We start from the raw sequence: 62,072 nt of genomic DNA on the forward strand, positions 1-62,072 counted from the left end.
TGGCACCCTGTTCAGGTTGTACCCTGCCTTGTGCCCGATGCTTCCTGGGATAGGCTCCAGGTTCCCCTTGACGCTGAAAAGGAATAAGCGGTAGAAGATGGATGGATGGATGGATAACACTTTTAACAGCTTCTGATCATAATTGCACATTGGTTTGTGTGCTTCAGCAATATTTTATTGGTCAACTTGTGTACAAGACTTATACTGTGTGTTTGTAGACAATAAATGTACTGAGCCTTTGAAGTTTGATAATGTTGTGTTTTGTTAATTTTATACTTTTATTCTCATTTTGGATACAATTTTATTTATTTAATGTACTAATTTTGAGTACATCTAACTTAAATGCACTATTAATATTGAATAAATCTAACTTGAATGCTAGTTGAGCCAACTTAGATTGCAGTTGAATAAAGAAGTTGAAATGACTTAAGTTTTCCTAACTACATTTTATAAGTTACAATTACTTTTTTATTTGTTAAGTGAACTTTTCTATTGAAGGACAACAACAGAGTGTGTGAAATGAAAGATTACCCGAAGATTGCAAACAACAGAGAATATAACGGCATCAGAAGATTTTGAGAAAGTTGGATGTTGGAAAGTTCTTGCTGTTAGTGGTGTGTACAAGATCTGTAAGGAATGTAGGGTTGCCAAAGAAATGAAAATAGATCTCAATGACATCTGGATAACAGTGGGGGCTAAAACCATATTATCTAATGAGAGGAGGAGAATATAATCAAATAAAGATTTGGGGACCAAAAATTAACCTTGATTGACAATTTATGTAACAGAGGAAAATGAATGAATGAATGCCTTTTATTGTCACTATACATATGTACAATGAAATTAAGAGCCACTCCTTTTTGTTCCGTGCAAACATATACATTCAATACACAAGAAGAATAAACAGATAAAATGGGTTTATATTTCAATATAATTAGACAGTGCTTGCTTCCACTTTTTATTTTTATTTTGGGGGCATCAATACAAACAGCTGACTATCTGTAGGGGTTATTAGGAATTATCTTAAATAACATAGTTAATGCTGTTGCCTAAAGAAGTGTAGATTTACACTTATTGTCCACTTTATAAGGAATACCTGTACACCTGTACACCTGTTCATTAATGCAATTATTGAATCAGCCAATCACATGGCAGCAACATGCATAAAAACAATGCATATACACGTCAAGAGCTTCAGTTAATTCACATCAAACATCATAATAGGGAAAATGTGATTTCAATGACCTTGGAATTGTTGGTGTCAGAATGGCTGATTTGTAGAAACTGTTGATCTGGGATTTTCGTTCACAATAGTTTCTAGAGTTTGCACAGAATGGTACAAAAACATTCAGTGAGTGACAGTTCTACCTGCAGAAATGCCTAGCTGAGAGAGTGGAGAATGATCAGGAATTGACAAGAAGGCTCCGGTAACTTAAATAACCACACTTTACAACTGTGAAGAAGATAAAAGCATCTATGAACTCACATCATATCAAACCTTAAGATGGATGACTAACAGACCAACAGCAGAAGATCACATTTGGTTCCACATCTCTCAACAAAGAACAAGAAGCTGAGGCTACAGTCTAGTTGAACCGTGAAAAAAATGTCACCTGGTCCAATGAATCTTGATTTCTGCTGCAGCATGCAGAAATCATACTCTGTATGCAAATGTTAGGGTCAGAATTTGGCATCATGGCATGGGGAACGTTGTCTTGGCACACCTTCAATACCAATCAAGAAACGTTTGAATGCCACTGCCTAGTTGAGTATAGTTTCTGACTACAATTTACCCATCTTATAATGACTACTTCCTGCATGATTATGCACCATGTCTCAAAGCACAAGTCATCTCAAACTGGCTCCATGAACATGACAATATATCTCACCATATCTTAGTCTAATTGAACACCTTTTATGATGTGGTAGAAGGGGAGATTTGCAGCATGAAAGTACAGTTGAAAGATCTGTAGCAAGCTGTGTTCACAATGAAATTATCATTTAATTATTAACCAGCACTTGGTTTGGGATATTTAAGGATTTATGATTTTTTTCCCCCATAATTTTACAAACTGAGCAGCTTTCTATGAGAGATTTTTTTTTGTAACATTTTGTAAAGTTGCTTGGTTGTTACTTGGGTGAGTGTCTGTAAATGTACAGTTTTACTGTCAGTACTGGGTGCGAGCTTGGCACATGAAACAATTAGAGTAGCCTTCTTTTCTGCAGGTCAAATGCACACAAAGTTATGTCAAAATGCCCATCTTGGTGAGCATTCACGTAAGCGCATTCGTTTATGTGTTAAGTGAACGTAACCCGTTGGGAAAGAAATCAGATAAGTGTCAATATATTAGATCTGTGCATTAGGTCTTAAAGTGAGAGCAGCCTAATATACCTGCTGCTATCTGTGATTAATGTTAATGAAATATCAAAAGAAAAAGAGATAAATCACTCACTGCTTATGACTGAATAACTTTAGTATCTTCAATAAGGATCAATGTATATTAAATTCATACATGTCCAAGATGATAACTAGAGATTTAGAGGGCTCCACCTCCAGTGAAACACAGTGGTCTATATTCAAGCCATCCATGTGCTCTCCTAGTCTACGAATTGTAAGTCATCTTTGTCCCTGTCTATCTCTTTCTCACCCTATCCTTCTCTATCTCTCTTAACATTTCAAGTGTAATGTTAGTGTGCATTAGAAAAAATATGTTCCTTTATTTTACAGCCATAAAACTAGCATCTGCTCAGTCAATCATAAAGGCATCCCCATGCTCTACAAGTTGCAAGTTATCTCCATTTCTTTCTCTGTCCCTGTCTGTTCTCTCCCTATCCCTTGATACAGAAATCTCTCTCTCTCTCTCTCTCTCTCTCTCTCTCTCTCTCTCTCTCTCTCTCCTTGCATCTTTGACACACACAAAAAAAACAACCACAGTGTAATTTTAGTCTGTATTAGTAGTAATTTTTGTTCTTTGTTTTAGAGCCACTGAAGTAGCGTCTGGCCGGTCCATGCTCAAACCACCCTCGTGTACTGCAAGTCAACAAGTTTTCTCTTTTTCTCTCCCTGTATATCTCTCTGTGTCCTTGTCTCTCTCTGACCCCAGCTACCTCTCTCCCTGTCTCTCTAACCAGATCTATCTCCTTGCATCTCTGACAAACAACTGTATTTCAAGTATAATGTTAGTGTAACATTGTTCTTTGTTTTACTGCCATGTAAGTATGGCAGCGTAATCGTCTGTCATTACTGGTCTTTCACCTTGCCTTGTCTACTCTGGTGTCTCAGGGTGATTTCTGAGCAGCTTGTTTCAGTATTTTTTCCCCCCTGCTTCACTGGTCATATCCTCTGGGTAATGGATCACCAGACTTTCTAGACTCGATCCATCTGGTTGTTGTTATTTTGGGTCCATTTTTCAGGTTGAGAAAAAAAAAAAACACTGCTATGTTCTCCACTTTGTTTATATACAGAGCTAAGCTGTTTAGCTATGTGTGTTTTTTTTTTTTTTTTTTTTTTTTTTTTTTTTTTTTTTACATGGATGTATTAGAAGTCAAGTTTTTCTTTAAATATAAATATTGATACCTCTTAGGAATGTTCTGTAGGTAATCCTTTTTTATTCTTGTTTCTTTCATTTTCTTATCTTTGTTTTTGCTTCCCTTCTCTTTTTGCTGTCCTTTTTAGTAGTTTTGTCCTGGTTTAGGTCTGAGATTGCATGGCAGTTGGCAGTTGGTAACTGACAGTTGACAATTGGTGCTGTTGCCAGTTAGCTTGCTAGGTAGCTAGCGTCTTCAACCATTTTGTCTACTGATTTTAGTTTACTGGTTTCTCAGATTTGACTTAAAATTTGCCCACTTTGTTCTCATATTTTTAAGTTTAATTTAGTATAAAACTTGCAATTAAACTTGATGTTATAGAAGTTTATGTTTTGTTGATTTTTGTTGTTTCTTCTCTCTTGCTTGCCTTGGTTTTTATCATCACTTGGTTCTCTCTGTCTCTACCTATCTTTCTCTCTCTTTCCTTGTCTTTATCTCTCCGTCTCTTTCTCTATCTGTCTCTCAAAATCTATTTCTCCTCTTTTGGGTATCTCCTTCTCTTGCTCTTTCCATCTCTTCAGACCTCGACCTGTCTTTCTTTGTCTCTCTTTTTCTCCATCTTTGTCTTTCCCTCTCTGACAGTCTCTTTCCTTCTCTGTTCCTCGCTCTCCCTCTTTTTTTTCTCTCTCTTTCTCTGGTAGTATTTATTAATTCTAATACTTTTTTAAACAACCATTGAAATCAGTCTGGTGGCTCAAGACATTTACTGCACGTTTATTTTACAAGTGGTACGTTTCTTTTAGACTCTTTCTTTTTTTGACACTTTCTAATTGTCTCTTATAATTGTTGTGCCAGTGATAAGCAGTAATATATTTTTCTCTTTTGTTTACAGCGTTCATCTTACCTGCCGAAAAGAAGCAAATCCCCCCATCCCTGCCCATCTGTAAAAACTGCAAATTTTCCAATAATTTAATCAGTTGATGTAATTTGTTTGTTTGTTTGTTTGTTTGTAATGTTAAGAGAGACTGTAAGGAATTAGCAAACATGGAACACTTTACAGATAAATGTTTCCCTTTGAGACATATGTTTTTGTTCTTAGTTTAGTATTTTTACAGAATTGTGAAAGATCTATAAGTTAATAAAAAATCTGTTTTTATTGCAGAAGATTTGTTTGAATTTTTTAAACAAGAGTTATTATCACTGTAGGTACACCGTTAACTAGCAGAAAAGTTGAACAAAAATTATCTTTTTTATTTACTGCAGGTAAACCATAAATTAACAGAAATTTCCATTTTTTTAATTACAGGACAAAGTTCGGGTAAAGTGCTGCCTGTGTGTTTTCTGTTATATTATGGCTTTATTTCTTAGATTGTGGAGCGCACTGTGTGTACATATATATACAGTATCTCACAAAAGTGAGTACACCCCTCACATTTTTGTAAATATTTGATTATATCTTATCATGTGACAACACTGAAGAAATGACACTTTGCTACAATGTAAAGTAGTGAGTGTACAGCTTGTGTAACAGTGTAAATTTGCTGTCCCCTCAAAATAACTCAACATACAGCCATTAATGTCTAAACCGCTGGCAACAAAAGTGAGTACACCCCTAAGTGAAAATGTCCAAATTGGGCCCAATTAGCCATTTTCCCTCCCCGGTGTCATGTGACTTGTTACAAGTGTTGCAAGGTCTGAGATGTGAATGGCAAGCAGGTGTGTTAAATTTGGTGTCATCGCTCTCACACTCCCTCATACTGGTCACTCGCTGAGGATCTGAAAAAAAGAATTGTTGCTCTACATAAAGATGGCCTGGCACTGAGCTGCAGCACGGTGGCCAAGACCATACAATGGTTTAACAGTACAGGTTCCACTCAGAACAGGCCTCGCCATGGTCGACCAAAGAAGTTGAGTGCACGTGCTCAGCGTCATATCCAGAGGTTGTCTTTGGGAAATAGACGTATGAGTGCTGCCAGCATTGCTGCAGAGGTTGAAGGGGTTGGGGGTCAGCCTGTCAGTGCTCAGACCACTGCATCAAATTTGTCTGCATGGCCGTTGTCCCAGAAGGAAGCCTTTTCTAAAGATGATGCACAAGAAAGCCCGCAAACAATTTGCTGAAGACAAGCAGACTAAGGACATGGATTACTGGAACCATGCAATTTGGTCTGATGAACTTATGTATGGTCCACGTCAACTTATGTGGTTCAGATGGTGTCAAGCGTGTGTGGCCGCAACCAGGTGAGGAGTACAAAGACAAGTGTGTCTTGCCTACAGTCAAGCATGGTGGTGGGAGTGTCATGGTCTGGAGCTGCATGAGTGCAGATGGCACTGGGGAGCTACAGTTCATTGCGGGAACGGCATTGAATGGCAACATGTACTGTGACATACTGAAGCAGACAGTGATCCCCTCCCTTCAGAGACTGGGCCGCAGGGCGGTATTCCAGCATGATAACGACCCCAAACACACCTCCAAGATGACCACTGCCTTGCTAAAGAAGCTGAGGGTGAATGTGATTGACTGGCCAAACATGTCTCCAGACCTAAAACCTATTGAGCATCTGTGGGGCATCCTCAAATGGAAGGTAGAGGAGCACAAGGTCTCTAACAACCACCAGCTCTGTGATGTCGTCATGGAGGAGTGGAAGAGGACTCCAGTGGCATCCAGTGAAGCTCTGGTGAACTCCATGCCCAAGAGGGTTAAGGCAGTGCTGGAAAATAATTGTGGCCACTCAAAATATTGACACTTTGGGCCCAATTTCTACATTTTCACTTAGGGATGTACTCGCTTTTGTTGCCAGTGGTTTAGACATTAATGGCTGTGTGTTGAGTTATTTTGAGGGGACAGAAAATTTACACTGTTATACAAGCTGTACACTCACTACTTTACATTGTAGTAAAGTGTCATTTGATCAGTGTTGTCACATGAAAAGATATAATCAAATATTTACAAAAATGTGAGGGGTGTACTCACTTTTGTGAGATACTGTGTGTGTGTGTGTGTGTGTGTGTGTGTGTGTGTGTGTGTGTGTGTGTGTGTGCGTGTGTGTGTATATATATGTATATATCCTCAGATTCTTGTTCTTGGCTGACAGTAGTGGAACCTGATGTGGTCTTCTTCTGTTGTAGTTCATCCACCTCAAGGTTTGATGCATTGTGTGTTCTGAGATGCTTGGAAGGTGGGAGGAAACCAGAGAACTTGGAAGAAATCCATGGGGACACAGGGAGAACATGCATGGACACTCCACACAGACGGTAATCTGAGGTCAAGATTGAACCTGGGACCCTGGAGCTGTGAGGCAGTAGTGCTACAAAGGTATATATTAGCTGCATTGTTAACCATCCAAGAATAAGCACTGGAATCTGGAAAATATTTCAGTGGGATTCAAACCTAAAATCCAATGCTGTACCTATGCCTCTGGTGTTAAAGCCTTCATTACTGTATTCTAGTAAAAAAGAACCCTTCTGTGAGCTGGTGTATTCAAATGGTTGACTGCTGATGTACATACAAATTTTACAATTTATTTGTTGATTCATTTTCAGTAAGCATGATGAATTTGGAGCCTGTCTCGGGGACATTGGGCGGAAATACACCCTGGATGGGAGACCAGTCCATTGAAGGGTGCCATTCACACTCATTCACAGTTCACACCTAGGGAAGGTTTAGATTCCAGTCCACTTACTGGCACGGTTTTGGGAGGAAACTCCCACAACTACTCGCTACACCACTCTGCTGCCCTTTAATGGTTTATAAAAGTATACAGGTTTTCAAAAACACCAATGCAGGCTGGTGGACAAGTGGGATTTTATTTTTTACAGTAACCTCTGACGCGCACCGAAAGAAGGTGCAGTGCTGCTTTCTGACCACAAGATGGCATCTCATACAAAATACAAAAATGGAATACCAGAGTGTGAGAACCACGGTTTTTACGTTACATTACATTTATGGCATTTGGCAGACGCCCTTATCCAGAGCGACTTATTTATGCTCTCATTTATACGACTGAGCAATCGAGGGTTAAGGGCCTTGCCCAAGGGCCCAACAGTGGTAGCTTGGTAGTGCTGGGGCTTTTAGTCCTGACCCTCTAATCAGTAACCCAGAGCCTTTAACCACTGAGCAACCACTGCCACACTTTTTGTTTTTGTTTGTTTATTATATACAATGCAGTGTGCACTCTGGCATCTCTCTGCTGTTCTATATGAATTAAAATGCTAAATGTATCCTACCTAAACACAGACTATATAAAAAGTGAAGTCTGACAAGTTTTAGTTGCAGCCAATATATTTAATATTAAGCCTATTTTGATTTAGTGAAAAAAAAATACTTAAGCTTGATTGAGTACTGCATTTCTATAACAAATGGTTAAGCTACATTTCCATGCTGAAACTGATGTTAAGCGAAAAAGACTTAAGTGACAGAAAAAAAAAATTTGTAACTATAATTAGCATCAGTAACCAAGCATGGTTCTTACTGAATAACTTTTGTAATTATTGATATTACAGTTTAGTAATAACAGATTAGCAAAAGAATGCAAGCCAGTTTCTATACATTTGAGCCAGTGTTAAGCTATTACATTTAAATAATTGTATATTTAGGTTGCTATATCTTACAGCAGATGCTGTTGTTATAACATGAGGTTATTGCTGAATTGAAGGAAAGAGCTCAAGCTGAATACATACAACTGTTTAAAACTTAGTATTGTGTTCTGCACGTTAGGTTAAAAAAGAAATGTCTTAAAAGCCCAGTCATCTCATATCTGAACTTCCAGCAATTGTTCCAGCTCAAATCTTATCTAGCTGCCCTTCTGGCCGATGGTTCACATCTTTAAAGACTCACTTGCAAAAGAAAAAAAAAATTCTTCTTCATCTCTATGTGTGTTTTGGTGTTAAGGATGTAAAATCAACTATGTTGTTAGTGGTTATTGTTAGTTAAGTGATGTGGAATAACAAACACAAGTGCTTTCAGTTTTATTTAAATACGTGTTATATGATATAATCCTTATGTGCAATCCCACAGCTGTACAGTATTTGTTTATTTGGTCCAAATCTTGTGTTGCACCTTTAAATGCCCTTATGAATCAAAAGATACTTTTGAAAAATCCTTACATTTATCATTTATACCACTCTATATCAATTGCTTTATTTTGAAAGTCTCTTTTAGTAAACAGTAAATAGCCAAACTGGCAATTTAAAAAATGTAACCAATGTGTTACGGTCAGTATAGTTAAAATGTCCCATTTATGATCTCTGCTTCTAAAACACACACACACACACACACACACACACACACAGTGTGTGTGTGTGTGTGTGTGTGAGTGTGTGTGTGTGTGTGTGTGTGTGTGTGTGTGTTTATTTTTGTATAGATTACTATATGTAACTGGAAGATATGGGTAGTACAAATAGGTATGCCTCCCATGGTTTCAGGCTTTATATCATCTTCTTTGCCACACAGTGTTGAAAAAAAACAAACAAACAAGCTGTGTATCACTCGTAGCACATTGCTAACAGATTTGTCCACTCAGAAACAAAGCATCCGTCCTAAGCTTCCGAAAACAAAGGATTGCATGAGATGTCTCGGCATGAAGTGTGTTATTTCTAGCATCTAGGTGAACAGTGTATTGATCTTACAGACACCATGGGGAAGAGGGTCAGAGATTACCATTGATTATTTGTGTTGATATAATTTAGATGTGTGTCCTGTTTTGTTTTGTTTTTAAATAGTTAAAAATAAACCCAGGACTTGTTTGTCTTATGTATTTGGTTTGATAGCATTTTAGCTACTATGTGGAGATAGTGTAACTGTTACAGGATGAGTGTACAGAATAGATCACAGTTTCATTTGTACAACAGTGGCGGCTAAGACGTTTATATACATTTATGTACTTTATGTATTTGGCACACTCCCGTATGCAGGGCATCTTATAGAAGTGCTTTGAAGTCTCTGTCCATAAATACATCCTGATATTGGTTCACTAGCTCACAGACCAAGAACACTATCAGTATAAAAACTCTGTTGGGGAGGTAATATAGTAAGAAAAGCACACAGACAGAACGATTTTAAAAAAAAATATTGTATTTATTTATTTATTTATTTAAAATGTCATTTAATTAGCTATCTGACCAAATGAGAAGAATATAATGAGATAACGATTTGGGGATCAAGACTGACAATTTGAATAACAAAGGAAGAAAATGGTTTATGTTTCATAAGACAATATTTGGTTCCACTTTAAAAAAAAAAAAAAAATATTTTGGGGACATCATTAGCCTTGGCTTAAATAACATAGTTTATGTTACTGCCTGCATAAGAGTAAGCGTATTTATGTGGCAGCCACAAAACATGTTTAAATAGACTCAATATATGAAGCTGAGGTAAGTTTGGCCACAGATGCAGCAGCGCGCGCTGCGTGTTCACTGGACTGTGACGTTGCGTCGTGTTTCCTATAAAGTCTGCGCGCGCGCGCGCCCAAAGCAGCTGAGAGAGCACTGCCTCAGACATGAGTTTCACGCGCTTTCAAGACTTCAATTCATTTAAATTCGAATAATTTATCTTGATATTCATCTTTAATCCTGGGACTTGTGAGGCTATTCTATTGGAAGCTTCAGTATATTGTTTCCCAAATTTTATCCAGACCATTTTAAGGGAAAACACTCACAACACTCGCACCTGCGCGCGAGACTGCTCTTCACTGGAGTTCGGGACGCTTGTTTCCATTATATGGGACTTACCTCGCCGGATCTGATACTCTGAACTGTATGCAAGTGTGTTCTTGTCAAAGGGATCTCTATTGAACAATAACATTAAGTGTTTTTTTCTCAACTGGACGGAAGGGCGCACGCTGTTATACGGAGTTTAAGCTGCTTCACGAGTCACTTGGAGTGAGTGATACTGTAGAGAACCGACACCTTCTCTGAACACACTGAATGAATATGACTCCGAGAGAAAGCGCGGCTTTCATACTCGTGCTTTTTCACTGCTTGACTCCAGCAAATGGTAAGTAGTCATCTTTTAAATCAACCATCTCGCATTTATCCTATCTGTGTTTCGAATTGATGACTTGCTCCTTCAGGGTACTGAAAACATCAGAGATGTTGGCGTTGTGGTAGACTGGTGGTCACACTTTGAAAGAAATCTTAAGTGTTCATTAATACTATGAATAAACAGTTGCTATACCAGTCCATGAAGCGCATCAAGTCCATTTCTCCTCTTTGGCACCTGTGTGACTTTATAGATGTTTGGATGCGCTCGTGCAGGTAATGCAGTTCCATGTTAATGCACAGGAGGGAGTTTAGTCCCAGCGATGCACTGATTCTGAGCTTCAATGACGCTGTGTACCTGCTCAGCTTTGAGGAAATCATCAAGCTGACTGTTCAAGTCTTTATTGAAGCTCTAGTTTGCTTTTGCTGGTTTTTATGTAAGTGATTGTGGGTGATCAATTGGTTAGTAGTCAAAACAAACAAACAAACAAACAAAAAAACATGCTGATTTGTCCTTCCTGCAAATGTGGTTGGTCAATATCAGAAAGTAGCCTTAAACAACGGACAGTGATTCCCAACTTGAAAAAGTAGTCCGCACCTTGCATACACTGGCCCTGGATTCATTTGTCATTTTTTTGTTTTCACTATGAAGTTGAACCCAAAACAGTAGAACTGAGTGGAATTTCCAGTGTGGGAACAGAATTTCTGTTTACAGGAGAAAGATCCATTGACTGTCCGGCTCTCTCAGACCATAAATAAATATGAATATAAAGGGTGGATGTTGCTTAAGATGCTGCAGATACACATCTTCCTCTTAGTATCCAAACAAATAGAGACTCCTGCTTTGATCTAAAGAGAGGAAATACCACTCCTCCCACCTGTAGCCATTTTGGTCTTCATGCTTTGTCTACAAGGTTTCCATGTAGATTTCCTTCGCTGTCCACATGCCGAGCGTGGGAAACACACATGGAGGAAGTGGATGGAGAGCCAGGAGGCGCCCTGGAATTGTTCTGGCCTACCGAGGTCAGGGAAACGTGACACACTGCCCGAATAAAGATTCCTTCCCCAAGCATCTTGCATGCCCAGTTAGCTGTAAATACAACTCATATATTCACTCGGTATGAAAATGTATGCCATTGTTTTCTGAAGGCCTAAAATGCATTGTTTATACTAAATATGTAATCAAAAAAGGTGTGTAGTGAAGGTGATTGTTTAAGAAATAAGAGAGTATTTAAAGCAAGTATTAAAAAAGTGCATGGAATATTTGACAAATCAAGATTTCTTAGCAAAATAAATTTAACCAAGCACCAAGGTTCTGCTCTGTGAAATGTTCTCATGGATTTCAGTAAATAGGTATAGCGGTCTTGTGGTTGTACTGCATATGGAGGGAGCAATCAATGCACTGTTTTACAAAATAGTGAGCTGATAGATTTTTGAACAATTGAAAGGATTAGTAGATGCAAAGATATCTGTGAGTCTTAGCAGTATTCTTTGATGAGGCAAATCTGATGGCTTTGTGTTGTGTTTCTGGTACAGCTATTGATTTCCTACTGATTGACTGTTGAATACATTAGGGGGTTATCAAACTTTTTTCAGGCCTTTAAATTCAACGGACTAGCTCAGTACAGATTTATTTCATGAACATAATCCAACTATTGAAATAATATGCTCATTACAGAAATGTGTACTTAAATAATTAATTCTTTCTCTCTTTCACGCTTACTAGCCACATTATCCTGATCAGGGTTATAGTGGATCAAAAGCCTACGTTCAAATTTTTGAAATATTTAAAATAATTGCTTTTATTTTTGTGATCAGCTAAAATGTGGAATGTACTTTCCTGAAATAGTTACATAGTTCCTAGAATGGTTATAGCAATTGAACATTAGTCAGTGTTCTTTCTGAACTGGTATTTACTGTAAATTAGTCAGTGGAGGAACAGAATTCTTTGTGGATTATTCATCACCCTGATTGCTCATTAAGCTCTGAGAATAAGACAAAATCTGACTTTGGCCTTTCCTATTAAACATTTAGTAATTTAGCACTGGGACAGTAGTAAAATATGCTTAATTGGTGTAGATATTGTCCAGGGACCATTTCAAATTGATTTTTTTCATACATGAGGGTGAAATTTGACTTCCAATTTTGAAGTACTCTCCAACCACTGAGGCAATACAGTCTCTCATAGAAATGTTTTAACACGTCTAGAAGACGGTTGCACCAGAAGAAAGTAAGCCCTATTAAAGTGTAGTTTGAATTTTAAACGGCCACTATGTTCAGGGTTACCGAATTTTTTTTAAATTGCACCACTCAGCATAGGTTAGTTATAACGTAGTTATAATCATAATATCTGCCATAAACAGAACTACTCGTTAATTCTGTTACAGTGCACAGGTATGGTCTTTACCAACGTTAAATGTATATTTTTATTTTATACTTTTAAAATCAGGCATCATAACAAGCACTTTACTCGACTGGTGCAAAATGTCATAGGTCAAATTGAGATTATTGGCAAGGAACATCATAAACTATTTTAAACATTTTACAATTAATGTAATGCTGTACTTTATCCTGTCATTCACCATATTCAAAGGCAGATAAATTTCACAACAGCCTCATTATGTTTTGCTGCTAGGATTTGTTACTAAAATACCATTGCTGCATGAGAGCCCAAGCAGAACAAGTGCAGATACTAGAGATGGATAAGTTGAGTCACCACTTTTAATATTTGACTAATATGAGAGACAGACCTTACTTGAAGTAAATGTTACTGAAATGAAATACAGATGCTAACTGCTTCCCTGTGTCCCAATCACAGATGTAGTATTTCTTGTTTTGTCAGCTCATGTTTCTTCTCTCAGAAGGCTTTCTGTGTGCACTGTGGAGGAGATCTGTGATGCACTAATACAGGAGGCTGAGAAGCATACAGTAGATAGAGGTCAGCCATGTGCAAAATCAAATCATCTTTCAATAGAGGAGTGGAATTTGTGAGCACACTATGCATTACAGGGTCTCTCTGTAGTTGAAAGGCAGGTGCCAACACAGGGGCTGTGAATGTTAATGTTGGTTATCTCTTGATCCCTCCGGTGTTTGACAGAGTGGGAATTATTGTGGTAGGCAGTGGACCAGTGAAATGGTTAATAGCTTACACACATGCTTTATAATTGGCCTAAATGTGGCTGATGATGTTTCCCTCATGCCATATAATAAACAGATTAGTTTCAGAGCCCGCTATAATACATTTTCATACTTTCTTATTGCAATTTCAGGGTGAATGTCCTTCACCAGTCCTACACCAAATCCTGTGAGATTTAGTGCATATTATGAGAGCTTATGGGATTCTATTCCACTTTTGAAGGATATAGTATGTATTGTTTGTTATACCCTAGAGTATAACCTTATTTGAGTGGTATTACTTGTAAAACCTGACTGTGACGGTATATTTGGCCAGTTGTTCTACTACTTGTATTTTTGTAAGAATGGGAGAGATTTGGACAGTTCTCTGAGGACTGAACTTTAAGCTAATAAAAAGTCTGGTCTTTTTGATGTTGTCTTAACCTAGCAGCTTGGAAGCAGGACAAACTGGAATATGACTGTATGCTTGTGAAAAGCAAGTCTCACTATTTAAGACATTCTCCTGTTTTGGCAGATCAGGTACTAATGAATATCCTCAGGGATATTAATTCCCTTGAAACACAATGATAAAAGAGCAGAATGGATATGCAGTAAACAAAATAAGGGTGGTCATTCTCTGGGGAGTATCCCAGGGCAAACAATTAATGCTTGTCTTTTACCCTATTTTCTTTCATGAGGCCTGTATGCATTTGAACACTTTTGTTCTTAGTGTCAGTGAACCTCGTGCCAAGGCTACAGGAATTGTGATTCTCTATTGTTGTGTGGGTGTGCATGCTCCAAAATGATTGCCTCCTCTGAGACGCCTTTACGGGCACACTGCATCACACAGTGAGTGAACAGGAAGAACAGGGAGTCCTGAATTAACTGCAGTGAAGGGAATTCCGCACATTATGCCTAGCAATTTCAGGGCTGTTAGGTGAAATTTCCTCATCACACACAGACAATCCATGACTAAACTTAAAAGTAGTACTCTCAATACATTGCTGAGGTAGAGCTCCATTGGTCTAAGTCACTTGTTCTTAACCTGGTTTTAGTTTGTTGGATCACTCAAATGAACTCCAAATTGGTATATATATATATATATATATATATATATATATATATATATATATATATATATATATATATATATATATAAAGTCAGTGATGTCTCCTGTTTTGTTTTCCTTTAATGTTTCATTGGGGAATAATTTCTTAAATGTACACATTGGATCAATTTTTTCCTGTTCTCATGATACAGTATATTGGAATTAAATGAATAAGAAATTTAGAAGAAGAAGGATCCATAGCACAGAGAAAGGGCTGCCTGAGCAACTCTCAACTCATTTCACTGACAGTTTAATGACTGGAACTGGAGCCCAAGCAAGTTTGCTAAATCCTGCATCCTTTATGTACCCAGACTATACAGTATTACATATATTCATGCCTGTTACATACTTTTAATGAGCTTCTATGAGAACCATGATCCAGGCCCCTTGAAGCACCGCAGCAAACTGTATTTCTGACATTTTTCAGACACTGTTCTGAGGAATGCAGGCCCCAGCTGTTGAAGAGGGGGCGAAGCTGCTTGTGAGGTCAACAATGGGCAGGAGTCAGGGGCAGGTGGGGGTGGAAGAAGGGGGCACGTGGGCGCAGAGAGACAGATATGATGGAAATTTATAAGAAAGAACGCTTTTTAAGTACTGCTGGAGGCCCTGCTGAACAAACCAGCTGTGAGGATGAGCAATGAAAGTTTGTGGACTTTAAGTACTGTGTTTCTCACCAGTATATGAATGCAGGTCCACATCTGTGAGAATGTACTAATGGGAGAGGGAATGTGTGCATGTGTGTGTTTTGTGTGTAACTGCCCATGTGCATAATTACCGGTTGACACCAATATAAAAGGAATGATCCAGAATCATAAGCTACTGGCACAAAATGCAGGGACCAAAGTCAATTAGCAACACTCTGGCTACTGGTCTTTCTCTTTTATTCACCCACAGCCTCATGCACTACTCTAACTTTTAATGAGGATGTTTTTCATAGGATTTTAATAGGAAATCCTGCAATAAATTACAAGTGACATGGACCACATGTCCATGGGGTATTGACATTGGAATGAAACCTTTTACTGATGCAAGCTGCAGTGTTACTATTTTATTTTAGTTTTACTCTTTTCACAGATTTTGCTGACACATAGTGATATGTATGTGATATGTAGGGCAGGTTTTATCATGCTTTTTATCTTGTGAAATGGCATGACATCTGTAAAGATGTACTAAACTATCAAAATACTCCTACAATTTAATTAGACAGGGAAAACCTCACAATTAAAAGTGGCCGGGGAATACTGAAATACTTTGCAATAAGAAAAGTGATACTTTTTAGCTGAGCGAGTTACAGTAATATAGCTGTATTTAAAGTACGAGTTTTCGGTAGAGGTGCAGTATCCGTCTGAGAGAGGTGGGGACACAAGTAATATCCCTTCCTTTTAACTAACCTTGGAGCATAAAACAACAATGATGTTATAGCAGACTGGGAGGAAGTTCGTATTAAGTAGCAACATTGGTGGGTAAGTTCATTCTTCCAATGCAGCTGTGTTTTTATACTTACTTTCACAATACACAGAACAGATTTAATTGGTTTTGTGTGGTTGTGTGTTTGCAGGTGTGCAAGACCGATGGTAGGGTGCAGTGGCTGAACGTCATGTTTATATGCATATTGGTTCAGTCTGAAGCTTTTTTGAATAGAGGGGAAATAGGGAAGCAGTAAGAGAGTGTGTGTATAGGAGAAAGAACGAGAGAGCGCACGCGAGAGAGAGAGAGAGAGAGAGAGAGAGAGAGAGAGAGAGAGAAATTGTGACTGATGGTAACCCTCATTAGGAACTGAAGACATTTTTGTTACTCTGCAGTTTTCCTTTTCTGACTAATTTTACATACTGTATCCATTGTATTGTGCAATTAAAGTAAGCCTCTTTTGCAGAACAAAAAGCACAATAAACAAATGCTGTTTGAGGAGCAGAGTCAAAATGGACAAGAGGGGGCCTGACAGTGCTTCCTATCCTCAGCGTGTCTCAATTCTCCCATCAGCAATTTTAACTGACCACACACGAAATATAATTCTTCAGTTTAACAATATTTCTGTATCTTCCACACATAAAAATACTAGCATATAAAGAAGGCTGGACAAGCTCCATTAAACTGGTTATAAAAGAAACAGGAAACAAGATTCTCCGAGGTAAACTGACTGAGTGATTTAATTGACGTTATTGGTTTTGTGCAGATAGAGGTGACCCCCAACAGAAGATTTGGGTCTGGCTTGATTTGAAGTGAAAAATGCAGTAATTTGAGTAACTACACTGATTGTAATTACAATGCTGGCAGTAGAGGCATACTGTTACTGAATGCCTTGGCTGTGTTGTGCTTCCTGCAGGGATGGTGTTAGACCCACAGCTGCATCCTTCCAAAGACACACACCTGCAGCATGCTGGAGGATCCCTCATACTCATCTGCAGGTAGTGTATTCTCATCTCTGACACATCCTGCAAAGCTACAAATCTTATTTCTGTTGCTGCTACTAGTACTATTACTACTATTACTACTGTAGTAGTAGTAGTAGTAGTAGTAGTAGCACACAAACATCTGTGTGCTGTCATGTCTAAAGAATTTTCATTTTCCTGCCCGCAGAAAAAACTGTGAGACATTTTGGACTAAATTTTACTTACTATATCTGTGTTTGGGAGGATAATACATCACTTTTGTGTCTTGTATTGCTTCAGAGGAGATGAATAATCAGGCCCACTTCAGAAGAAGGATAGTTGGCATGAGTCCAGAAACATTTGTTCTGACTCTGCTTACTTCTAATGCTCTTAAATCTCAGCGTAATTTACCATCAGCACTTAAATTAAAACAGATAAGAGTCGTATTTCTGCTTAGGGTGTTACACATTCAGTAACTCCATGAGCCAATCGATATGGTCTCATTTGTTAAAATCAATCTTATTGGAACAGGAAGATGGAAGTAGTGTGAAATAAAACATGCATATTTATTGAATATTTATGGAGACTTGCATCATGTTGCAATCATGTCAGGAATGCTAACCCCCCCTCAGGCCTGTGGAATGTGATGCTTCCCTACAAGGGCATGTTCTCTTAATGTCTCTGATTTGTCCATTCTATCTGGCTCGTTATGAGGGACTAAATTTGTTTAACCTCTCTGTCTGGAGGCAAACCCACTGGTATGTCAGACATGGTATGTTTGATGCTCTTCTGGGATCTGTTTAATGTGATCTTGTTTGAAAAATGTGTTGCTATTACATGCCATACAAGTAAAGCCACGTTCCCATGTGAAAGTGAGACGTATCAAAATGCATTAGAAATTTGAAATGTCAAAATAAGCCATTATATCATTAAATATAGATATATAGATGGGAAAGACAATTAAAAGAAATGAACAGAACTGTTAAATGTCTATTTGTGTACAGAATTGAAAATTTAGGTTTTCATAATACAAGCACATTTAATATCCTCTTATGATTAGTCTACATTTGAAACAGCGAATTAGGCCAGGTGTGTCATCTGTGGCTGTACCTATATGTTATTCTTAATAGTCATTATTGATTTTTGGATTAGGGGGTCTACGCAGCTGCATTGGAAGCTTGCCAGTAGGAAACTGAGCTCTGAAGGGGTCCTAGTTGAACAGTGTGAGCTAACTACAAACTGCAGCAAGCTGGTGATACACAACCTGAAGTACACAGACACAGGATACTACACTTGCAGTCATAACAATTCCAGAAAACACAAGAGTTCAACATATGTCTTTGTCAAAGGTGAGTTATTGGTTTTAGATACTGTAGGTCATTTAACTTTTTCCTGGAATACACTTGAGACTAAAGAAGATATAATTGGGATAATCATCATTTCTAGGATTAGAAACTGTTCAGAGCCCCCCGAAACTTCACTTTTATTGTTGTGAGCATGGATTAGCAACATCATTGGATTCAGTCCTTTTTAAGAAAATGTGTTTAATCTTTTTCTCCCATGTTGGCGATTTTTGATCTATTTTATGCTGTTTTTTTTTTGCTATAAATTTTGTTAAAAGTCTTTATAACAAAAAAGTCACATCTTTAAAACTAAATTGTCCAACAATTGCAGCATTAATAAGGCCAGAAGATCCTAGGACAATATTAGTTCCTGATATTTTTTCAGTCTGTAAGTGACTATGTGATACCCATTGTGGAATTTCTCCAGTGCTTTGAAATATGTAAAGTGTGGACTCCTTTGTGTACTTCTTTGAGGTTTAAACAAAAACATGAAACAGCCAATCTGGCAATGCCTTTTTGTAATAACATATTTCTGATCACACACTGAAAAGACATTTATTATATTAAATTAGGCAGACAGAATAAAGATGCAGAGACAGGATAGTATTTGTACAGGGCTGGATGAGATGGAAGCAGAGTGTGATTGTGTTGGAAGCTCTGGTCATTGACTATTATTTCCTGATGGGCTCCTGTTTTTCCAGTGTCTTATTGACTGTCACAGTAGCATTGTGTTACAGAAATTTCAGCAGATGCCTCATCTACTTAGATAATCACATATGTATATTTTATTCACAGATCATCGTCATCCATTCCTGGGGACCTCCAGGGAACAAATCCTTTATACACACCCACATGAAACAATTCTGGAAATCCCTTGCAGGACAACATCTCCTACACAAGATGTTACTTTGGAAACAGTGAGTATTTTTTCAGCTTGCTATTTCACACATTGTGAAGCCATATATTAAGTCTTTATAAGAAGTTTTGTTATGCCATCTTGAATGAATATAAGATGGCTTTGGGTGTCATTAACTGCAATATGTGGTTGCACTGTGAGTGCTCCTGACTGCTTTCAGTTCATATTTTAACATTGCAGACAGTTTATTACAACGAGTTTATTACTATGAAGCATTGAAGGAAGTATAAGACTATAAGCATCTTCATGGTTCACATCCTTCAGACATTTTCTGTAGCATTTGGATGTGTACAGATACACTGACAGAGGTGCAGGGAAGCTTGAGAAGGGTTGTGGAGTCACCCAGTCTACTTCCTTTAAGAACAGGAAGGTGGTTGTAGACTTTTCCCATCCACAATAGATGACGTCGACTATAAATACACCATTTTATACATGTTTGTCATGCAATATAGGTGGGAAAAACAGCTGGCCGAGCGAAGTCAAGAAGGTTGATGAATTCAAATCATGATGCATTTTCCAGTGTGTGCATATTGACTGTTAAGCTATTAAGCTCTACCCAGTGCTGCTTTGCCATGGACAAATACTTCTCAGTTAGACGTTACAGATTGCTGTGTGACCTTCCTGCCGTTGGAACATCTGTGGCATTCATCCTACCCATTTCCTTCCTTCCTTCTTTTTCTAACATCATGATGGAACAAAAGAAAAGTAATAAACAAAAGATGTTAAATGATACTCCAGACATGTTTTATGTCTTACCACATCCAAAATGTCCCACAGACCTTAATTGTGATTTGCCCTTATACTGTATTTATATGTATTGGTTCTCAATTGAACCTAACTCACTCTCATAGAAAAAGAACTGGTTGATTACGTCGAGTGATCTTTTTTTTTTTTTTTAATTTAGTTTCCCCGCATGAACGACTCTGCCAAAGCACATGTGTCATGGGATCCAAAAGTGGGTTTTAGGATTCCACTGGGTCCTTATCAGAGCTACGACATAATCACATGTGCCACCAGTGTGAAGGGCGAACAAGTCAAAACAAGCTTCATCATACTACGTCGTAGTAAGTGCTTTTTAACATGTTATCAAATATAAGGTGTTCAAATACAGCAGTTATTGAGTCAACATTTCTGTTTGTAATGTTTAATGTGTAACAGTATACATTCATGTGATCCCAACACTGTGTTCTGTATAGGCAGTGTTCTGGAAAATGTACGGATCACTCCTGAGCATTCGAAAGTCTTGGTTGGAGATACCCTGACACTCACCTGTTCAGCAAACACCACATTCAATGGCAGGATTCAATTTCATTGGCAATTCCAAAACAGCCCAGTAAGTTTTTTTTAATCATAAATCAAAAGCAATTATTTATACATCATGAAAAACAGTCTCTGTTTATATAAGAGGTCTTGAGTTCTTTTGACCTACATACACAATATGGCCAAAAGTACATGGGCATCTATGGAACCCAAGGTCTTTCACACAAACCTTGGCAAACCATGTCTTTATAAAGATCTCACTTTGTGCATAGGGGCATTGTCATTCCGGAACAGCTTTGGGTGCCTTAGTTCCAGTGAAAGGAAACGGATGCCACCATTTTATAAGCACACAATTGTCTCTAGAATGTCTTTGTATGGTGCAGCAATAATACTTTTTTACACCAGAACTAAGTCACCCAAACCTGGCATGACAATGCCATTGTGCACAAAGTGAAATCTTTTTAGTGGCCTGCACAGAGCCCTGATTTCAACTGTACTAATTTCCTTTTGGATGAACTGAAACGATGGCTGCTCACTAGGCCTTCTCAGTCGACATCAGTGCCCAATCTCTTGTGGCTGAATGGGCACAAATGCTCATAGCCACATTCCAAAATCTACAGGCAAGTGTTCCCAGAAGAAAGGAGGCTGTTATAACAGGAAAGGAGAAACAACTCAATATTAAAACCCATGGTTTTGGAATGGGATGCTCAATACTCAGGTGTCTACATACTTTTGGCCATTTAGTACTGTATATAATATTGAGTTTGTATTGGTAAAATTTAAATGTACTAGGTTAGGGTATTAATAAAAATAGTAATGACCACAAAGGAATTGCTTCTCTGTATGCCAGATCAGTAGAACTCACAACACTAACGTGAGAAGGAGTGACCCTAACGAGGTCATTGTCATGAGCAGCAAACTAATTATACCCAGTGTGACTGTGGAGGACAGTGGCATTTACATCTGCACAGCAACACTAGATGACTCTAAGAAACATGCTTCAGTCACGATCATTGTACATGGTGAGTATGTGTTGGATAAATTCTGTCCCATTACTTTTACTATTGTTTTAGTAAATGAAACATTTTTTGTTGTTGTTATTATTTGTAGAGCATCCGTTCCTCACTGTGACCCATGGAACACATACGGATGACACTGTTGTAGAAAGTAAAAGGTGGGATGTTAAACCACAGGTCAATGCTCTGCATACACCAGAAAAGAGTTGTTTTACGGTCATAAAATTGTTTTATAACTAACAGTAATCCCGAATGCAATGAATAATCAGAATAATTGAAGTAGAGTATCTCTGTATTTTCCTGTAACAAAACTTCACAGGTACAAGAATGGCTTCCCCATCAACGCCTCTTTATGCTATGAGGTAATGGGCTATGACCACATCATCAAGGAGGTGAAAGAAAAGGAAGAAGGGGTCTTTGCATTTGCTTTCTCCAGCCAGAAGAATCAGCTTCACAGGAACATAAGTTGCACATTTTCTGTCAAAGGTAAGACAACCTACTGTCTACCTGTGATATTTTGTCTGATATCCGTCCTGCATAGAATCCAGAGACTGAATGAGGCTTATCCCAAAACCACAGCTTTGGGATACTAGGACAGAATGTACAGCAGAAATCCTGTGTTCCACAGATGGGTCATAAATTAAAGGCAAACCTATTGGCTCTGATGTGTTGTAGGGGGATTTTCCTAGCAAGTTGTGGGTCCACAAATCAACACAAAGTTATTCTGACCTTTATCCTGTGATAAAACATTTCTATCCTGATGGGAATGTATCCTAATGGCAGTCTTCCAGGATGGCAATGCCCCATCCACAGGGCACAAGTGAGGTTTCTCAGAGACAATCTTGAAAAATATCCACTGACTTTCAGAATAAATTGTACCAAAAATATATTCAGCTATATAGTCTAATGAGGTCAGTAATACAGCCAGCATGATTTTACTTGATAGATATTGCAGTTAATACAGCCTAATTAGATTATGCTTAATGGAATCAAAATGCTGTTGAGCTGTCTCCATTCATCTCCATCTTTAATATGGCTCTATGTGGTAAGAATGCTGGTAGTAGAGGCATAATGTTACTGAATGCCTTGGCTGTGTTGTGCTTCCTGCAGGGATGGTGTTAACCCCACAGCTGCATCCTCCCAACGACACACACCTGCAGCATGCTGGAGGATCCCTCGTACTCATCTGCAGGTAGTGTATTTTCATCTCTGACACATCCTGCAAAGCTACAAATCTTATTTCTTTTGCTACTATTGAACATGTCTGCATGACATATTAAATATGTCATTATAATGATGATACATCCAAACATATCACTTTTGTGTCTTGTATTGCTTCAGAGGAGATGAATAATCAGGCTCACTTCAGCAGAAGGATAGTTGGCGTGAGTCCAGAAACATTTGTTCTGACTCTGCTTACTTCTAATGCTCTTAAATCTCAGCGTAATTTACCATCAGCACTTAAATTAAAACAGATAAGAGTGGTATTTCTGCCTAGGGTGTTACACATTCAGTAAGTCCATGAGCCAATCGATATGGTCTCGTTTGGATAAATAATTCTAATTCCTATTGAAAGGTGGAAGTAGTGTGAAACGAAACATGCATGTTTATTGAACATTTGTGGAGAATTGCATCATGTTCCAATCATGTCAGGCATGCTAACAATCCTGGGCATGCAGAGTGTGACAGTTCCCTACAAGGGCATGTTCTCTTAACGTCTCTGATTTGTCCGTTCTATCTGGCTCATTATGAGGGACTAAAGTTGTTTGACCTCTCAGTTGAAGCAAGCCCACTGGTATGTCAGACCAATGGTATGTTCCCATAGAGCATCAAACATACCATGAAAGAAAAGGCATGTTCTCATGTGAAAGGCAGACTTATCTGAATGCTTGAGAGAGGATTTCACACACTTAAAAATAAACCATTAGATCGTTAAATAGTTATATGGATGAAAAATCAATGGTATGACTATCCAGTATAAATGCATCTGCTGATGCTTTTAGACTACTGATGTAACACAATGCTATTATCTGTGTCTGTATCTTTATCTGTTTAGTGCTCCAATTATTTGGATCTCTGTCTGTATTTGTATTTAATTTGGAAGTCTAGATGGAAGATCCATTTTATGTGAACCCCCTGACATTCTGTAAAACATGAAAAAACAACAACCCAGTGCTGTCGGGAATTTAAATCATTTGTCATTCATAAATTACCATGACAAATAGCATTTTGCAGAACATAACCTTATTTTCAACAGCTGCTGAACTTGTAAAGTTCCTCAACCGCAGCTACTTCACTCAAGTTCATAACTGGTCTCAACCAAATGCCTCATGGAATTTTCTGACAAGCTTTCTACTTAATATGATTGAGTAAGCTAGGGAACTGACTTTCAGAAAATTTAATTTTGTCTTTCCCAAATCAGGGAACAACAATTGCTGTCTAGTAATATTTTATTATATTTACTTTGAGTTTTTGACTTTGTTATATTCTAGAAAGATCAGAAAAGTTTGCTGGATACTTATCAGAATCTACTACGATGCAGTGCTGCTGCTAGTCTAGATGGGGTCCCTTTCATAAAGATTTTCTTTTAATAACAGTGGAACATTCATTTATGAACAACAAAAAGGCATGCACAATAACGACACATTAATATTGTAAAAATGAATCAAATGCTTATATTTTGGAGACCCAGCATGCTGGCCTGTGCATAGTGTGCGGGTTGCATGGAGTGGTGGGTCTATAAATGAAAGCATATTTCTTTTGTGTTTGTACAGAATAGTGTCTTCTATTTGTATAGTTGGCTTGAGCCCACATTGCATGAAAGTAAAAACCTCCCGTTCATACTAGCTTTAAAAAAAATCATTAGGCCTGTTCATATCTGTTTAAAATACATTATCTGTTTAAACAACAATGTATTTGTATTTGGTTACACCCCTAAGAGGGAGGTCATTGCCAGTATGTTGTGTGAATTCTGCCCCTGACATTTCTACATCAGTTCATAATTGGTCTCATTTAGAGATGTGAACCTTTTTAACTGCTTTGCTTTTTATCTGGCTTGCTGCCTAGCCAATTATGTTAGCTACTGGAATCTTTGCTAGGCTAACCTGACATTAGCAAAGAAAACAGGTTAATGTAGTAAAATATAACCAGATAATTTTAGCAAATTAATTAAACATCTCATTATGCTTTAATTTTATTTATTTTTTAAAAAGATTTTATAAAAAAAACGACTCTTTGCTTACCCCAGTATATTGAAAAATTTTACTGAGGAAGGACCAGGGACACTTATCCTAATGTTCCACACTGTGGTTCAGTGGCTTATCCATCTTCAAATGTTCATGGATAGCTATAGTGCTAACTCCATTCTGCAGCATGAGAAAGTAATGGCCACTGATAAACTGGCATGATTGATGATTGTTTTTTACAATGATTGTTATGAATTTTATTGGATACTAAACTGAGCCCATGCTATTGATGTATAGCATACAGTCATTGGCTGGATGATAGAAGAAGAGACCTTTGACATTGCATAGACTATTTTGAAGGTCTAAATGAAAATCTAAGGAGAAAAAAAAAATCTTGGAAATGTAAATAAGAAGAGTACAAGTATTCAATTTCAGTAATACTAGTAAAGTATAAATTATGCCAAGATAATACTTAAGTATAATAATAAAAAATATATATCTGATTTAAATGAATGATTCCCACGAGTTTCATTCTCGAGCATGCTTGAGCGCATATTACATGAAAGTAAAAACCTCCCAGTCCACAATTTTGTTATTTCACAATAGGTAACGGTTCTTAGCTTCAAAACCCCTCTGTAACAGAAAAACACTCTGTTGTTAGGTTCACCGAGAGGGACGGGGTTCTAGCTTTAACCTTTTCTTTTTTCTTTTTTTCTCAAGAGTGTACTGTGGGTTCAGCATTTCAGTATTGGAGCTTTGCAGAAATTATACCATTTAATGAGTTGCTTGAGTGACAACATCTCTGTACTCTTTAAGAACAGACTTGAAAATCTCAGTTTCAGAATATAAACACCGTCTAATATTACCTTATGATGATATTACTCCTGATAAAACAGTGAATTAGGCCTAGTGTGTTATCTGTGGGTCTTCCTATATGCTATTCTTAATAGTCTTTATTGATTTTTGGATTAGGGGGTCTACCCAAGTGCAGTGGAGTCTTGCCAGTAGGACTCTAAGCTCTGAAGGGGTCCAAGTTGAACCGTGTGAGCTAACACCAAATTGCAGCAAGCTGGTGATACACAACCTGAAGTACACAGACACAGGATACTACACTTGCAGTCATAACAATTCCAGCGAACAGAAGAGTTCAACGTATGTTTTTGTCAGAGGTGAGCTATCAATTTTAGATCAGTTTGGTGGATATTTTCTTTTTCTTTTTCAGGAATACACCTCAGACTAAAGAAGACATAATTGGGATGATAAACATTTCCAGGTTTAGAGTTAAGGTTACTGTTTAGTGCTCATAAATGTCTCTTTTAATGCTATGAACATGTATTATCAACATCATTATAGGGTTGACCATTTTGAGAACATTTGTATGTTATAAGGGTTCCTTTGGGATTAAGAAAATGGGTTTAATCTACATGTACAGATAATATTTTTTTCTCTGATGTGTAGGCAACTGTTTATCGTTTTTATGCTGTTTTTTTTTTTGGTACATTCCACAGCATAAGTGCTTGAAACAAACTAAAAAAAAACACACACACACAAAAAAAACTTTAGAACTAAATGGTCCAACAAGTGCAGCATTTACAAGGCCAGAAAATACTAGCACCATATTAGTAACTGTTATTTTGTGCACTTCACTGAGGTTTTGACAAAAACATGACTCAGCCAACCTGGCAATGAGGACTTTCTGTAATAACATATTTATGATCACAAACTGAAAAAACATTTATTATATCAAATTAGGCAGCCAGAACTCAGCTGTTCAGGGACATTGAGACAAAGATGCAGAGACAGGATATTATTGTACGGGGCTGGATGACTTGGGAGACGGAAACGGAGTGTGATTGTGTTGGAAGCACTGGTCATTAACTATTATTTCCTGCCTGGGCTTCTGTTTGGCAGTTTAACAGTAGCAATGTGTGAAAGCAATTTCGGCAGATGCTTTACCAAATTTCTTATTCAAATTTGCCTTCTGATCTTTAGCCCAAGTTCATAAGGCACACTCAAGACATTCTATCACATAGACCCATTTCCTAAAGCACCAAAAACCTGTTAGATTTTGCCCATTAACAACCTTTTATCTTACAATTAACTTACACAATTTTGAAAATGTACAAATACTCTTTCAGAACATACTATGTGTGTATATATATATATATATATATATATATATATATATATATATATATATATACACAGTATCTCACAAAAGTGAGTACACCCCTCACATTCTGGTAAATATTTGATTATATCTTTTCATGTGACAACACTGAGGAAATGACACTTTGCTACAATGTAAAGTAGTGAGTATACAGCTTGTGTAACAATGCAAATTTGCTGTCCCCTCAAAATAACTCAACACAGCCATTAATGTCTAAACTGCTGGCAATAAAAGTGAGTACACAAAAGCTGTACACTCACTGTTTTACATTGTAGCAAAATGTCACTTCTTCAGTGTTGTCACTTTAAAAGATATAATCAAATATTTACAAAAATGTGAGGGGTGTACTCACTTTTGTGAGATACTGTATACATATAAAATCAAAATGATTGTATGATACATACTTTGTATTTATACTACACACTTGTATATTATGCACAGATCATCAGCATCCATTCCTGGAGACCTTCGAGGAGAAGATCCTGTTTGCATACAGGGAGGAAAAAAAATTGTCAATCCCTTGCAGGACAACATCTCCTAATCAAAATGTTACTTTGGAAACAGTGAGTATTGTTACTTTGGTATTTCATGCATTGTGAAGCCATACTAATATGGCATTGTGAAGCCATATTAATACTTTATAACAAGTTTTATCATGCCATCATGAACCAGTATAAGGTTTTGGGTGTCATTAATTGCACTATGTGGTTATACTGTAAGTACTCTGTGCAGCTTATGTATTCCTGACTACTTTCTTTTAACAATATAGACAGTGGTCAATGTGTTTATTACTATGAGGCATTGAAGGACGTATGGGACTGTAAGCATCCTCCAGATTCTCACATACTTCAACCATTTCCTGAAGCATTTGGATACAAGATACAGATACATTGGCAGAGGGGAAGGGAAGCTTGAGACGGTTTGTGGAGCCACCCGGTCTACTTCCTTTAAGAAGAGGAAATTTGTTGTACTTTTTTCATCCAGACTGGAAGACACTGACTATAAATACAACCACCATTTTATACATGATTGTCATGCAATATGCATTAGGTAGGGAAAACAGCTGGCCAAGCGAAGTCAAGAAGGTTGATGAACTCAAATCATGATGCATTTTCCAGTGTGTGCATAATGTCTCTTAAGCTGTTAAGCTGTACCCGAATGTTGCTTTGTCATGGACACATACTTTTCAGTTAGATGTTACAGATTGTTGTGTAACCTTCCTACTGCTGGAATATTTGAGGCATTCATCCTACCCATTTCCTTCCTTTCCTCTATTTCTAAGCATGATAGAGCAAAAGACATGTAACAAAAAAAAAGAAATGATGTTTTATGCCTTACTACATACTTACATTTTACCACATAGCCCTTAATATGTATCAGTTTTAAGTTGAAAATAACTCGATCACATAGAGAAAGAATAGATGGACGACCTCAAGACTGATCTTTTCTTTTCAGATTCCTCCCATGAAACACACTGTCAAAGCACGCATGTCATGGGACCCAAAAGAGGGTTTTAGGATTCCACTGGGTCCCTATAAGTACTACGACATAATCAAATGTATCACCAGTGTGGATGGAACAGAGGTCACATCAAGCTTCATCTTTTTACGTCGTAGTGAGTGCTTTTTTAAATATTATTGTCCTCAAATATACAGTAGTCGAATTAAATTATTGAGCCAATGTCTATGTTTGTGACGTTTAATGTGTAATAGTATACATTCATGTGATGACTTTTTTTGTCTTGTGTGTAGCCAATGTTCTGAATAATGTACGCATTGCTCCTGAACATCCAAGAGTCCTGGTTGGAAACACACTGAACCTCACCTGCTCAGCAGACACCACATTCAATGGCAGGATTACATTTGATTGGGAATTCCCAAACAACCCTGTAAGTTTGTAGGATCTCCCTAGGTCTTGCATATAATATTGAGTTTGATTTTTGTTAAATAGAAATTTACTAGGTTAGGGTATCAATAACAACAGTAATGATCACAAATGAATTTCTTCTCTATATGGCAGATCAATTGGACTCGTAGACCTCATGTAAGCAGGAGTGACCCCGACAGAATCATTGTAATGAACAGCGAACTTAATATACCCAATGTGACTCTGAAAGACAATGGGATTTACAATTGCACAGCAACATTAGATGGCGCTAAGAAGCATGCTTCAATCAAGGTCATTGTACATGGTGAGTATGCAATGGATAGATTTCTGTACTATTAATTTATTTTTATTGTTTTAGAACATGAGAGATTTTTTTTGTTATCCTTTGTAGAGCATCCGTTCCTCAATGTGACCCCTGGAACACATACTGTTGTCACTGTTGAAGAAGGTAAAAGGTGGGACTTCAAACCACAGGTCAATGCTCTGCCTGCACCAGACAAAATAGTGTGGTAGGTTCATAAAATAGTTTCCTAACAATATAACTGTAATCTCTAATAATCGAAATAAGTGTAGAGATTCTCTGTATATTCCTGTAATTTTCACAGGTACAAGGATGGAAACCCCATCAATGCCTCATTATGCTGTAAGGTAAAGGGCTATGACCTCATCATTAAGGAGGTGAAAGAAAAAGATGCAGGGGTCTTTACCATTACTTTATCCAACCAGAAGAATGGACTTCACAGGAACATCAGCTACACACTTTTTGTCAAAGGTAAGGGAACCTACTGTCTACCTGTGATATTTTTCTTGAGTCTAGAAGGTGCTGTCCAGGTACTGCAGGAAGCTTAACCCAAAACCACAGCCTTGGGATACAGGGACAGAATGTACAGAAATCCTGTGTTCCACAGATGGGTGATAAACAAGGAAAACCTAGGGCTCTGCTACCATCAGCTACACACTTTTGGTCAATAGTAAGGCAACAGACGCAAATACTAGATTTTTTCTTCAGTCTTATCCTAGCCCTATTAGTTTTCTATGGGTGAAATGTCTCGGTTGTTTTTCTGTGAACTAGATTGACATAGTGAATGCACCTGGAGTTCATTAGTAGCTTTTGAAACGGACTTATTGCACTAAACATAGAAAGGAACTTACAGCACTACACATTGCACTGCACACATCCAACAGTCCTTCCTGCTCGCATTGAACTTATCATACCCTACAGATTAATTGCAACGTGTTAAAAAAAATTGCATATGACTATCATTTAAAACAAACTACTGAATAAAGAAAGCTATATTCAGCATATATTTAACAGAAAGGGTAATTTGCAATACCACTGCAATAATGAAAGTTTAGTACATTTATATAATTGATGTACAAGTTCTCCTTGGGCTTATGGACATAGATAAAGCTTTGATGTGATTAAGAGCATAATGTTCAAATTAGTCTTGTAAGATCCCAGAGAAAAGAAAAGTGTTTGCATATTTTCATAATTTTGCTACATGAGAATTTGATAATCAATACATTTAAGGTTGAGGCTCGTCTTCTGCTGCATATAAACATTTGTAACATTGCATCAGTCACTGGCTTCATACACATTACATAATCAGGCAAATATAAATGGCAAGCGGGTTATAGTGTGGAAATGGTAAGGAAAAGAGTTTTTGAAGTATTCACAATAAAAGCTCAAATTATCTTGCACATCTACCATTGCCTGTAACAAGGTCTGATTTCAGTAGGTCAGCACATACATCAGAGTAATCGTCAATGTTGGAGAGAAATATCAAAAACACTCCTCTTCACATTAAAACATCAATTGAAATGACTAGCCTCAGCAAAAAAACAAACAAACAAACAAACAAAAAAACACATATCCACAGAATCCCAATACATCATATTAAAGACATGATGCTGACTGCAGGGTTGCTGTGTTAACGATTACGGTCAGAGATGTGCAGTATTAACTGAGTTGATCACCAGGGCTTGTGTGTGTTATGGTAGGTCATTTGGGTCTTTCATAATCATACAGTTGAAAAGTTATCAGACAGTGAGGTCTCACAGTGGGCTTTATCTCAGTCAGCCAGAAAGGGGGTGCCTTTCCTTTGAGTGGTGATCCCTCAGCCCTTCTTGTCTACTATTTACTCTTAGGCTGCTCATGCTCCTCTAGCTTCCTTGTTCTTTTCACTTCATACTCTCTTTCTATGAACCTTTTTGCCTCCATCTTCATTTTTTTAAAGACCCAAATTATGTGTGGGTCCACAGTGAAACCCAGAATATTTGAAGAAGAGGTGGCTCCTGTAGGCACCCAGACTTACAGGCTAGGCCAGGAGCACCAGCTTACCTGTACTGTCTTTGGATTCCCAAAGCCCAATATCACATGGTTGTGGCAGCCCTGTGACCCTGATCAAAAGCTCACACGGTAAGCTGGTATTGCAAGACATGAGAAGAAGTCAGCTACATTTAGCAAATGTCTAGAATGATCAGAATGTTCCACAATTCCTCCTTTTCCTATAGCTTTGGAGCAATTAGCTATCTGTAGACAAACTGGATATGTATCTTGCAAATCCCAGTGCTCAGCTTGTGCTTCAATCTGGTATTCGCAGGTTTAAAGACCAATGTGTTAGTGAAACTGCAAAAAATGTTGAGTGCTGTCAGTGCACCCAGAATATATAGTGAGCACCAGCAAAAGAGCATGGTTGTAAAATCAGGCAAATATAAATGATAAATGGTGGAAATGGTAAGGGTAATAAATTTTGGAGCATTCACAATAAAAGCTCAAATTATCTTGCATGACAAACACTATGCAATTAGGACTGCTGTTAGTTAAGTGATCATTGGTTCAATAATGCTGTTTGGCAAATTTGGTTCACAGATGAATCATTAATGTCAAAGTACTCAATTTCTGCAGTTTAAAGATAATCAGCTGTGACAATGGAAATATTACTTGTGTGTTAACATGTGATTTCAGCAGGTCCCTTCCTCTTTTTATTAAAACAATGACTATGTTTACATGGACAGCAATAATCTAATTATTGACCTTACTCTGAGTAAGATAATAATGTGATTAAGGTGTTTACATGAGTCGCTTTTAGAATATTCCTTTCATGTACCCCCTTTTACATGTTATAGAACATAATTAGATTAACGGCACGTCATTATGTCACCGCGCCACGCCGTCCGACATCCCTCCAGAGTTTCACGTATCAACATACAGTTTGTCTTCGTTATGGTACCGTATACAGTTTTGGGTGTTTTTATTAAATTTTTTTACGTACTCTTTAAGTGCTGTTAATTATTTGTCATGCTGTACGTGAAAATAGACAACTGCTTGAAGCCGTGGGCTGCATCCCAAACCGTGTACTTACCGCCTATATAGTAGCTGAGATACATGTATTTTTACCCACTACAGGCCTATAGTAGGCAAATATGCGGTTTGGGACGCAGCCGTACTCTCTTGTTCGCTGTAAAATGTTGAGCACTACCGTGTGTGATCGTGTCCTGTCGCAAAATGTGGTGAAAACTCTCACATCATAATGTGATTAAGGTGTTTACATGTCTAATACATGTCGATAATGCGACTAAAACAAGAGTACTCCACATGTCTTAATTCGATTAGTGTTTACTTCGAGTAGGACCTTAATCAGATTAAGGTAATTAAAAATTGCTGTTTACATGATAGTCCCTTAATCACAGTATTGTCTTAATCGGGTTAATAGTGGATTATTGTTGTCCATATAAACGCACTGAATGACTAGCTTCAGCAGAAGGAAAGTGAAACCACAATAATCACAGAATTCAAATACATCATATCAAAGTGATTCTGACTTTGATATGATGTATTGTTGTGTTAATGAGGGTTGTTGTGTTAATGATTATAGTCAAAGATATTCACTATGAAGTGAGTTGATCACCAGTGCTCATTTGTATAGTGGTAGGTGATTTGATCGGGTAAGCAAAAGTTATCAAAAGTTTCAGTCTGGGTCAGCCTTATCTTAGTCAGCCAGAAAGTGGGGGCGTTTCCTTTAAGTGGTGACGCATGCCTCAGCCCATTCTGTCATGCTACTGCTTCCTCTTTGGCCTCCACGCACATTAATCCCATTGTTATTTTCCTCAGAAGGATATCGCATAACCTTTTGTTGCCTTCAACACAGTAAATCATAAAAAAAAACAATGAGACATTTGTGGGTGGTCTTGAAAGGCATATAATCTTAAGTGGCATTAATTAAACAAATTATTTTTTATTAGCGCTAGCAAATGTTATTTTCTGGCTATTTCTCAGCATATCCTCTTTAAAACTTTATGACTAAAAGGAACTTCTGTTCTTGTATGCATACTTCTGGAAGTACTCGTTGTGACTCAATTCTCAGAATTTGTATTATTTTTAGCCAAATCTGATTTCCAAAGCAGATTTCACACATTGCATGCACATTTCACACATTTTATTTGCCAAAAATTGCACATATGTAATATGTTATTTCTACTGCCTGCATAGAACAAGCCTCATTCAAACATATCCTTTGATTCTGTCTTTTATTAAAATGGGCATTTTCTAATTGCAGAAATTCTTTTACCCTATGTCTTATAGGTGCAAATTATATAGGGATCCAATAACTGTCAAAAACAGTACCAAATATTCACATCCAGCAAACGTGATTATGGATGTGTCCAATGAGCTTAAGGAGATAAATGGCAGAAACAAGGTATGTATTGTATGCTGATTACAAAAAAAGCCTTCAAAATATATTTTTGAATGAATGCATGCCTTTTATTGTCACTATACACATGTACAATGAAATTAAGAGCCACTCCTTTTTTTGTTCCGGGCTTTTTTTTGTTCCGTACATAGAATAAACAAGAAGAATAAACAGATAAATAAGATAAATAAACAGATAAATAAACAAGATAAATAAACAAGATAAATAAACAAAATATTATAAATAAACAAAATATTAATTTTATTAATTAAATATAAATAAACTAAATATTTCCAAATATATTTTTGTACATCGTTTTAAAAATGTTTCTGAAAGGTTTCAGGAAGATGTTTTATACATGGCTAACGCTTTACAGTAACAGTACATAAACAATCATGCGCTAATACCTGAATTGATACTTACTTAAATATGAACTAATGATGAGTTAAGGCATGTACTAATCAAGAACGAATGAAGAGCTAACCTTAAGACTCACTACAATGTGAGTCTTATGAATTCATGCATGAATAACAACCACCTTAATTACATGTTAGTACATGTATGAAGTAACAGGTAGGGGTAAACTGAATCAAACACGCCCCTACATGTTAATTAAAACATTAACTAACACACATGTACCACCATGTACTTAATGTAATTGTTATTCATGCATGAATTCATAAGACTCATGTCATAGTTAAGGTTCGCGCTTCATTAGTTTGTGATTAGTACATGCCTTAACTCATCATTAGTCCAATATTAAGTAAGTATAAATTCAGGTATTAATGCACGATTATTCATGTACTGTTATTGTAAAGTGTTACCTATACATGCATTTACTCCTCAATCAAAAGGAAGCTAAGAGGAGCTGAACTGAAAGTAAAGTAGGCAAATCAGTATACAACAGATGCATCAAGCAAAGTATTACACTCTTCCTCACTATGTGTAGATTGCTGTCTTGGTTATATTGACACTATACACTGAAATGGCAGACATCCCATAAGAGCAACATCCCATTGAACCTTGTTACCAAAATTGTGACGTTAAACTTGATGACAGGCTTTAATATATTAGATTCCTCTATGCTTGACCTATATAGTATTCCTCCAAACTTGATCTATGGTTGACTCAATACTGTTGTAATAATTTGGGTCAAAAATTTAATCCAAAGCAAATGGTAAGTGTTGTAAAACTCAACGCATGTTACACTGAATGCAAAATTAATGGACTTGAGAAACCCACATATCACTGTAATTGTGAGGCTCAAGCCTACATGCACTAAAGATGTAAGATCATTTTTCTGCTTTCCAATGAAGCGCTATAACCTCACAACATGTCATGCCCTCTGAGAGAGAGTTACAGTATGCCACACACAATTTATATGTAAGGCATATTTACTAGCTCATGTAAATGAAAAGACCATGTTTTATAGGGGCATGACCTGGTGTTTAATGATAACAAGGTCAAATAAAAAAATTAAGATTTGATTGAGAGTGAATACTTTTTTGATGCATCACCTAAATTCCTTAGCTTTAAACAACATACTAGTAGGTTTCTGCTTCAAAATGTGTTGGAACTGCAAGGTAGAGAGAAAAGAGCAGGGTTTGTGTCCAAGAGTGAGGGGGTTAGTCAGAATGTCTGGCTAAATCATTGGGGATTCAATCCTTTGGGTATATATTTTTAAATGAAGCCTCAGGTACCATGGAATATGACATTTTGCTGTAATACAATACCACATACTAAGAGTAGTTTCACCTGGTAAACAGGTGTATTTTGTCAGAGATAAATTGGTGATTTCCTCAAAATTTCATAGGTCATTTATGTTACTGCAGCTCAGAGCCAAAACAACACAGCAGAAATCCTTAGTGCTTGACCTGAAATCAAGTTCCCTACTTTGTTCATGATGAACTTGCAAAAATACAAATTTGACTTGTTTCTATCTACTTGTTTGCAAAGACCCTATATGTCAGGTGTAATCAACCTTGGGTACAGTCTGGGAACACTAAGACATTTATATTGAGACATGCTGAGACAGCATACATTTGCATACAGCATACAGATGGCTGTACTTTTTATGGGAGTGCTTGACTCCGCTCCTTTGCCAACAACTGAGCTTACTGTTATGTCTAATAAAATTGCTTCCATTTGTGTGGAGACACTGTACAAATTACATGCGACCCAGGCACTCTTTCTGTTCTCCAATAGTTTAGGCTCCAAAACTTTATTTGAACAAAACAAACAGGTACTTTTACTGTGCATGTAGTGACTCATTCATTCAGTGAAGCTCCACACAGACAGTAACTCAAGCCCAGCATCAAACCCAGGACCCTGGAGCTATGAGGCAGCAATGAGGCACCACTGTACCACCATGTCACCCTATGATTACTTGCAGTGATTTGAGTACTGAAACAGTAGTTGAAACAGTTATATTCCAAAAATGTGCTGTATTGTTCACAGATAATAAGTTCCCTGGTTGTGATAGCTAACGTGTCAGGAGTTTATACTTGCAAAGCCAGCAATGAGATTGGAGAGAGGACAATGATGACTCATTTCTATGTGAATGGTAAGTGACTTATCTAGATGTAATGTGGCTTTTTAGAAACAACAGATTTTTTTCAAACTGGTCCCTGCTGGTTTTTGTTTTATGGTTAAGCACACTGTAAAATATGGCAATTTCAATTATATATAATTAGGAGGTGGGGTGGGGGGCTTAATTGTGCACCATTCCTGATTGCTTTGCCTAATTGTGACTGTCACTATTGTAGACAGCTTAACAGGTTCAAATGTTCTTGAACTGAACAGGAGGGCCATGTAATTGAGCATGCGTTAGCTGTGCACACTAGATTAGAACAATGAGGAAGAATTAAGTATATGATATTACAGACAGAGATCAGGCAGATGGAGTTAGAGCACTAAAATAGAAAGGGTACAAGTTGAAGCAGTTTCTGAAATTAGTGAATTAAAAGCGTTGGCAGGCTATAGGGGACCAGAGGAGAATATAATGGCCTAGGGAATGTGCTGTGCCAAGGTGGGGATGACCCTGACCACAGGAATGCTGGTGAGAAGGACCGAATTGTAATAACAGCTGTGTTCTCTTACGGAACTCGAGACGCTCTCCAGCACTGGGAATAAACAAGCGTGTTCCAGCTCCCCTGAGGCCTGGCTTCAGCCTGGTTCCTATTGTAGCTGCTTCAGGTCGGCCATCTCTGTTGCCTTCCGCCAACAATCTGCTTCCAATTAGTAGTGATGAAACAGGAAATAACTGCACATTTGACATTCCATGACCGCGATATGCAGCTTTGTGTGCTGTAGTGTGGGACAGAGTATGACCGGGTCTGAAGATCACTTCTAGGATTGTATTTGTAATGTGAATATTGTCATATACTTTATTATCAGGGAATTAAAATTCTGTGGGAAAATTAATGTTGGTCTTTGTTCCCAAAATACAATTTCCAAATCCAATATTCCTTTGTTGTTGTGTTCCAGACCACCCCCAGTCTTTTGAGGTCAAACCCTTGACAGCTACTGAAGGAGATGATGTCACGCTGATTTGCCAGGGCACACGGTTCCTCTATGATAGGCTGAGCTGGCATGATTCACAGGGTCACCTGGTTCAGGGTGACAGCTCCATCCAGATCAGTCCTTATTCTGTCTCCCTATCACTCAGACTGAAGAATGTTTCTAGAAACCACACAAATGACTATGTGTGCAGAGCAACCAACCTCAACACGAAAACTGAGGTCAATACAACGTCTAACTTAATCATTGATGGTGAGTTACTTTTATCAAGCCATGAGTATATTTATTATCTGTTTCCATATTTTCATGTATTCATATATCCTATTATGAAGTTGTGGCATTTCCCATTTCTGATATAAAGCTAATTCTGTCACAAATCCATATGAAGCTTAAACATTTTGAATGTGATGTGCTTGCTACACTCTGAAAATAGATTTATCAATCTTATTCAAGTTTGTTTACTGTCTAACTATTTGTACAGAGAAGAGTGTTCCCTGGTTGATACAGAACTTGACCAGTCAGGATGTGAACAGCAGCAGCACTCTGACCCTAGCATGTCTGGCCCATGGTGTGCCACCTCCATTTATTACATGGTACAAGGACAAGATTCCAATCACAGAAGGACCAGGTAAAGATGAACTACTGTTTAAGTCTGCTTAAATGTCACATTGTTTCATCACATTCAAAATACACAAATCTATTTTTTCAAATTTCAAATTGATCAATGTAGTAATTCATGATTTAATCGATACATTTATGTGCGAACACACATCAAATGACCTGAAGTACTGTAGTAAGTAATACATTGTAGTAAAAATAGTTTTCATCGAAATTACAGAAGAAGCATAATACACTGACTGTTTAAAGTAATTTAAAAATGCCTGCAGGAATTACTCTGAAGGACAATGGGATCCTGATCATCCAAAGGGTGAAGAAAGAGGATGAGGGCTTGTATGAGTGTCAGGCCAGTAATGCAAAAGGTCTGGCAACCTCTAGTGCAGTCATAACTGTACTGGGTGAGTACCAGTCAGCTGACAGTCAGCTACTTCTCATTTCCTATAACCAGTACTCAATACAATGTAATTGCATAATGGACCTGGTACTTCAAGTTAGTCGGTGCCAAAGTGCAAGTTCTTATTACTAGTTTTATGCCAACATCACAATCCGCGATGAACTGAAATCCCATTTGTGCTTCTCTCTATAATCCCATGTATTCATGTGAATAAGATAAAGAACTTTAGCCAAACTTTAATATTTAAGTTATCCCATGAGATGGAGTCTGAGGTTTCTGGGAATGCCATACAAATTCCAAGGCATTTTTTTAAATGATAGGGGTTGCAGAGAGGGTCCCTCACTTGGGAGCTGACCTCTGTGCTATCAGCAAGGAGCTTCACTAATGATGGTAGTACAGCTTCTTAAAGTAGCAAAGGGCTTGAAACTTGAAACACTATAATGGAAGACAAATTACCAGTTATGGTGCCCAGTACGGCACAACACAGCTTCTTCCATGCAAATGATCCCACAGGCAGTCACTAACATTCTCTTCTGTTTTCTTAGTGCAAAAAGCTGTGTGGTGTAATCAAGTCAATGAATTTGGGATATTTCTGTGTGTCTGCATTGAGTTATCTAAATCCAACTAGAGCAAGGAATGTGCTTTGGTAGCTTTATTGTTTGTTTCATGCCTTTTGGAAAAAGAAATTCCTAATGGCTTATGCAGTATGCTGACTGTTGAATTTTTTTGTAATTGATCACAGAGCATGTACTATGCAATAAATCAGCAAGTGTGCTTTCCATAAATAAACAGTGTATGAACAATGCCATGTGCCTGCATGTCCAAGTTGTATACAAAATAAAATAAAACAAAATGACAATAAAGTAAACAAAGTCACAAAGCGCCTCAGGGAGCTGGCTTACAAATAGAATCTTAACCATTGGTATGTGCTTTTGTGTAACTTCAGGCGATGAAGGCAAGCCAAATATCGAGGTGATCATCCTTGTGTGCACGGGAGCTGCTGCCACCTTCCTTTGGATCATGCTCATTCTCTTCATACGCAAGCTTAGAAAGGTAACCAGTACAGTAAGGCTTTAAATTGTTCGAAAACCACTGCTTTGCCTTTATTATAATAAGTTTTGAAAACTGTGAATTTCTAAGACTATCTACAGACTGCAAATTTGTACATTTCCCATAATGGAATACATTTAATCAGCATTTTTTAAAATTTAACTCAGTAAGCAGTTTTGTAATATTGCTATATAACAGAAATGCATACATAACACAATGATATTTGTGCTCTCTTCTCATTATGATAATTGTTCAATGAAACCCTAAAGGAATATAAAATGTATACCTCTATTTCAATTTAGCCAAGTTCTGCAGATCTAAAGACGGGCTACCTGTCCATCATCATGGATCCTGACCAGATGCCTCTTAATGAACAGTGGGATCGTTTACCTTATGACAGCAGCAAATGGGAGTTCCCTAGAGACCGTCTCCGACTAGGTCAGTTTTATTCATGCATTGGTTCTAACATAAAAACACCTACTGATTCCGCAGGAATAAGTGAGTCAATCTAAATGAGCCAATATACATACATGATGTTTGACTTTTTGGACAAAAGGGTTGTACTATTATTTCTTAGTGACCAATGTTTGTCATAGGTTCTTTAGTACCCCATAAATTCCCTGTGGAGAGCTACAAAAGTGGTCCCAAGCGCTGCAGATTGTTTTAATTACAGGCCCATATCTTTACTGACAGGACAAGCAGTCTGATTTATGATCCTCGAGGTAGGACAAAGTAAACCGACAAACTCTCTCTCTTCCCCCCCCCCCCCCCCCTCTCTCTCTCTCTCTCTTTCTCTCTCTCTCTGTTATATAGGTAAAACTCTCGGCCATGGTGCTTTTGGAAAAGTTGTAGAGGCTTCTGCATTCGGCATAGACAAGCTCTCCACATGCAAAACAGTTGCTGTTAAAATGCTGAAAGGTAAGTTAATGACAAATCACTGATTTGGTCCTGAATTTTTAAACCAAACTTCAAACTTTATTATCAGATGCCCAGATCAGATTTTGTTTGAACGCTTGCATTATCTTGTAATCTCTTTCTAATGAATTTGTGTACCACAATGAGAGCAACCTTTTCTCCAGATATTTATTCTTTGAATTAGATTTACATTCAAAGCAGGAACCTTTCACAGCTGGATGATTTTGCTCTTACACAAAACCTTTCACATCACAGTATAGATGCAGAGATAATTAGCAACTATGTTGGAGGGTTTGTATGTAGGGTTTGCATCTGAGGACACGGCTGTTAAGAAGGATAGCGTGCAGATATGAAACTTTGACACAGGTTAAAAAATGTCAGGTCTAATTGTGATGTATGTGCAACTATTCATGTACACTTTCATTAAATAACTTCAAGCAGATCCCCTTTTTGGATTTATGAATGCATCTTTATTGCTTTTTTGGAACAAAAAAAAAAATCTCGCGTGTACTCAACCCAGTGAAAGCACACAACCAGACCACACCTTCAGCATTACTGGCTTGACATATAATTTTCTAAACATATCACTAAAGATTTACATAAAGAATGAAGATAAAAACAAATATTTATAATGTTAATTGGGACAGCAGCACTTGAGGCTGTCTTGGTCAAAATATCCTACCTCCTTTTACTACATTGACAACAGTTTGTGGAGAATATCGGCTGCTTTGAAAAGCAATAAGTTCTTCTCCAGTGGTGGAGTTGTGTGATGATAAATCACTCTAAAAGCATTATCCCTCTGGTGTCACATTATCAGTCCTCCTTAAGCATTAATCATCGGGAGAGAGAAGCTGTCCGGATCATGTGCTCTGCACCCTAGGTCAGTTTCTAATGAAAAGCAGTACATGTTCTAAAAAGTCCTATGTATTTTGAAATGCAATGTCAGTGTTTCCACAACAGTGAATCTAATCATTTTGTGAAACATCTTGCTCATATTATCTTTGTGTTTACATATTATCCTTACAACAAATCTGATAAGGTAGATGCAAAGGAAAAATTTGTCAATTTTATTATACTCAAAATCAGAAAGATGTTTATTGGCCAAGTAAGACTTCACTGATAATCCATTTTTCCTTCTTCTCCTGTATACTTTTGTATCATGTACAATAGGAGGAGCTACAAACAGTGAATGCAGAGCTCTTATGTCTGAACTGAAGATACTGATTCATATTGGCCACCATCTCAATGTTGTCAATCTACTGGGAGCCTGCACTAAGCAAGGAGGTGAGAATGTAGGGACTAATACTCCGGCCCTAATTTGGACTGTTTGTTAGAGCGAGCTTAAAACATCTACATTATGTACTGTTCTCTGCTTGTTTCAGGCCCACTGATGATCATTGTGGAGTACTGCAAGTATGGCAACCTTTCTAATTATTTGAGGAGCAAGAGAGGAGACTTTGTGGTTTATAAAGTAAGTATAAGATGTGCTTTGATGAATGAATAACACCGTGTCTTTTATGCTTACTGATGTACACTACCGGTCAAAAGTTTAGACACATATACTTTATTTAACACCCCCCTCACACACACACACACACACACACACACACACACACACACACATACACATTTTAGAATAATAATAAAGTCATCAAAACTCGGGAGTATCACAAATGGAACTATAGGAATTATGTTGACATAAAAAATCCAAAATAAATACAAATAATTTAGTATATTAGCATCTTCAAAGTAGACACTTTTTTGCCTAGAATTTCCAGAAATGTATTCTTGGCATTTTCTCAACCAATTTCTTGAGGAATCCCCCTGAGATGCTTTTTAAACAGTATTAAACTAGTTCCCACCCAACGCTGGACACTTATTGGCTGCTTTTCTGAATATTTCGCTCAGAGTCGTCCATTTAATGAAAGATTTTTTTGTAAATAAAATGTTAGTTTTCTAATGAAAGAAATTAATGTGTTGGCAAGATTGCACCAATTTAAAACATTTAATCATACACCTTCAGAGCAAAAGATTTTTAAGATCATGAGAAACATTTCAGTCAAGTGTCTCCAAACTTTTGACCAATAGTGTGTATTTCTCTGATCAGTCTCAGGATGGCAAAGCACTGCTGCAAAGTTCAGGGTGTGAACTTAGTGAGCTCCTCAAGCGTCGACTGGAGAGTGTGGCTAGTACGGGAAGCTCAGCCAGCTCAGGCTTCATTGAAGATAAGAGCTACTGCGACTCAGAGGAAGAAGAGGAAGGTAGTGGCTGAATGTCTTCCTTCCCCTCCTACAGTCATACCCCTCTCACCTCCACCCCACCCTACTTGCTCCAAAGACTCCTCTGGTTGTTTTTGTCCATTTCAATTTGATAGGATGCTTCCTCTGGGATACATAAATACAACTTATATTTATCACGACCCACTGTCGCCCGCTGTCCGTAGAGTTAGTTTGTTTCATTTCCTGCCTCATACCCAAGCTAATGTGTTCCTGGCATTCCGCACATTGCCTGTTATTTTGGATATTGATAAACTGTTTATCCAGGTAGAACAGAGGAAGGGTCTTGCTCCCCCAGCAACCTCCCCCAACCCCCAACCACCAAACAAAACAAAACACCACGCCACACCCAAGGTTCACTGACAAGCTATATTAAACAACATCTAAAAATAAGTGCCAGATCTTTTAGCTATATTTACAACACAAGGAAGCATCTGAGGAAAACAACTCAAAGTTCAAGACAAACATACTAGCTTAGGAGGAAATGTTTATATTCTCCATATTATCAGTGAGTAGAGAAAGCCTTGTGAAGACTTCATGTCTTACGATTCTACAGTGGTTGGAAATGGATGTTTTTTTTTTTTTTATTTGTTACTGATTTTTTTGTTTTACTATTTCACACAGAGTCTGAAGACTTGTATAAGAGAGTGTTGACACTAGAGGATTTAATCTGCTACAGCTTTCAAGTAGCCAAAGGCATGGAGTTTTTAGCTTCAAGAAAAGTAAGTCCTTGATTAAATTGCTGCCCAAAGTTGTACAGATATTTCATGACTCCAAATCCTGCTAGTCAAACAGGTTGGTGTCTGAGGTTCAGTGCTTAATTTCTATTTTTTAAGTTTTCTGCTGTGCCCAGTAACAGTTTGCCTCAATTCTTCTTTTTCATTGCAATGCAGTCCCCTTTACTGTACACATATAAACATGCACAGATGTGCTCAAACACAAATGGGGCAAATTCACAAATGTAATATGGAGATTAGTTTTTGTTTGAGGGAACTGTGGAGCTCGTCATGTTACTGTGGTTACTCCTCACATTCTGCACAATCACCTCATCTTTTTCACATTATCACACCTTTCTTCCATGTGTTTCCAGTGACAATGCACCACATGGTAGATAAAACATGAAATATAGGCTTCTCTAACCCAGACAATTCCACTCTTCAAGTTTGGCATGTATGTATTTGAAACATATTATATAAGTCAAGCCTTTGGCTTTTTTTTCTCCCAGTGTATTCACCGTGATTTGGCGGCACGGAACATCCTATTGTCCGAAAACAACGTTGTTAAGATATGCGATTTCGGACTAGCCAGAGACGTGTATAAGGACCCAGACTACGTCCGTAAAGGAGATGTAAGTGTGCCCTTTTACATTTTGACTATGTCCCTGATCACATTTTACAGTTCACCTTTTTAATACAGTATAAATCATTAAAAAACACTTAACTTGTTGAACAGCTACAATAACAGCCTCAGTCTGGAACAAGTACAGTGATTTTGCTAATGCCAAGAGTCGGTGGTATTCGCACAGTCATGTTTTAGCCCTTGACAATATTATTCTGTTCAGAGAATGTTTGCTTGTGGTCGAGTGTGGTCACAGACGTCATGCTGATTTTGTATTTAAGCAGATTTGCACTGTTTTACAGTTTGTTTGTTTGCTGAACAGTGTGTTTGCATGACTACAGTTCACACAGGTGAATTAGGGGTCTGGCTGAACACTTGGGCTAATCTGCCACTATTTCCACAGGCCAGACTTCCTCTTAAGTGGATGGCACCAGAGGCCATATTTGACAAGATCTATACTACACAGAGTGATGTTTGGTCCTTTGGTGTGCTAATGTGGGAGATCTTCTCTCTGGGTAAATATCAGTCCTGCCACTGGTGGGTGTAAGTCACAGTCACCTTTACTAACAACCACCCAGCACATACATACTAACTGTAAAATGCCCATGTGAATTGTATAAAACACATGGCATCACGTGAATAACATATGATCTCTTGTGAAAAACAAACCACATGGCCTCATGTGATTAAATGTGACAAATGACCATGAGAAAAATGTGTATCTTTTCTGTAAGAGATGCTAACTTAATCTACACTCTTATTGTGTTTTCTCGCATGGCTTATAACAGGACATCTTGAGTTAATATTGTAGTGTTACTGGATTATGCAGCAACCAAAACTGTTGCATGCACTTTCAAATTCACAGTACAGTTCAAAGAACATGGTTGTTTACAGCAATTAATTATCTTAGAAGAAAACAAATGAATAGTGACTTCACTTGTTGGATTTGATTTTGCTGCTATTTTATTTCGAAATTTTGCCAATACAGTATTCATTGTATACACACAGGAGATCTTTCACTTTCAAAGAGAAAAGTATTTCACCATGTGTTTCGTTTCCTCGTGTCCTTGGTCAAGGATGCGTAGTGGAAACCATGAGTTATCCAGAACTGTTGGACAGTAACTCTCTACTACTCGTAAATGATTGCTTTTGTATAAAAAATAAGTCATTGTCCTGTCAGGTATAAATAAAAATTTTTCATTGCACATAAGCAAGTTTCATCTGAGTTTCACACCTCAAGGGTTTGATTCTTGTCATGGCCCTGTATGTGCGGAGTTTGCATGTTCTCCCCATGCTGTGGGGGTTTCCTCTGGGTACTCTGGTTTCCTCCCCCAGTCCAAAGACATGCATGGTAGGCTGATTGGTTTGTCCAAAGTGTCGGTGGTATGTGATTTTGCCCTGTGATGAATTGGCACCCCATCTAGGGTGTACCCCGCCTTGTGCCCCATGTTCCCTGGGATAGGCTCCAGGTTCCTCATAACCCTGTAGGCTAAGCGTTATAGAAAATGGATGGATGGATGGATGGAAAATGAACTCACCAAGGACTGCACATCTGGTTTGTTTTGAATTTTTGTTCATCTTCACAAGACCAGCTGAAGCATTTTTTTTGGAACCTAATAATGTTTAAAGAACAAATGTTTGCATTAGACCCAAATCCACTTGGGTTGTGGTTGTGTGGTTTTATCTTTGTGTGGTGGATTTCTAGCCTTTGTTGTTTGGATGTAGTTTGTGACTGTTAGTGATGGGTCATTGTGTGTTAGACTGAATTAATCATAGTATGCTCTAGGATTAACCTTTTTCTGTGCCATTTATTGTTATTGGATATTATGTGAAATATTCCAAGCAAGTACAGAAAAATATTGCTCCAAAAGCACTGCTATTTTTAGGATTCAGCTGCAGCCCCAACTCTTGTAGGGTTACTAATTTATGCAGGTTTTGTCTGAATGTATTTATACTTTTATAAACCAATCATTTGTTTGTTTTCCTCGTAAGCATACTGGAAAGTCCCACCATTTCTTTTTCAGCTCTCTTCACTTATCTAAATCCATTCTTCAAAATTGCCTCAAAATAAAAATTGCTTCTAAATAAAAGCCTTCTTATTAATCTCTTTGAAATGGTCAGTGATTCGCATCAGGAGCTAGCTTAATAACAGTCCCCATTCTCTTCTCCACAGGTGCCTCTCCTTATCCCGGTGTACAAATTGATGAGGAATTCTGCTGCCGCTTGAAAGAAGGCACCAGAATGCGAGCACCTGAGTATGCTTCCTCTGAAATGTAAGAGTGACACTGAAATGTCCATTTTATAACAAAATTCAAGTGTTAGCATATATTGTTATTGCAGAGAAAGGTCATAGACATTTTTTTTCATGACGGCATTTGACAGAACTTTAAATCGTTTAAAAATCTTGTCTAAAAATGCATTTAAAGACAGAACGTTTTTTTAGATGTTCCTTCACTGGAATGCTGTTGAACAGTTTCTGGGAATTTTATGTGAACTTGGAGAGACTACAAAGGAGGTTGCCTCTCTCGCCTTTTTTTTTTTTTTTTTTTTTTTTTTTTTGACATCAATCTTGCATCATCCCAAAAGAGGGAAGTTCAGATTGGCTGAAACTTTCGATGAGAACTGTGGCTCTTGTGCACCTAATTTAGAGGCTGCGCTCAGGGGCTTCAAGATAAAGTTCAGTCTGGAGAGTGTTATTGCCTGTTCCTAATCAGAATGCCACTACGCTAAAATACCCCTTTCTGAAACATGAGCCTGTGCAAGCTGGTAGCTATTCAATTGTGTCAAATTCCTCATTTTTATTGATTTCAAAAGGTTAAACTAGTCAAGGCAAATACACTTATAAGAAGTCAAGGTAGATTGTTAATAATTTAAGATGGCTTGCAAAATGTGGTCCAGACATCAGGCTTCAGGGATGAGGTACCCTCGCGGTCATAAATTTTGTCAAGCTGGTGCCAACTCTCTTAAACCATAAAGGACAAAGGCCTTTCATGTGACCTCAAAAAATTTATTAATGGAGTTGGCAGATAAGGTTTAATATAGTATGCAGCATCATCTCTGTCCTCTATTCGAAAAGAGAGTGCTCCCACATGTCTGATATTCTATTTCTTGGGAGACTGTCATGACCCTGACTCTGACCCTTGTCTAAACTTCCTCATAATGTGTGTGATAATGGAGAATAAAAATATTTTGGGCAATAATTCAGCATCATTGCTCCATAGACTGATCAGGAATGTGACCTTATTCAGCCTGATCCACTGTCAAGAATTCAGAGCTCAATCCACCAGTCAAATTTAAAAACTGCAAGACGAAAACAGACCTAACATATCTAGAATCTATGATTTATATCCACCAGAAAATTACAGGCTTTATTAAACCATCTGTGATGAAATTTCGTATTTGTCTCCATTATAAAACACACAACATGTTGATCGAAGAGGAATAACCAACTGCTATTACAAGTTTCTGTTAGTCAGGAATCTCCAATTAGAGCAGAAATTCCTTCATTTAATTAGTAATTAGATAATCACCCCAACAATCCAGTTGTGGAATATGTGTTACTTTGTTCCAAACAACAACAACAAAGCAAAATTAATATAGTAGGTCAGGGCAGAGTAACACAGAGGAAATTCTGAGACATCTGCTCATATCAAAGTTTGTCCTAACATCAGATTAGCCCTAATCAGAACACTAAACTAAAGATAGTGGAGACTGGACTGTACTTAAACAACATCCTACTGCAGAACCACAATTAAAACAGGATTGGTCACAATCATTCCCTGTTGCCACTCTCAGCACTGCTTCAGAATCTTCCTTAATTCCTTTATAACCGAGTAGCACCGTTATTCTGATATATGGAGCTGAGAAGTACCACATGGAGAGAGGTGCTGACAGCTCTTTAAATGCAAAGAAGGCACCTCTCACCTCTAATGCTTGTGCTGAAAGCAGAAGAATTAACTGTTCATGTGACACCAGAAATTATTAATGATAGGCTATAATAGGACGAAGGCAAATGAGCTTGCAGAAACGTAGAGGTCAGGTCAGATAGCCTGTAGTGTTGGGGCGGTGGTAACTCAAGATCGTCTTAGTGGCCACAAGAGGAAAGAGATTTATGGCTGCAGTGCACAGAACACTGTGTGTCTATGTTTCTGATGTACTCCTTCACACTAATGTGTTGACAACTTTGTCTGTATATACAGACTGCATGCATAGTGTCAGGATATTTAATTAACTAAATGTAATTAGTATGCTTCTAAGCATATTTCTTAGATCATTTGTTATTATTATTATTATTATTGTTGTTGTTGCTGTTATTATTATGAATAATAATAATAACAATAACAATAATAATAATAATAATATTGTACGTGTTTGTGTGTGGTCCCTGTAGATATCAGACCATGTTGGACTGCTGGCATGGAGAAGCACAACAGAGGCCCACGTTTACAGAGCTAGTGGAGAGACTAGGAGACCTGCTTCAGGCGAGTGTACAGCAGGTGAGTGAGTCGTTCAAATGCTCATTCATTAGTTCAAAGGATATCAATTCTACAGCCTGCTTTCTGATTTATGAGATCCTTAGCAAAAGATAGAGCCCTTTTTGGGATGTACAACATAAAAAAACCCATGAATAAGGGCATTGATTCAGTAAATGAGTCACTGTGCTCAGTATCCTCTCAGGAAACGGTAGCTTTGATTTGTTCTAGGTATGGTGAGGATATGACGAGGAGTTTTGCCTGTGAGAGTGCTTAGTGTAACTGAGAAGGGAAACTCCTATAAACAATCTTATTTGGTTCCCTTTGACAAAAGAACGAGGAAGAAAAGTACACCAGTACAAGACGAATAACAGCATTTAGTGCAGCTATGTTTGCTTTTAGAAGGTTAAACCAAGCTTGTATTCTTGTCTTAACCAAAGTATACACCCTGGAATGACAAAATTTATTTTTGCTTAAATCCTGTTAAAAGAAATTTGCTTTCTGGCACATCATTAAACAGGGACAGTTGAAAGCGAGTGTGAAAAGTCTGTAGACTATAGGAAGCTTGTCAATGTTTTGATAAAGGAAAGGGAGACAGTTATCCCATATTAAATTGCACACTAATGTGGAAGCAGATCAAACTGTAAATATCAATGATGGAAACAGCCAGAATTTTTTTTTTTTACTCCATCTCAATTAAGATTAGAGCAGTCTGGACTTTTTATATACAAATCAGCACCTCATTGCTTAAATATACTCACACACTGTGAAGAGGATTTATTTAGTTTAAATTTTTTTTTGTCGAAGCTAGTTCCTTTGCATATGCAACGTCTCCACAGTACATATACTGTATGTAGAGCTTCAGATTTCTCTAAACTTTAAATTACCTCATACTGCATTAGTGTATACTTGGTGATGTCATTGTTATTATGGGGGCCTCAATAAAATGGTTTAACTCTGTATTTCGGTCAGGAGGGAAAACATTACATTCCTATCAACACAGCACTACTGACAAAAGCAGAACCGTCAAATTCAGACCCTACAGAGGAAACTTCCTTGAGACCTGTCTCTCTCAGAAACTCAGGAACCTCGTGGTAAGTGTATCATTATAGACAGATCTGTATGAAGGACAACATAATTTTTTAAACACTTACTGTAGATTATTTGTAGCAATATTGTTGTCTATAGCTGTTTTAAATTTTTAGACAATCTTTTTTATATATTAGAACAAAGTTTTCACAGTTCATTTCCTGATTTATATGAGTTCATTATGGCTGAGGACAAACAGAACAGTGCGTGGCTCCTGATAAAGCAGGTACAACGCTGAGAGTCACAGGCTCGTTGCACTATGGGCCCCTTAAGGAATTTCCTCTCTAGCCACAAATGCACTCTCAAAATTTATGTCGGCTGAAGATAATATTTGTTCAACTGTTGTATTTTCTCAGGTTTCCTACGTGCATTTATTAAGAACGGTGTTGAAATGCACTCATGACAGCTATCCCAAAAGCTGAATTAAGCAGCTATCTGATAACTCTGACATTCTAAGAAAAAATGTTTCAAAAAAATATTTTTAAAGACATACACTAAGCTAATGCAACCATGAAACTCTTTATTTATTGTATTTAGCCTTTGTATGTTTTAACATATATTTGCAATAATATTTTTATTCATTTTATTCATGTGAAGAATATGGATATACACTTTTGAGAGTATCAGTCATGTAATATATGCTTTATGTGAGAATAATAGATGGGTGCGAAAAAGGCTAACTGTGCAGAATCACAGCTCAAAAGAAACACTGAGGGAAAGTAATGTTATTGGCACCTTTTATTAAGATTTTGCTCAACAAACACTGGAAATTATTGAATAACTGTGTCAATACTAACCTTTTAGTGAACTTTTGATTCACTCAGGAACATCAAGGTCCGTCCAGGCAGCATCAGAACCTTTGATGATGTAACAATGGAGAGTGGAACAAATGATATGCATGAGGTGGGGAGTTTGTTCTCACACCACACCCCCACACACACAAGTCCATATGATCTTCATAAAAAAACATGTGGTTTCCAATAATAATAATACAAAACAGTGCACATCCACTCTGCAATGCTGCATTGACAGCAAAACCACTGTATTTCTTAAAACAGATGTTTCTTTTTCTAATAACGTCATTACTCACTTTAGAGCATGTGTTTTCTCATACTGTCATTTGCAGGGAGAGCATTCGGACAGCGGCATGGGTCTGTCTTCTGATGATCTGAAGAAGCTGAAGCATTTGGATTCCTTGGTTCAACCCTTAAGTATCATGGCCCTGGCGTAAGTGCACTGTTAAAACCCTGTCACTCACAGCATCAAACATTACAGGAAGAACTATCTTCCTGGTAACCCTCCCACTGAGAGAGAATGTAGATGCAAGAATTGTCATACAGTTTTTTTGTGCTTCACCCTGCACTACTCTTACTCCCAGTCACTGCCTCTCTCTTTTTAAGAGGTGACTTGGCGAGAGAGCCTCACAATGGCACAGTGGAGGAATATTGCTCAAGGTGACAAACCCAACAGCTAGACAACAAAAGCAGGGCTGGGAGTGTGGCTTGTTAATGTTGACTACAGGGCCTCACGTCTAATGTCTTTGTCTGTTCTGACTACATGGCACTGACGTTCTCACTTACTAAATTGAAAAACATGCAAGCATACTAGACCTGTTCAGGTCAGTAGAGAATGCCATGGACAAATCTGGTGCCAAGTTTCTGTCAGCATTTCTATAGTCGTGCCAAGTGGCACTCATTACTCTGGACAGTGCTCAGGAGATCATAAAAATGGCCTGGAGTGCTCCACAGTGAGAGATCTTAATAGATGTTGTCAGATCTAGATAGGGTTTCAGATATTTCCCTTGTATGTTGAACTTCAGAGAACAATGCTTAGTATGAAAAAAGTTCCTGGAATAAAAGTTTATGAATGCCCCACACACAGAAGTGGTCTTTGCTGCTCTGATTAAAGTCCACGTGGTTGTTTATGTTTTTATGCAGGGTATCAGCTAAGACTCACTCAAGACATCTTAACCAATAGGACAACAAATATAAAATTTTCTGCTTAGTAAAAGGAGATCATTCAGTTGTTGGCTATAGATATCAGGCCATCTGAGAATGTGCTCTTCTGATTGTGGCTTTCTGGCGGTTGTACATAATCATTAAAAAGTGATGTCTAAAGAGGTTATTTTGTTATAGATGCAGAAATGGTCAAACAGACTCTTCTCCTTAATCAGCCAGAATCTTCCCTTGTGTTGGAGGGTTACAGATTGAAGTGTGGTTTGGCACAGAGACAAATATGCGAGCCCACATTTTGTTGTTGTTTCCATTGCCAAGTGACCCATACTGTACCATGCTGAAAAAAAAAAGTTCAAGTTAGGCTGTATAGGAAATGGCTTCCAGTGATCAGTAGAATACAAAGACTCTTAGTGGTGGTGTTGTACTTTATTATTGTCTGACAAAGTTTGCATTCAAGTTTCTTTCTAATTGTACTATTTGACATGATAGCACAAACCATTTCTCCAGACTATTTACAGTGATCCCCTTACCAATGGTCTCCACCACAGAAAAGCTAACTGAAGCCCAGAGTCTGCTGGCAGAACTTTGTCCATGTTGCCATGGCCTCTTCACTTGGGTAAAAAAAAAAAAAGAGCCACTTCAGGCATGCAGAGAATGATCTATACATTGCAGGGAGGCGCTCCTGCTGAGAGACCACTCGATCACTGCCACCTTTGACCTTCTAAAGCTTTACTACTTCTTCTTGTCCCCATCAGTATTGTGTGCATGAATTCCACTTGGGACTTCTCCATTCAATGCACACATGTGCTTTGAGGGCAATGGATCATACTGTTGTATGTGCTTTAGAAAGCCTTAGAACCTACAAACCCCTGAAAGTATGGCAATCCATTCTGTATGTGTTTTCACCACAATCTCACAGACTAATAACATGGCACACTCAATGATTTACTCCAAGGTGTCTGACCTAGTGCACTTCAGAAACCCTTAGCAACCAATGGGGAAATTCAATGGCAACGAGTTTTTAAGTGCAATAAAGCATTGTTGCAAGTTACAGCAGTGACTGATGCTATTAAAATCGGACTGGGATCTATCACATTTGCTCTGAATATGAAATATACTGTACATAGTGAACACATTCAGAGTGCTTTCAATGGTTTTATATGTTTTCTTCTGCTTCAGGATGAAGACTAAGAGTAAGGAGTCTGTTTTGTCAGAGGGGGTGATGGAGAAATACCCACTACCAGTCCCTTCACTAGACTTTAGTCTGGAAGATTCCTCTCTAGATCCAGAGCTGGAGTGCCATAGCCCTCCACCAGACTACAATTATGTTGTCCGCTATTCCACACCACCTGTCTGAGTTTCCCGCTGTTACCCGTGTGCCATCTGGACCTCATAATCAAGTCCTGGACTGTTACACTTACTACTTAATCTTTTCTTACTTTTATGAATCTTTTTTACCGAGATTTTGTTAATTAATTCTGTTCCCTTGTTAACATGTATATTGGTCAGTATAATTCCAGCACTTCTACCTTAGTGTGTGTTGTCTCCTAAAAGCTGTTGAAACACATTACAACATCACTGTGATACACACATATAGATCACCTCAGGTATTTCTGTTATCTACTGTGAACACAAAAAGCACACCATATTACAACTTGTAGCATAGATTTCTTTCATCAAGTCACAAATTCCAGCAAAATCAAAATCGGATTTTAAAGGGAGAAAACAGCTTCTTTAGTACTTTACTAATTTGAATAGTTTAACGAAAAGAAACTGGAAAGGATCTAATTTTACATTTTTACATAGACATTTGTCAGCTCTTTCTTTTAAAGATTACTTTGAGGGGAATTTTTTTTATCAGTGGATACAGACAAGTGTGTTACACTTGTACAGACAAGAGTGTTATTAACTCATTAGATTATTAAGAGTTAATATTTTGTTGAATAATTTCTTGTAGATGATTTTCCTTTATAGTTTCTGCCATTCAATATAGATCATAACTGTATGTAAATTTATTCAGATGTCACAGTTTTGTATGCACATTATTTTTTATTATGAGAATCCACATAATGCTCTCACTGTTATACCCTATTTATACTGTTGCATAAAATTTTTCTGATTGATTAGATTGCAAGTATTAATAACCAGCATTAATATTTTCCATTTATTTGATTGTGCAAAACAAAATCATTCATGTTGGGAGGATATGTGGTCTGATCTCTGTAAGACACTGTGTTTACTGCATGTACTTTATTGACCTCAATATGAATGGTTTTAGGTGAAATTTACTGAATCCAGTTATACTCACCATGCGCTACATCCCAATAAAATTTTTAATGAATAAATGTTATTGAAGATAACAGTTTGAAGACCACTTTGATAAAATAATCAAATAGTAATCGTGTAAATAATACCATCACTTTAAATGAAATATATGTTGAATTATTAAACATTAATCCATCACACAAAAAGACTTCTTCTGCTCTGCATCCCTCTGATACTTGCTCACATTTCAATGTCTAATAATGTTTCACATTGTATACATTATAATTACAAGAAATATTCAATGTCAATATATTTCCAATTATGAACCCATTATATTTTATTGCCTATTGATTCATGTTTGTGCTATAGCCTAATCTGACTAAAGCTTGCAGGGCAGGCTAAAAGATTACTAAGTAATATAATTTTTAAAAGGCTGGTCTCTACATATATATAGTTATCATAAATTATAGCAGAAGCATATGTGACCCTGCAGGTAATATCAGTATTAACTATTCTGTAGCAGGGGACAAGAAATGTGTGGCCTTGTACCAAAGATTGTTGTCAGCAAGGAGAGAACTGTTACTCCTATTTGTTACTTGCTACTCTTTTTTTTCATTAGTTACCAGTATTCATTGGTGGATATACCATTTTCAAGACAATATCTACTATCAAATAATATTTGTATCATTTTTGACTGATTTATATCTATTGACAAAGTATATTGTATGCATTGAGATTTTGTTTTCCTGCATTATAAATGTATTTTAATCGGGCATCAATAAAGATCTATTTATTTATACATAAAATTTTATTGTAATGATTGACTTTTATGTTTTCACAAACCCAGACACTATTTTAAGCACAAACCTAACTAAATATGAGACATGATTAATATAATAAAAATCATACACAGTCTACATAAAAAAAAAAAAACGTGCACACACACACACACACACACACACACACACACACACACATGTTCTCTACAAACTCTGCAAGCATGAAAAGTCTACAAAGTCTGCAAGCATGACATATGGATGGTAACAGTTATGGCAGTAATGCATGCAATACTTCCAGAAGCTTTTTTAACATTTAATTTTAAAAAAAAGAGAGAGAGAAAAGAAATAGAAACAAAAGAAAGGCACTGCAAAAAAATTTTTAATGGTGGAATGTTGACTGATGTACTATAGATCTGTATGATGCTAGACGAGTTATCATAGCAATTTACCCATTCCCGTAGCTACCTACTGATAAATGAGAACCTCAGAAATGCAAAAAGAATATATATTGTGTGCCATTTTGCTTCCGAAAAAGCTTTGGCATCATATTCCTGACATTCTTACAAATTTTGCAGCCTTTGAGATGTTCAGGCTGTGTGTCATCAGTATGTGCCCTTCCTCCTACTCCTTGGCCATGGAGACACACTTCCTGAGCGGGGTGAGGCGCCGGCAGTCTGTCTGTCACCAGGACAATACCTCAGGAACGGAAAAGGAAGGCTTTCCTAACCATCCTAACACTGGCTTTCCTGTGGGATTACAGTGCCTCCCAGCCACGGTACTAGGTGTATCCAGAGTCTGACTGTATCGTGGGGGAATATGTGCAACAATTAAAAAATAAAAAGTCTTAGATGAGCAGCATGTTATGTTATTAACATCCCATTGCATGTCACCTACACAAACAAACAGGGGAAGGATGTTGAATAGGTTAGGGGTCATCATACTCTGGCCACAAATCTAGTTGGGAGACTCACGTATAACTAGTATTTTTCCTCAATCACAGGAAGATCTTGAAGTCTTGAAAATCTGCGTACTATGAAAAAGAAACAAGAATGACATTCACACAAACACTGCATTTTATATAACTATTAATCTGATTGTATAATTAGTAAAAATTTGTTTTCGAAATTAAGATGGATCCATTTGTGAATTTGAGGATATGATTTGGCTTTTGAGTAAAGCTATTTAAGTACAGGATGTTTTTAGGGGTTGTTTCTGTATAGCTGCTTTGAGACAATGTCTATTGTAAAAAGCGCTATACAAATAAAATTGAGTTGAATTGAATTGAAGTTTAGTTCATCATTTGTGAGAATATTAAACTTAAATTTAAAAATAAAAAATACACTAGTTATAATACACACATATATTCACACCTGATATAGATCCATCCATCCATCCATTCATTTTCTATACCAATCCTATACAGGGTTGCAGGCAGTTGATTTAGTTGCACATTATGTAGATATCTTAAATCATGTACATTGACAAAATTCTGTCTACAGTATGTTAGTGTAGTTTTGTGATGCAAAAATACTGCACACCTTAAGAAATTATGCAAAAATAACAAACAAAATAAAAATAAATGACACAAGTAGATTTGCTTTTATCTACACTACATGGCACCAAAGGTTTGTGGATACCTGACCATCACAACCATACTGTATGTGCTTTCTGAATATACTGTTCCAGATTTAGTTCCCCTTTGCTGTTATAAAATGGTAAATGGTGCACTTACATAGCGCTTTTATCCAAAGTGCTTTACACCGTGTCTCATTCACCCATTCACACACACACCAATGGAAGCAGAGCTGCCACGCAAGGCGCTAACTTGCCATCAGGAGCAACTTGGGGTTCAGTGTCTTGCCCAAGGACACTTCAGCATGTGGAGTCACATGGGCTGGGAATCGAACCGCCAACCCTACGATTAGTGGGCAACCCATTCTACCACCTGAGCCACAGCTGCCCCCACTCAAAACCTCCACTCTTTTGGGAAGGCCACTAGATTGCACTAGTGTTGGCTGTTGGGATTTGCCCAATTAGCCACAAGAGCATTACCGAGGTCAGGAACTGATGTTGGACGAATAGGCCTGAGACATGTAGTTGGCGTTCCAATTAATGCAACACAAAGGTGTTCAGTGCGGTCGAGATCAGGGCTCTGGACAGGCCACTCGAGTTCTTCCACACCAAGCATTGTTATGATGGAACAGGTTTAGGCCTGTTAATTCCAGTGAAGAGAAATTGTAATGTACAGCATAGAAAGGCATTCTAGACAATTGTGTGCCTACAACTTTGTGGCAACAGTTTAGGGAAGACCCACATATGGATATGATATTGAAGTGTCCACATACTTTTGGCCATGTAGTGTATGCTCAGAATTACAGTATTCTGCTTTTTAGCTGTTACACAGTAGAGTCTGTAAAAGTAATCCACAAGTAATCCACCATCTAATTAAAGCCACTCACTTATTGGAATATGTTGTTATTTTTACAATGTTGCAACAATTGAATGTATGTAAATCCTTATTCCAAGAAAATAGCCTTCAAAACTAATCATCAGAGCAAACGGGATGTGCTAGAGGATATATGAGCTTGCCAAAACCTATATTCCAAGTAAAAGACAGTAGCCCCAGACGTTCCACCATCTCTGTAATGGCTATTATTGGAACTGGGATCCAATTCTCACGATCCTTTATCCATACTCTGTTCTTGAGAAGTGGTGTTGAGTCAGGCCTCACGTCCGCACCCGCACTCAGAGCCAGAACAATGAGTCGGATGTAGTCCTACAGATTAACTATATTTAACGTACCTTTATCCAACATTACAGATTGATCATGTAAGCAAGTGAAAAAAAATTATGCTTCCGTTAGCACAAGTAGCTGTAGGAATAAAAAAAAAAAGTCCAAATATCATGTAAACAGTGTCAAAGAATATACCCATAGTGCTAAACCTAGCTGTATATTCCCATAAAATTCCAATATATATATATATATATATATATATATATATATATATATATATATATATATATATATATATATATATATATATATATATCTTCCTAATGTTCACGTGCAAGGCAATGATTTTATAGCGATTAATTTATTTAAAATATATATATCAAGACCTTGACCATTCTGTGATTTTAATATATTAAGCCAAAAGGTTTTGACTCTCAATGAGGACAATAATAATAATAATAATAATAATAATAATAATAATAATAATAATGATAATAATAATAATAATAATTGTTATTATTATTATTATTATTATTATTATTAGTAGTAGTAGTAGTAGTAGTAGTAGTAGTAGTAGTAGTATTTATTTAATTTTTTAAGCAATATTTTGATGTAAAACTTTAAAATCACAATAAATGAAACCTAATTGTTTAAAAACAACAAAACAATAACTGCTCATTAAAAATACATTTTGATTCAGAAATACATTTATTTATGGCCATTAACTTAATAATCTACATTTATCTTAGAATCAAAATTCAACCATAAGCAAAAGTCAAACAGAATCTTATAATGCCAACGTCTCAGTATGTAAGTGATAACAATAAAACTTAAGATATGATGCAGTGACTACACAAAAAGAAGACTTGGTCTCAGTTTCAGCATCCCATTTTCAGATCTTGCCTGTTGCATTTTATTTAAAAAGTAGACTGTTTGTAGCAATATGGTATGCTGTGTCTAAAAAATAATGTTTTTGTGATATTATGTGTACTGGTAAAATATAATGTTAATGATAAAGGATATCAAATTTGCTCATCATGGTGTAATGTCAGACTGGTATGTCTTCACTTCCCTAATCTAATACAAGTCATTTATTGTTTGGAAGCATACAAATCCATAAAGCCATTGTGGACTGAGAGGAAACAAGACAACTTCACTAAATTTTTTAGATTTGTCAGTGGGTTCTAAACACTGAACTTGTAGATTTTAAGTCAAGTTTATTTAACAGAACATACAAAACATCAACAAACACAACACAAAAGAAAAAAACAGCACACACACAAACGATACACCCAAAATTTAATAAAACAGTGCACACAAAATAGAATAAAATAAATACAATAAACAATACAATATACAATAATAAGTTAGTGGAGAAGATAAATAATTTTGGCATGAAAAAAAGCCTTGGCAATCAGCCCTTGGTATGAGTGAAACTGTCTTCATGTTCTAATAGAAGGTCCACATGATGGAGCCAGAAAGTTTGGGAATCAGGGTTCATCCTAATCCTGTGTGCTAATAAACAGCCCCACTTACTACAGAATTAATTACATAATCAAGATTTTACTAATTTTATTAAGTGCCAGATATAAATGCACCCTAGATCTTTGCACTGAACAGTGCACACTGGTGAGGTCAACTAGAAAGACACAGAAATGCATGCAAAAGCTTCCAAACCCATTCGCTAGCAGACATGCTGGCCTCAGGTGTACAGGCTTTGGTTTTCTAGGTTTGTCTGATTCTTGGTGCAAATGTAAAGGAAGTGTAATAAGGGTATAATAACAACCAGTGATGCAATACGTATGACCTGTTGCACCATATATGTGAGGTATAAAAATACTTAGAGCATGACTTAGAGCATGACTATTGTGAGTAGGGAGTGCTGTTGATGTAATCACAAATTTTATAGTCTGGAATGCTAGCATTTCACTGTAAAATCCTAATGGGGGGGGGGGGGGGGGGGGAGCATGTAATAGATATCCATCCATCCATCCATCCATCCATCCATCCATCTTCTACCGCTTACTCCTTTTCAGGGTCACGGGGAACCTGGAGCCTATCCCAGGGAGCATCGGGCACTAGGCGGGGTACACCCTGGACAGGGTGTAATAGATATCTGATGATTAATGGTGATTAATATGATTGGGGAATTTTGAGATCAAGCTGTCTTATACAGCACATTAAAAGCTTTAAATTAAGTAAATATGAATTGCATTAAGAAAAATCTTCATGGTAATACAAAGTGTGACCCTGATCCAGCACCATAAAACATCATACATCAAAGCCTCACTGGTAAAATACTTTAAATCTGAAGCTCTTTATTCTCATATATAGTCATGTAGAAAAAAAAATAAGTATACCCAATGGAATTTTTATTTTTATTTATTTATTATTTTTTTTTAAACATATTTGGACAAGCACAAATTTGATCTTTTAATTAATTGCCTATTAAATTGATGCACTCAATCAAATGACATAAAATTGAGATTTTGTAGTAATTTTTGCAATTTCAATGAACAAAAAACAGATCCCTCACATGGAAAAAGTAAGTACACACCTACATTTATTACACCTTCAAATCCATATAAGTAGAATCAGGTGTTCAAGATTGGCTCTCATATCTAGTGTCTGGTATTCCATTTGTTATTGAGGTGTGTGGTGTCATCATGCCAAGATCTAAAGAGCTCTGTAAGGCCTTCCGGAAAGGTTTGTGGATGCCTGTGAGTCTGGTTAGGCCCGTTTGGTTAGGGATTTTAGGTAAGGAGTTTTAGGTTAGGAGCGCTGACATATTTAAATTCAAAATTCTGGAATTCTGACAGATTGCTTAACATTTCTACAGTTTAAGGGGGGGGGAGTTGGTGTCAATTTTAGCCGAAAACATTCACTAAGCCTGGGGAAACCCATTACTGATACCCCTTATGGAGCTCAGTTCAAGGGAAATGTGTATGGAGCTTCACCATTTTGTCCGAAAATCATTCACTTCGGCCATGTCAAGCTCGCCGTCACCAAGCTGGAGCTGAAGTGGCTGAAAGCGTTCTACCAACTCAGGAAGTATATGCCGGGGTATGCGACTTCCGTGGGCCGGTTCTTCTTTTCTGCCACAGGCACATGGGCCAGGATAACCGCGCAAGTGAAGCTTGCCCTGCGGCCGTTCGCGGGACGAGACATCACCGTGTCGGACATCACGACCCACGTAATCATGATGAATTTTTTTTTTTTTTAACAAATTCCTTCCAATGTGTTAAACTTTAAAGTGATAGAGAAATGTCTCCTCTCTTCACAGTGCAAACTTCACAGTGTGTGTGTGTGTGTGTGTGTGTAAATAGTTCAATAAAAAATGTTCATGTTTGAACTGAATTCCCCTTGTCTTATTACTTTGAAGTGTCCAACAGTACAGCATCACTCATGGTAAGACCACACAGCCGAAATTTCCTCTGTTTTTAATTATTTTTTTATTTAAAAGTTCATGGTCGGAGCTCCGGGCAGCGAGCGAAGCTCGCAGGCTTTGCGGGGAGAGAGCGTCATCCCGGGCATACTCTCGGGAGCTCCAGACCGATGACCGCTGAATTTTTGCCTCGTTGATTTCAATGGTTTTCGCGCTCCTTATAATGGTACGGTCAGTCCTGTTTATTTTTGTTATAAAGTATTCAAATCAATCAATATCAGAAATATTTCACTTTGAGTGTTATGTTTTCATTCAGTATCAATTTTAAAAACTTAACCAATTAATGGGTTATCGGCAGGTTCTGTCTGACTTACTTACCAGTATCTGTAAAATCGCTCGACCTCTAAAATACACATTGTCACTAGCAAAGTAAATTCCAAAACTGTCAATCACAAAACCAAAAACCATTTATTTTATATGGCTGAACTGCACAATCTGAAACAATTGCAAGGTAATTTAGTGAAAAACACTTATTACTGATAGTTCATCAAATATGACAAAATATTTCTACATTTATTACACTGTATTCTACTAAAGTAAAGGAGGAACGGCACTGAATGTAGCGAAGCAAAAGTACATTTCTGTGATTAAAAATGATCTTGAGTAAGAGTATAACTACTACATTTTTTTTTGTAAATGTAGCGCATTACTACCCACCTGTGAGTATCCGTGATAATCAGGATTTGTAAATCACCTTGTGAATATCATCTTTCCGTAACAACACGTTTGATAAATGTTGCCACATGTTTAAATTAATACATAAAATTTTTGAATATTTGGTTTAATTTTGATCGATTCACACAGTACAGTACAATCTAACACAATTCAATGTCGTGGAACCCGATATAGGAATTAAGTAAATTCAGTGAGCTTTTTATTATTATTATTATTATTATTATTATTATTATTATTATTATTATTATTATTATTATTATTATTATTTTAGGTGTGTGGACTTTTGTGTTCACTTTAAACCAGTTTTTAAATAACTTTTAATCTAAGAAAAAAACAAAAGTTTCCATTGACTACAAAGGAGAAGACGGAATTCATTCAACGTTCATTACCTTGAGGAACCTTCTGCAGTGAAAAAAAACCTGCTTATTTAAAAGCTCATAAAACTGAGCTGGGACCACGCTCACTCTTGTAGTTACAAACTTGTTTAACTTAGGTTTATCCTACGTGTTGATGAGAAACGTAATATTTTTATGTAAACCGTACGAAATATTTTTTTCTTAAATGTAACCGACCATACATTCTATTGTTTTCAGGCTCGACAACGTTTGATGACCTGCGTGAAGTTGCCCCGACACCCCCCACCCCCCCAACGCAAAACGTCAGCAGTCTCAATCGTTTGTGCTTCGTTTGTGCTGGTTTGTGCCGTAAAAATTCTCGTTTGTGCTGCGTTCGTTTTTAAAATATTAGACACTGAATTATGGTGCGGTGACGTCACCAGCCCCACACATGCTCCAAGTTCATTCAAAATAGTCTCAATCGTTTGTGCTTCGTTTGTGGAGTAGCTATGGTGCCATTTTGGACTATGGCCTCTTTTGATGAACAGAGGACTGTGAAAATTGAATCCCTGTCGACCGCTGCTTTCTTGGGCATCTGGCATAAGCAAAACATAATTACCCACTGAAATAATCCTGATGCAAAAAAT

The 62,072-nt window shown here is 37.4% G+C and overlaps 1 protein-coding gene across 1 annotated transcript; it reads left to right on the plus strand.

The window, feature by feature from the left end:
* The first annotated feature begins 9,984 nt into the window (after nucleotides 1-9,984).
* Nucleotides 9,985-54,263, plus strand: kdrl (kinase insert domain receptor like). The gene is made up of 38 exons (XM_017474616.3): nucleotides 9,985-10,519; nucleotides 17,050-17,131; nucleotides 18,248-18,444; nucleotides 19,234-19,355; nucleotides 20,259-20,418; nucleotides 20,551-20,687; nucleotides 21,465-21,636; nucleotides 21,725-21,788; nucleotides 21,950-22,116; nucleotides 22,741-22,822; nucleotides 25,788-25,984; nucleotides 27,427-27,548; nucleotides 28,441-28,600; nucleotides 28,737-28,873; nucleotides 29,005-29,176; nucleotides 29,264-29,381; nucleotides 29,478-29,644; nucleotides 31,135-31,291; nucleotides 33,458-33,572; nucleotides 36,024-36,129; nucleotides 37,053-37,337; nucleotides 37,567-37,713; nucleotides 37,973-38,101; nucleotides 39,044-39,150; nucleotides 39,450-39,585; nucleotides 39,961-40,065; nucleotides 41,233-41,346; nucleotides 41,445-41,533; nucleotides 42,170-42,323; nucleotides 42,963-43,060; nucleotides 43,564-43,686; nucleotides 44,080-44,191; nucleotides 45,850-45,949; nucleotides 48,067-48,172; nucleotides 49,121-49,242; nucleotides 50,062-50,140; nucleotides 50,364-50,464; nucleotides 52,372-54,263. Exons 1-38 carry the CDS (start codon nucleotides 10,450-10,452, stop codon nucleotides 52,547-52,549), a joined length of 4,989 nt encoding a protein of 1,662 aa, XP_017330105.1. The 5' UTR covers nucleotides 9,985-10,449; the 3' UTR covers nucleotides 52,550-54,263.
* Nucleotides 54,264-62,072: the final 7,809 nt, after the last annotated feature.

Source organism: Ictalurus punctatus, chromosome 8 (assembly GCF_001660625.3).
Source record: "Ictalurus punctatus breed USDA103 chromosome 8, Coco_2.0, whole genome shotgun sequence".
NCBI classification, from domain to species: Eukaryota; Metazoa; Chordata; class Actinopteri; order Siluriformes; family Ictaluridae; genus Ictalurus; species Ictalurus punctatus.

Bases quoted from the DNA above. Each gene is read 5' to 3' on its own strand.
- kdrl (XM_017474616.3), top strand. From the start codon at position 10,450: ATGAATATGACTCCGAGAGAAAGCGCGGCTTTCATACTCGTGCTTTTT. The intron at 22,117-22,740 runs GTAAGACAACCT...TGCTTCCTGCAG, and splicing joins TTGCACATTTTCTGTCAAAG to GGATGGTGTTAACCCCACAG. The intron at 37,714-37,972 runs GTAAAGATGAAC...AAATGCCTGCAG, and splicing joins TCCAATCACAGAAGGACCAG to GAATTACTCTGAAGGACAAT.